The sequence below is a fragment of the Arvicanthis niloticus genome, chromosome 2, assembly GCF_011762505.2.
Source record: "Arvicanthis niloticus isolate mArvNil1 chromosome 2, mArvNil1.pat.X, whole genome shotgun sequence".
NCBI classification, from domain to species: Eukaryota; Metazoa; Chordata; class Mammalia; order Rodentia; family Muridae; genus Arvicanthis; species Arvicanthis niloticus.
Window position 1 is genome coordinate 121,806,316 of NC_047659.1, and position 72,089 is coordinate 121,878,404.

General features: G+C 41.6%; 1 pseudogene; it reads right to left on the reverse strand.

Moving 5' to 3' along the window:
* Positions 1–18,015: 18,015 nt before the first annotated feature.
* Positions 18,016–26,669, reverse strand: LOC117702614 (beta-defensin 19-like; annotated as a pseudogene).
* Positions 26,670–72,089: the final 45,420 nt, after the last annotated feature.

Below are 72,089 nucleotides of genomic sequence, written 5' to 3' on the forward strand. Positions count from 1 at the left end.
AGCTCTCACTATATCTTTCCAGTCTTGGGGAATTATTCTATTTTTAATAGTTCAAGAAATCAGAATTTGTTTTACAAATGGTGAGTGAATTCCAAAATTAGTGACACTTTCTTTAAATTTTCTCAGATCTAACACATCCACAGGTTGCCATTCAAATTCCTCATAACCCTGTGGGTAAACAACATTTGGAGGTCTTTGTTGTACAGTAACCGGATAGACCGATGTGTGTTTTCTAATAACCCTTGGATGATTTTCTCTATTTTCTTCTGTCTTTACCTCAGTATTTTCCTCAACTGAAAATTTATATTCCTCCCTTAAGTTTTGTATACACGCTTCATAGCTTTCCTTTTGTTGCACTTCCTGTTCCTTGAGTTCCTGTAGTGTCTTTTCCAAGGCAAGAAATTTTTTATCTAGGGCCCTGTCTTTTGAGAAGACATAGCAAATCAAGAGAATACACATTGCAATACTGATAAATGATAAGGTGTTCCCTAAGTTGATTCCTGTCAAACCATTTGAAATATCATCATATAAAGCCCAAAAGATATCCATTGTTTTTGTCATCTTTAATTATCAAAATATGTTTCTTTTTTTTTATATATTAAAAAATAATATGGTCTGGAGCCCTCAATTCACTGTTTCTACCTGAAAACTACCTCGTAGGCACTTGTGTTCTAGGATCACCAGTCCCTCCTTACAATTCGTCACTATAACCTTTATTTATTTATCTGTTTGGCTCTCTTGACTCAGAGCAGCCTGCAATTTACTCCTCAAAACTTTAAAACTTTTTTCATCTATTTATCTGTTTCTATTCACTTATTTCTTGCCCATTTTCATTACTATAACCTTTATCTATTTATCTGTTTGTCTCTCTTGACTCAGAGAAGCCTGCAATTTACTCCTCACATCTTTAAAGCCTTTTTCATCTATTTATCTGCTTCTATTCACTTAATTTTTTTTTGTCCCATTTTTATTACTATGACCTACTGGTCTCGCTGCAGTCACTTTTGTTTCACTTTTGAATTCTCAGCAGATCCTTCTTTCAGTTTTCACAGGGCAGTGAGCAAGCCTAAGTTTTTTGTAATTTTTTGTTCTCTGTAGGCCCTCAGACCCATTCAGCTTTCAATACACTTTCATCTCAAGTTAGTTGAGTCCTAAATAATACGTTGGGTGCCAATTTGTTGCGGTAAATCTCCAACCCATTGAAGTCCAGTCAAGGAAGACACAACTCAATTAATTACAAATGTATGCTGCACACCTAGATTGGGTAGATTTACCATTGAACTACTCTATTCCCCAGCTATGAAATCTCTTACAACTTGCAGTTTCCTAGGTCATGATCTTCTTCATCTTCTGTCCTTCCCCCAACTGCCTACTGCCCCAACGGCTCTTCTGACTCCCCCCTACCTCTGGCTCCTCCCACTCCTCTTGTGCCCAATCCCTGGCTCTAGCCTTTATTTAACAAATTCGATTGGACAGAAGGTTCACAAGATTCACTCCTCCTTCACAGCCCCTACCAGGAGTGGAATTACCATGAGAACAAGAGGCTAGGGTTATCCACAACAACCACCTACCAGAAGTAGTGGGAAAGAAAGGATAGAGGGGAAGTGGGCCTGTTTAGAAAGGTTCTTTGAGTAATTCCCAGGTCAGCAGTGGCAGCTAAAGCCATTCACAGACACCTCACAGACACACCACCAATCCAGTTCAGTAGAGTCCGGTTAGTAACAGAGGTGGCATGAGCTAGTAGAGACAGTTAGACCTCAGCCTCCCCTCACGTCTGCAGGAGTGACCAGGAGGAGCACCAGGAGATGTTCTAGGCTGTGTCTCTCTCAGGGAAGTGAAGATCAGTGAAGACATGAGACCCACATGTGGTGTACAGCTAGCTCTATAAGTAAGCCTAGCTCAGCCTCTGTCACTGGCCACAGAGTCTTATTTATACCCGCCAAACTTCACGTGCTCTTCCTCAGGTCTTACCTCAGCATGTGCATCTGTCTCAGTTGACATTACTCTATCAATCAGCTTGAGTCCTCAGAAAAAGCAAGAAACTGCAGCACACTACTACCAGTTTTTTGGTGTATTTCTCTCTATGGAGTCTCAATGAATGCAGCTCAACTACACAATGTAAGGTGGGCCAATACATGTGTGCTGTTACCAAATAATCCTTCATCATGTGTCCTTTCATGTGCTTGTTTTAGCAGAACATCCTATCTCCAGTGTCTGCTTTAGCGAAATGTTCCTTCACGAGTCTGCCTTAGCCTTTCACACCTGTATCCATGTTAGTGAAATGTTCTTCACATGTTTGCCTCAGTGAATAATCTGAGGCACTGGATGTCCAAAGATTTTCCACCAACTTTCCAAAGAACTCCCAAGTTTCCACCTCACATTATAGATAATCAATAGTTTGCATTGCCAATGCTCTGAGAGCAATCAGGGGGAAGGGTGTCAGAGTTCTTCCAGGGCCAGGCAGCTCACTAAATTTGGGGCCAGCAATATCAGCCTCCTGTTTTGTTGGGTTACTATTAATTTTTTAAATTACCTTTAGTGTGTGTGCCATGCATTTGAGTGGAGATCAGAAGATAACCTGTGAGAGTCAATTCCCTTTCCTCCATGTAAGTCCTGGGATGGACCTCAGATTATAAGGCTTGGTAATAAGTAGTTTCAGCTGCTGAGGCATCTTGCTGGCCCTGTTGTGATCCTCAAGTGATCTTTAGTCAGATAGGCTCTGGCAATTTTAAACCAATCCTGAGGAGTCATAAGCAATTTAAATGCCAAAGGTTCCCTAAAGGGATCCTTATCCTCTTTGTTATTCTGCATACTCACTGGGAAGCAGCCCAACAGTTTGCCCTGTTGGTGAGCTTGAATTATACTAGCAGCAGATCCAATAGGCCTTTTTGCTTTCTTTTTACCTTTTTCAGTGGGTTTTGTGGAATTACTTATATTAAAATGCTGCATGGTAGGCCACTTATATTTATGATAGATTGTTACTTTCTTTTTAGACTCAGATTCTTCCTCTGAGGTTAATTTTTCCTCTTCTGATTCACCATACTTTCTCCTGAACTACTTTTCTCAGATTTTTCTGTCAAGAAATAAATGCTTTTCTTAGATCCTGAGTGAGATTGTAGTAATGGGGTCCCCTCACAAGAAGGTGAATCTACTGTCTTCTGAGCATGAAGAGTGAAAAATTATAAAGTTATATATATATAGGCTTTTTCTTTACTCTAGACCTGAGCAAAAGAATGTAAGTTTCAGGAAGTGAAACTGAATGTAATATTTTCACTGCCCCGGGACACATTCTGGGCAGAGGTCATTATCCCTGAATTAGAGGACACTTGCTAGATTAATATTCCTCAAGCCTCAAGGTGGGGCTATGGCACGAGAGAAATAGTTAACCTCAAATAGTTGGTAATGACAGGTTAGGGCACAGTGACATGGTAAAACTATATTCTTGAGAAGAATGAATGTACAGAGTGATTTCCACATGACTCTAAGTCATTTGGGTGGTTGCAAGAACTAGCTAACTTTCTACTGTTCTTGGTCACCACTTCCCCTTGATGTTTTCCCAGTATTACAGCCTGATGTTCAAAATTTGTAAAACAACCAATCATGTGTAACAGCGGGAAAATTCCTTCCTTTGACCACCCCATGCTATAAAAAAGAGCTCAGCTTGCTGGCCCTTTGTCAAAATTCTATTCCTGCGTGGAATAGCAGTTTTGACCATTGGCTAGTTAACTCCCCAATAAACCTCTGCTAATTGCATCCAGGTATGGTTTCTTGTGATTTTTGTGTGATCGTAATTTCCTGAGACTTGAGGAAGGGTTTCCCAAGTTTGGGGATCTTCAAGCATATATGGATTTTTTTTTTGTCATCCCCCAATTCCTTCCTAAGCACATTCCAAATAGCAAATGCTGTAGGGGGCATACCTAATCCTCCAGTCTCTGTAAACCAGCTTTTAATATCCAACCCCACCTTCTCCCATGTATCCACATCTAAACTTCCCCTCTCTGGGAACCAGGGACTGACTGTATAAATGGAAGAAAGTCAGTCAGTTGGCTAGTGCTAACCTCAATGCCCTTTTCTTTAAGAGTATATTTGATAATATTTGTAAAGAACTCTCTGTCTGTGGACTGACTTTGTCCCATCCCGAAAGATACCCACAAAACTAATACAACCCAGAACACATGGATCCTGACCTAAGATGGGTGCTGATAGCTTCTAACAAAACAGCTAGGCACTGATGGCACCTAGTATCTGCCTCTGCTGATGACAGTATGCAATTTAGAGCCAGAACTGATGTCTCCTGGCAGAATCCAGGTAGTGATGGTACCTGATCAGGTGCTGATGGCACCTACTATCAGCCTCTGCTGTTGGCAATAGGCAATTTAAAGACAGAGGTGATGCCTCCTGGCAGAATTCAGGTACTGATGGTACCTGACCAGGTGCTGATGGCACCTAGTATCCGTGTCTGCTGTTGGCAGTAGGCAATTTAAAGCCAGAGCTGATGGCTCCTGGCCTAATCCAAGTACAGATGGTACCTGACCAGGTGCTGATGGCACCTACTATCAGCCTCTGCTGTTGGCAGTAGGCAATTTAAAGCCAGAGCTGATGGCTCCTCACCTAATCCAAGTACAGATGGTACCTGACCAGGTGCTGATGGCACCTACTATCCACCTCTGCTGATGCAATAAGCAATTTAGAGCCAGAGTTGATGGCTCCTGGCCTAATCCAGGTAATGATGGTACCTGACCAGGTGGTGATGGCACCTACTATCTGCCTCTGCTGATAGCAGTAAGCAATTTAAACTATTTCTCCCAATTCATAACTGTGTACTCCTTGGCCAAGGGGTATGCAAGACCTGGTTGTGAGTCCTATCTGTGCCCATTTACCTTCTTCGAAGTCCCTGTTCAAAGGCACCAGGAATGCCGGGGGCCAGCCCTGGCTTGGGTGTGAGAGGGGGAGAGAGCTGCAGCTGCTTCTTCTTTCATCTTCTCCTCCCACTGGTTCTTCTCCAGGCAGCCCCTATGATAATGTAGCTGATCTGCAGTCAGAGATCCTGTGGCCAGAAACTGGCACTTGCATCCCAGCCCTAAGACTAGCAAGGAGTTAAGTAAATAGCCTTGTGCTATCCTAAAAACTTCTGAGGGTAAGGGACTACAGGCTAGGGTGATTAACATGTGTAGCCTAACAGCAGAGGATTAGGCAATGTGGCCTTTGTTCTATCTCAGCAGGAACTGCTGGGCTCTATCTTGTGGCTGGCTGGGTCACAGGAAGAAAAGACACTTAGAAAAGTTGCTATAGAGTTTATTAAGTGTAAAAAGTATCTTATGAAAGCTATCTGAGGGGAAAAGCACAAAGGTCCTAAGTGGGAAAAAGCAAAACTTCTTTTCTATGTGGGAAAAGGAAAATTTCTTATTCTATCTCTATTTCTATCTTCTATTCTAACTCTATTCTAACTAACCTAACTGGCTACTCTAACTAACTGACCATTCTAACTCACCATTCTAACTGACTCTCATCTCTTTGTCCTCAGAACTTATACATCTTTCAGAGTACATGGTCACATGTTACAAGGTTCATCACAAGTTCACACCAAAATTCAAGTCATAAATTGAAATACAAGTTTACAACACAAAATGTTTACATGAATATCCATTAGGAGGAATTATCTAGCTAGACATTCATCACCTGTCTAGCTCCACACATTCGCAGAAAGCTTGAAACTATAAATGACTGAAGTTTTGTATAGATAACTCCAGGCAATATTTTCTCTTCTGTCCTGGTACCTATACTAAAACATGGATTCCCTATAGTGACCTAAGTTAATTGTTTTTACAACTTCTTGGAATGTGCTCTGAGAAGGAGAAGGTCTTGTTACTCTTCTTTTCAGGGCAATTGAATGATAACACTCAGGAGACTGGCAGAGTTCTCTTTGCAGTTTCGACCATGCCTGAGGGCCTTAATAGCAGTCCCAATATAAAAGAGGTTAGTAATCATTGATATAATTTTAGGAATTCTTATTGGGTAATGATTAAGACTTAAGAAGTCATCTATTTGCCTATATAGTGTCACTACAAGACAATACATCTTTGTGGATCTGCAGAGATCTTTGTAGCACAAAGGGGTGTGATATAGCACAGTGATAGTTGCATAATAATAATAATAATAATAATAATAATAATAATAATTAATGGGAAACCATATTAATAGCAGGAATCTTTCCTAAAATCTTGCTAATGGGGCACACTCGTAGCAGATTATATAATAACCCGAGGCAAGCATTTCAGGATGATCATCTCCTTATTGTTAGCTTGTCCCATTATGGCTCCTGACACCGAAGGTTAATTTTCCCTCTCTGAACTCCTAAACATATAATCCAGGTCTGTGGCTTACAAGCTTCACTTGTGCTCTCAGGGACTATTTCAGATGCTCAGGCCACACAGCAGCCAATGGGCTGGTATCTTGTTTGGGTGTGCGCTTACACCTCTCTCTGGCTCAATGCCCATCTCTGCCCACACAACAGAAAGGCCAATAAAAGTCTTGGCCACATTCAAACTGTACCTGTGTTTTAGATGCCTGGATCAATGTCCTACCTCCCAAGAACCATGAGGCTTCTGCTGCTGGCTCTTCTTCTCCTTGCTCTTCTACCCCAAGTGATACCAGGTAACAGAACCATGGGAAATGACCAAAATGGCATCTTGGCAATTTAAAAGTCTTGCTACAGCTCTCAAGGAAGTTATTCATGTCTTCATGTTCTGGAATTTGGTTAGCGAAATGTCTGCAGTGCAGCTACATGGATGACAGAGCTGGCTTTTATCCCCCTTGGACTCTGAAAGTCTAGGGCTTGAAAAAAATTGCTTTTTAAAGATCACCCAAAGGCCTGGCTAAAACCTTGATGCTCTTGTTCCAGAAAACCTGCCTCCTTAAATAACTTAATCATAGTCATGGGTAGATTTCTTTTTTATATAGCTGTTTACTTCTATTCCTTTATTTATTTTTACCTGGGGGGAGGAGTGCATATATGTGGGTGTCACAGTGCATGCATAGAGATCAGAGGAAAAAAACTGTGGGAGTCCATAGTCTCCCTTCATTTTTAGGGACTTAGGGTCAACTCAGGTCCATCAGGCTAAATAACAAGTGCGTGGAGCCAACTTGTCAACCCCAGCTAAGTATCTTGATATGGGTAGCTTGACACAGGTCTGGAGAGCTTTGTAGTGACTGTCCCCTGATGCCTTACAAGTAACAAGTTTACTTTCATTGATGAGTGATCAATCATACTTTCAGAAAAGCTAAATATGGACAGGGGCAAAAAGTCGGGAACAGCTATTTGGAGAAGTATTTTATTATCAATCTGCAGTTAGGATGGAGCCTAAGGGTCGTGTCCTGCTATGGTCACAGTGGTAGGAACATAGGGTGGAATGCCAGGTTCAGAATCATCCAGCAACATTAACTGAAAACCATTGATCTCTCCTTTCATTATTTAGACCATGGTGCTGATAAAATATGCTTTGCAAATTGAGGAATCTGCAGGAACTACTGCAAAAAAAGAGAACTGCTCATAGCATTTTGTGAACAGGACCAATTCTGCTGTGTTTGGAGATGCCAGCAGCTACAACCAAAAGTCCTCAGGTACTGGGACCACGAAGAAAATCATTATGATAAAGTATGATATGTCCTCCGACTTCATGGATGTACATACTTAACACAATATAGTTGATGGAATGATAAAAGATAAATAAATAAATAAATTAATTAATAACCTGACAGGTGGCTGGAGAGCCCTGTTCCTGAAGTTTATGATAGCCTCCAACTTATCAGCTGTCACGCGCTCCTGTTCCAAGAATGATGGACTAAGTCACACATAGACTGCACGGAGACACCCAGGATGCACAGCCACCTAACATGATTGTGTAGCTATTCTAGATAAAACCTACAGTGTAAAGCATCCCAGTGTTTCCAGTGGCAAAGTCTTCCATGCTCTTGAAATGTCAATCATTCACTGTGGACACTGTGTTTTTTATTTGCTGGTGATCTGTATTGGGGTTGAAGCTCTAGAGGAAGGATTTGTTTCCACACTGACATTTTTCTGTCCTACTGTCTTTTTGATGAGAGTTTTGGGGAAGCCAGGGTGTTCTCTTGTGTTAGTTTCCCTTCAGATGAAAGCTGAAGTGGGTGAAATCAAAATCCTATCTATCTGCATGTATGATTCTGTCTACTATGAGGTTTAAGTGCTCTTAATTTCCCCAGCCCCTAGCTAAGGCCTTTTTACAACTGTCTTCACTGAGGAAGTCAGACCTATGTTCTTCCTGAAATGTAAGTCTGAAGTGGCACTTTCCCATATCATTGGCCCTGTTGTATGAGAGGACATGGTCACTCAATGTGAATTTCCTTAAACACAGGTTCTCTCAGGGAGCAGACATGGGGCCAGCAAGGAAAGCAAGGGATCTTGCTTATGTAGCAATGGGGGACTGAGTTGGTTGCAGATGTGGGAATGGGGTAGTGATACTGTGTGCACGGGGGTGAACACAGAGCCTACTGGAACATTGTTGCAAAGCATAATGTCATCGGGGACTATTGGCTTTCAGAGGTGAGTGGACTTCCCACTGAGCAATGAGGAAACCTGAAGACTGTTGGGCACTGGTGGTGCATGCCTTTAATCCCAGCACTTGGGAGGCAGAGGCAGGTGGATTTCTGAGTTTGAGGCTAGCCTGGTCTACAGAGTGAGTTCCAGGACAGCCAGGACTACACAGAGAAACCCTGTCTTGAAAAAGCAAAGAGAGAGAGAGAGAGAGAGAGAGAGAGAGAGAGAGAGAGAGAGAGAGAGAGAACTTGAAGACATCTCAAGGTGTTTACTTGCTATCATGGCTGTAGAACCATTGACCTTTTCCTAGAGAAGTAGAGAGGTTTTAATTCTCCAAAGAGAGCCATAACCCCAGAGGACTTCAAAGGACTAGATAACTGAAAGAGAAGTTCACTTGATCACAGAGAAGAAAAAATCAAAATAAAAGATGCTCTAAACTCAGGAGGAAAACACAATCAAGAGAGAAGTTACAGAGAGCAAGCTTAGTGCTGGTCCAAGGGAGGCAGTGGTGGTGGAAGTGCTGCCTAAAGGCAGACTTCTGAAACTTCCAAGGCAATGGCCTAGTTGTGGTTGGACCATAGCCAGCTCCCTAGAACAAACTATGCCAAAGTCAATTTGGGCACAGTCAGAGAAGTAGAGAAATATACAGCCTTGGGTAGCTACTCTCCTATTGATGTGACTAGATCAAAGAGAGAGAAATAAGATATTAGTGGGAAGTAAGACATTAAAAGTAAACATTAGTGGCTCATACCTTTAGTCCCAGCACTTGGTAGGCAGAAGTAGGTGGATCTCTATGAGTTCAAAGCCATCCTGGTCTATAGAGTGAATTCTAGGACAACCAAGGCTACACAGAGAAACCCTGTTTCAAAAAATAAAATAAATAAAGGGGTGGGGAGAGTAAATATGGCTAGGGAGGTGGCTCAGTAGGTAAAGAGAGTTTCCCAGCAAGCCTGAGCACCTGGGTTCAATCCCTGGACCCACATAAAGGCAGAAGGAAAGAACCAATCATATGGAGCTGTCCTCCAAACTCTACAGAAGCATGATGGGCCACTCTTATGTAGACACACATCATATATACACACACAGTAAAGATGAGTTGTTTGTAGAAGGGGGAGAATAGAGGTAGGGGCCATGTGAGGGGGGACTGGGTGGATAGAGAGCTTCCATCAGGATGTAAAGTAAATAAATAAATAACTTAATGGAAAAAATTAAATCATAGGAGGACCATAAATAAACATTCCATCATCAAAAAGCTAGCTACTGTCAGAAGCAGGAAAAAAAGAGAATGAGTTGTTTAAAAATAATGTGGTTTTTTTTTTTTTTTTTTTTTTTTTTTTTTTTTTTTTTGTTTTTTGTTTTTTGTTTTTGTTTTTGGACAGTAGCTGATATCTCATACCTTTAATCCCAGGACTTGGGAGGCAGAAGCAGGCAGATCTCTGAGTTTTCGAGCAACCTGGAACAGAGTGAATTCTAGGAAAGCCAGGGCTACACAGAGAAACTGTGTCTCAGAAGAGGAAGACAAGAAGGAGGAAAAGAACAAAGAAGAGGAAGTAGAGGAGCAGAAAGAGGAGAAGGAAAAGGAAGTGAAAGAAGAGAAGAAAATGCAGGAGCAGGAAGAGGAAGAGGAAGAGGAATATATTATTCAAATATCCTCTGCATTAACCACCAAGCCAATCTTAGCCTCTCAGTTTGAAGCTGTGGGCAGACCTTCCTCTAATTCTAAAAGCTCTCCTTAAATAACTGTGTCTTCAAGACTACACCACTGAGACATGAGGACTTCCAGTCTGGGCCCGAGCACTGAGGGGACCACCAGCAGCAGCTCTGCAACCAACCTCACAAAAACTAGATTAAGCGGGGCTACCAGGAGCTCTAACCTGGGCAGTATCTCAGGTAAGGAATCAGCAACACTCCCCCCAAACATGGAGTAACCGGGGCACACAGGGACCCAGGAATTCACTCCTGGCCAAGAGCACTGGTACCTTCCGATCTGGGCCTGAGGGCTCAGTGAATCCCGGGAGATAGCTCCACACCCAATCTCACAGAACCCAGAGGAAGTGGGCTCTCAAGAGCTCTAAGCCAGGCAGTATCTTAGTTAAGGAGGCAGCAACACTCACACCAAATAGAAAGTAACTGGGACCCACTGGGACCCAGGAATTCACTCATGGGTAGGCATACTGGTTCCTTCCTGTCTGTGCCCGAGCATAGAGCAGATCCCAGGAGGCAGCTCTGTACCCAACCTCACAAAACCCAGGGGTGGCAGGGCTCTCAGGAGTTCTAACCTGGACAGTATCTTAGGTCAGGAGACAGCAACACTCTACCCAAACAGGGAGTAGCCAAGACCCACAGGGACCCAGGAATTCACTCCTGGCCCAGAGCACTGGTTCCTTCCTGTTTCCGCCTGAACACTGAGCAGAACTTGGACCTCAGCTCTAACCCCAGCAGTAACACTCATCCCAAACAGTTCTGACACAACCAAGATAATAGGAAAGACAAGACTCCAGTCGGAGACAGCTCAGGTAGCACCAAGGAGATCCAAATGGGGAAAGGCAAGCACAAGAATACAAGCACCAGCAACCCAGTGTATTCGGCTTCATCAGAACCTAGTTCTCCCACATTAGAAAGTCCTGAATTACCCATATCACCAGGAAAGCAAGAGTCCGATCTAAAATCACTTCTAATGATGATGATAGAGAACTTTAAGAAGGACATAAATAACACCCTCAAAGAAATTGAGGAGAACACAGATAAACAGGTGAAAGACCTTAAAGAGGAAACAGAAAAATCCCTTAAAGAATTACAAGAGAACACAAACAAGCAGGTGAAGGAATTGAACAAAAACATCCAGGACATAAAAATGGAAGTAGAGACAATTAAGAAATCACAAAGGGAGACTAACAGGGATATAGAAAACCTGGGAAAGAAATCAGGAGTCATAGATGCAAGCATCACCAACAAAATACAAGAGATAAAAGAGAGAATCTCAGGTGCAGAAGATACCATAGAAAATATTAACACAACTGTCAAAGAAAACACAAAATGCAAAAAGTTCTTAACACAAAACATCCAGGAAATTCAGGACACAATGAGAAGACAGAACTTAAGGATAATAGGTATAGAAGAAAGAGAGGATTCCCGTCTTAAAGGGCCAATAAATATCTTCAACAAAATTATAGAAGAAAACTTCCCTAACCTAAAGAATGAGATGCCCATAATCATCCAAGAAACATACAGAACACCAAATAGACTAGACCAGAAAAGAAATACCTCCCGTCACATAATAATCAAAACACAAAATGTAAAAACAAAGAAAGAATTTTAAAAGCAGTAAGGGAAAAAGGCCAAGTAACATATAAAGGCAGACCTATCAGAATTACACCAGACTTCTCACCAGAGACTATAAAAGCTAGAAGATCCTGGACGGATGTCATAAATACCCTAAGAGAACATAAATGCCAGCCCAGGATATTATACCCAGCAAAACTCTCAATTACCATAGATGGAGAAACCAAGATATTCCATGACAAAACCAAATTTACACAATATCTTTCCACAAACCCAGTACTACAAAGAATAATAGCAGGAAAGCACCAATATAAGGAGGGCAATTATACCCCAGAAAGAACATGAAAGTAAGCCTCTTCCAACAAACTCAAAAGAAGATAAACACACAAACAATGTCTCCGCTGTTAACAAAAATAACAAGAAGCAATAATCTCCTTTCCTTAATATCTCTTAACATTAATGGACTCAATTCCCCAATAAAAAGACATAGGCTCATGGGCTGGATACACAAACAGGAAGACAAGGGAAAGTCCACACTCACATGGAAATTGAACAATACTCTACTCAATGATAATGTGGTCAGGGAGGAAATAAGGAAAGAAATTAAAAACTTTTTAGAATTTAATGAAAATGAAGACACATCATACCAAAACCTATGGGACACAATGAAAGTGGTGTTAAGAGGAAAACTCATAGCTCTAAGTGCTTACAACAAGAAACTGGGGAGGGTATACACTAGCAGTTTGACAACACACCTGAAATCTCTAGAACGAAATGAAGCAAATACACCCAAGAAGAGTAGACAGGAGGAAATAATTAAACTCAGGACTGAAATCAACTAAATAGTAACAAAAAAAAAACTATACAAAGAATCAATAAAACTAGGAGTCGGTTCTTTGAGAAAATCAACAAAATAGATAAACCCTTAGCCAGACTAATCAGAGGGCAGAGAGACAGTATTCAAATTAATAAAATCAGAACTGAAACGGGGGACATACTAACAGAAACTGAGGAAATCCAAAAAATCATCAGATCCTACTACAAAAGCCTATACTACAAAATTGGAAAATCTGGATGAAATGGACAATTTTCTTGACAAATACCAGTTACTTGTTAAATTAGGAGCAGATAAACGATCTAAACAGTCCCATAATCCTGAAAGAAATAGAAACAGTCATTAAAAATCTAGTCACCAAAAAAAAAAAAAAAAAAAAAAAAAAAAAAAAAAAAGGTCTGGAATCAGATGGTTTCAGTGCAGAATTCTATCAGACCTTCAAGGAAGATCTAATACCAATTCTTTTCAAACTGTTCCACAAAGTAGAAATAGAAGGAACACTGCCCAATTCATTCTATGAAGACACAATCATGCTCATACCTAAACCACACAAAGACCCAACAAAGAAAGAGAACTTCAGACCAATTTCCCTAATGAATATCGATGCAAAAATACTCAATAAAATTCTCAAAAACCAAATCTAAGAACACATCAAAACAATCATCCATCATGATCAAGTAGGCTTTATCCAAGGAATGCAGGGTTGGTTCAATATACGGAAGTCCATCAATGTAATTCACTATATAAACAAATTCTCAATTGAGGAATCTTGAATGATTGAGAAGCACCAAAAAAAGTGTTCAACATTCCTAGTCATCAGAGAAATGCAAATGAAAGCAACATTGAAATTCCACCTCACACCAGTCAGAATGGCTAAGATCGAAAACACAGGTGACAGCAGATGCTGGTGAGGATGTGGACAAAGAGGAACACTCCTTCATTGTTGGTGGGATTGTTAGCTGGTACAACCACTATGGAAATCAGTCTGGTGGTACCTTAGAAAATTGAACATAGTATTATCAGAGGACCCAGCTATACCACTCCTTGGCATATACCACAAAGATGTTTCAAAATACAACAGGGACACATGCTCCGCTATGTATATAGCAGCCTTATTTATAATAGCCAGAAGTTGGAAAGAACGCTGATGTCCTTCAATAGAGGAATGGATACAGAAAATATGGTATATTTACGCAATGGAGTACTACTCAGCTATTAAAAACAATGAGTTCATGAAATTCTTAGGCAAATGGATGGAGCTTGAGAATATCATCCTGAGTGAGGTAACCCAATCATAAAAGAACATACATGGCATACAATCACTGATAAGTAGATATTAGCCCAAAAGCTCACAATACCTAAGACACAATGCATAGACCACATAAAACTCAAGAGGAGGAAGGAAGACCAAACTGTGCACCCACACACTAGTGTGTTGGGGTCCACACTAGCCCCACGTTGGGGCAGCCAAAATAAATGTTGCAGCCCAGGCAAAATGTTGAGGCCTGGGCTGACCCACGTTTGGGCGGCCACTGTATCCCGGCCCAAGCTGCTGCTCCGGTCTGCGGGTCGAGGTTCAGCAAGAGCGAGGGTGAGGGCAGATTCTACCTAATGTCTGATGTGTATGAATCTCTCTCTCTCGTCTGATGTCTGGTTCTGTCTTCTATAGTCTGATTTCTGATCTGTTCTGTCTCTGCCTTTTATATGTCTCACTTCTAAGCCACACCTCTAAGTTACACCTTTAATCATGCCCTTAGGTCTTGTCTCTAACTCTGATCTCTATGCTTCTAAGTCATACTCTTAAGTCACATACCTTTAATCTCACACACCTTTAATCTCAAGATATCTAAACCAAGATTATCGGAGTGTACTCAGCTGTTGTAGGCTATTGTAATCCAAGTCTCATGTCAGGGTATATGGCTCAAGATGGCTGCAAAGCTGATAGCCGCTTTCTGCTAAAAGTCGGCCCCCAACATGTGGGTGCTTTTTTTTTTTTTTTTTTTTTTTTTTTTTTTTTTTTTTTTTTTTTTTTTTTTTTTTTTTTTTTTTTTAGAAGGAGTAGCAAAATACTCAACCAGAGCTCCCAGGGTCTAAACCTCCAGCCTGAGAACAGAAAGGGAGGGACTCATGGCTCCACTTGTATAGGTAACTGAGTGTGGCCTCGTTAGGCAACAGTGGAAGTGGAGGGCCATGTTCCCCGAAAGATTGGATCCATAGTGTTGGGTAATTTGAGAGCAGGGAGGTGGGATTGGAAGAATGGTGGGAGCACACCCTCATAAAAATTGGAAGAGGGGGTATGGGATAAGAGGTTTTTGGGGGAGAAAGGAAGTGGAGATAACAGTGAAAGGTAAATATGTAAGATATCCAAAAAACCCCAGGTAATGGGTCTGGGAAAAAAAGATAGTTTACTTATTTCAAACGATTTTCAAAGGTTTCAAGGAGATGCTTATTGGCTAAGATCTTATTTTAAGCTCTTCACAAAAGAATTTATGTCTCTGTTTAATATTCTCAAGAGAGATGTAAATCCTAATTTCTCTCAACAATTAATTGACAAAAGAGGAGTAATTTTACAAAAAGTAGAAGAAGCTCTCATTAATTTATATATTATATAGATTGATATAGATTGATTAATTATTGGCTGTTTTATAATAGTCCTTTGATAAAAGAAATTATTAATAAAGAATTATATTTCTTTAAATAGTGTCTTCATGACTCTCTGAAGGTGGAAGGGGCATGCCTTGTTTACTCTTAACTTTCTAAAACTGAAAGTTCATGGCAAATCTGCTGCTGATTGCCTCTGGCATTGCTGAGACCAATAAAAACTAAGCCACAACTATGTGGAAGGACCGTTTTACTCTTAAATGGAATGGCCAGGACCCAGTTCCTACATGGGGCTGAGGACTGATATGCATGTTTGATACCACAGAAGGCACAGCGAAATGGTCACCAAAAAGATTAATGAACTAAATAGATACCCTGACAAAACCAGGCCCAATTATAAATAAGATGAATAACAATTGACATCCAGGGAAGAGAAATTTCCCTGAGAATTGCCTTCTTTTTTCCTTTCCAGATAAAAAATTAATCACTGGTGATATCTGCTATTAGGAGTTCTAATCCTGATGCTGGCTTCTGGACTTATACTACTCAGACCTTCATTGGGCCAATGACAAGGACATCAAATAGCTAGAGATTGCCATTACTAATCTGAAGAAATCCCTCGTTTCGTTGTCTGAAGTGATCGTCAAAAATTGTGAAGGACTTTATAGGACCTGATTTACTCTTTTACAATTGAAAAGATGTGTACAGCTCTAGACTGTGTACAGCCCTTAAAGAAGAATGTTGCTTTTACATAGACAAGACGGGGGATGGTTAAAGAGAGCATGAAAAAGGCCAGAGGAGGTCTTGAGAAAAGACAGAGAGAGAAAGAGAAAGAGAAAGATGAGAGCTGGTACAAGAATTGGTTTTCAACCTCTCCATGATTGTCAACCCTACTTCCTTCCATCTTGGGACCATTAATTGGGTTATTTTTGTTTAGTTCTTTTGGTCCCTGGGCCTCAAATAGGCTGACTAACTTTGTGAAACAAAAGATAGATAATCTGATAGCAAAATCTATTCAGATACATTGTTATAAGTTAGCTATGGCGGACCATGAGACTCAAGATGAGGTTGTTATTCTATCCAGGGTGTTCCCAAATTTCATCTCCATCCAACCTAAAAGAGGGGACTTCCACCCCTAGACCAAGCAGAGAGGGGCCACCCAGAACCCCCTCTGTCTGGCAATTTGAATTCTTGCTAAGGCTGCGAGGCTAAGCACTGCAAGGGAATATAAAAAAAGTTAAAAATATGTTTCTGGGTTCCCTGAGGGACAAGCCTGACTGCATAGGGGTTGATGTCAAAAGTATCCCCTCTCCAGGAAAAAGACATCGGGACGGGTATAGCCCTCATGCCTCACTGAACAACGACAGGAGGACTGGAGCCATTACAAGGTCCCCTTTAATTACTGGAGGTCAGGCCTCTATCCCCGCCTTGGCAAGATTAGAATTGCCATAGCCCTTCTATACTTGGAGAAGGGAGGAGATGTCAGGGGCAGCCCTGCTTATATACTGAAGGCCTAAAAGCAGCCATAAGCCTAAAATCAGCAATAGGCCTGATTTACATGCCTGCTAACACAAAGTCTTGGGTCTCTATGGAAAAAACACTGAAACAGAGGTCTATAAACTATTGTAAACAGGCAGCTTTTGTTGAAATCTACCAGCCTGAGTAGTCATAGACCTTGTAAATAGGCAGCCTTTGGCAGAGAGTACCAAATTAGATAAGGACAAGTGAATCATAGGCAGAGTCATAGTGACCTGACCCCTGAACCTTCATCCAGCTGATATCCTGTTCTGAAAGATATCTGTACTCCCCCTGAACACCTATGCTCCTGTGTCATCCCCTTTCCCACATCTTGTATTTTTGTGTTTATAACCCCCATGTTAAAAAGTAAAAATTATGATTTGATAAACACACACACACACACACACACACACACACACACACACACACACACACAGAGTGTTCCCTGGTTCTGCTGACTTAGCTGCTGACAATCTATTTTCTTGTTCTCAGAAATACTTTGAATTATAGAATGTTATTGTAGTTTTTGATAGTATGCTGGGTAAAATAATCTTTATTGATCTCATTTTAAACATCAAAGTTTGTAGTGAGTTAAAACATCCTTTAACATAATTATAGGTCATATTTATTTTCATATTGTAAAATGTTAGTTAATCTGTTGAACATTTTAAAAACCTGGATTCCTTTTTGAGAATTTCATATATGAACACTGTATTTACATAATTTTCCCCTTTCTCTCCTTCCTCCCACTTTTCCCAACCCGCCATACTTTTTGAATACATCTTATTGCTTAATTATTGTTTATATATGTATACATGTATACATATATATGTTTATACAAATATTGATAAATAAAGCGTTTTGGAAAAAAAAGACTACACCACTGTCCCATCCCTCCTGCCCTGGTGCCTCCCTGGGTCCTACACTGCAGAGATACTCATAACTCATCCTAAATACTTAACTTTCCTCCCTGGTCTCTACTGCATTCTCCCACCTTCAGTGCTTGGTTAGGTTTCTCTCAGAAAATCACTCAGGAGCCCAGACTCTTCCCCCATAGGGTCACATCCAGAGTGGGACAGACCCCCCCCCAACCATGCAAAACCCAGTGGAGGAAAAACAAATGCACAATGTCAGATGCATACATTTTAATAAGAAGGGGGACAGCAGGGATGGCTTCCCTGGGAGTCTGCACAGGGCTTACTGGCATTCATGGTATTCTTGGCCAGTGTTTCTCATTAGACCAGTTAGTGTTGTTATCTACACCAGTAAGGCTGATCCTCACTTAGAACTGGAGGCAGCAAGTCTGGTAAGTTCTGCAGTAGAAGTAGGCCTGCTCACCCTTATTGCAGGGAGACCTACAGAATCCTCTGTTACCCATGCATTGAAGGATAGGATTTCTGCCTGGCAAAAGAAAAAAAATTATAAAAATTAATTTTTGTTTACTGGTGACATACCCTGGGGAAGTCAAGAGCACATGAAAAAAACCTAAAGGGTGATAGTAAGTGCCACAATTGAGAGGGACAAAATCCTGTCCTCTATTTGTCCTGCTATGTGAAGGTCAAGGCTCTGGAGATTAGCATGACAAAGACATCCAGGTACTAGCCAAAAAACTGATAGGGACCCAGAGGTAAACCCATAGCTGGGGCCACAAAGGGTCACAAACCTTTGTTCACTCTGAGATAAAGATTTAATTCATTACCTACTGCCAGCAGCCATGAGTATGAAGGAGCAGGGACTAGGACTAGGTCTGCATCTCTCACCTTAACAAAGGTCCTTTCCAAACAGGTATATACACAAAGGATCATGCAGACTTCCAGGGCCAGTAGACCCCACAGTGCCACTGAAGGATACACAAGAGAGACAATGACCCTCCCAACTAGGGTGGTATCAAAGGACATCAAGGAAGCTCCAAGCACATTGTAGCAATGAGAAGCCACTTCCCCATCCAGCCTCCATGTCAGAACATAGGCCAGAGTCTTATGATACACGAAATGCCCAGGTCTCAGTCAAAAATCACTCATTGGAACCAGGACACTTGAATGTCAAATTAAAAGGTGATAACCAACCAAACTTTGGATCCCTCCTTGTTCAGAGCATCAATGGTTCATCTCTTCTCATTTTGAACTGTACTCATGGATGCACACAGTTGGTTGTTTAACCATTCTTGTATTCAGGAGCATTTTTGGTTGCCATTTGTGTGTGTGTGTTTGTGTTTATATATATGTGGGTGCACATGTGTGTGTGTGTGTGTGTGCATATGGAGGCCAGATCTTAACTTTGGGTGTTGTTCTCAGACCATGTTTTTTGGAGACAGGGTTTCTCAGGGGACCCTGCCTTGTGTCATTTGGGCTGCCAATGCTTGGCTGTGCACTTCTGCCAGGCCTGAGCAGGCCTGCAAAGTCATTTACCACAATAGACCAAGCAATAGTAGGACCTAGGAGATGCATTGTATTACCAGCCTTGGTGCCTTGGAGCCTGCTACCTGAGCTAAGAAGAATTGACTGCCTGCTGAGCTAGCCTTGACACCTTCCAGACTGCTATCTTCTTCCCAAGCCCATGGGCTGAACTGAGAATAGACTGTGGGTGGTTGGGCTTTTTATATGTGAAAGCAAATTATTAAAATTTGGCCCTTGATCAGAATAAATGTCTTGGCCCCACATTTCTCTCGCCCTCCATTCCTGTTCATTCCTAGGCTTCCTCTCAGGAGAACCCAGTTACTCGTGGCTGCAGGCAGCTACAGAATGTCGTCCACCTATGGAACCTGATAAGAGAAGACCAGCAGAGGAAAACACTGTCTTGGTGGAGCTCCCCGGAAAATGGAAGAAAAAGTAGAGTATCCGGAGCACTAAGTAAACAAGGAACACCATTGATGCTAGGTAATTTATGGCTGTGTTTACAGGATGTGTGAGTAAGGTGGATATGGGTCTAGAATTGAGTGAGCATTGACCTGATTCTACACTCATATAAGGGGTGACAATGAGTTGGGGGAAAGGAGAGTATTTGGCAGGCCCAAGAGAGGAGGCCTTAGAGGAGAGGAACTGGGTTTAAAAGAATTTGAAAAACAAAAAATGGCAGAGCACTGTGTAGTATCCATAATTCTGCCTTCTTTGTTTGTCCCTTGGTGCGCCAGTGTCCATGTGTCTCATTGGGTGAATGATTAGTTGTCTATGTTTTGTGGAGTTCTATGTTTAATGTTCAAAAGATGGTTAAAATTACTTGATCCAACCCTTGGTCTAGTTTAACTTGGTTTTCAAAGGCAGTTTTAATATGCAGAGCAGTGGCTGATAAGTTTGCTTAACACCTGTAGCTAAGAGTGGAGCTGAGCTGGAAAAACTTTTGTAACAGTTGATTGTCCATATAAGCTACTTTTAAAAGGACCAGCAGGTTTTTTGGATTCAACAAGAAGCTAAGAGTGGTATGTTGTAGAAAAATCTCTGTAATAAGGTGTTTTTATCTTGAAATTATAGCTAGAAAAAGCAAGAAATTTTGTTTGGTTTAAATATATAAGATGTGTTGTCACTTCATTTTGTTTCTAATTGGTTTTAAGGTATAAATATGTTCTACATGTCTTGGTTATAAATTATCAGCCTAAAGTTATTGGATATGATTAAAAATTTACAAACTTGATAACAAAAGTTGGCTTAAGATCGGTAATTCAGGGCTAGAGTCATTCAGAGACCAGATGTATAAAGATAAGATTTAAGAACAATGTCTCTTTAGTGAGATATTAAAAGCTGCAATATCATGTATTCATATATAGGAATTGGCAGCAAAATGTTGTAACATAAAGGTAATCTACTCAGTGTTGATTTTAGAGAAAATAGATTGCTTACATTGTTAAAAATTGGTTTTGTTTTTCTCAAAATTATGGTTATACTCTAATGTTACAAAAGAGGCTTAAAAACATAGTTAAAATGCCAATATTCCATTGGATACAGTTGGCAGTTCAATCATGAGTTTGAGATTTTTTGACTTTTCCATGTTTATAGAAAAAAGATACAACATGTATCTTTTAAAGTTCATCGTTTAAATTTAAGGTTTAAAAAAATTATCTTAAAAATATTGATTATTAAATTAATCCAAAACAAAGTTCAAATTTAAGATTTATGAAACTAACGGGGCATTACAGCCTAACTTGCCTAATCCAGCTGCCATTCCAGTAAATGCTTATAGAATTATTATAGATATAAAAGATGTTTTTATACCATTCCTTTACATTTCTGGTAAAGGTGAGAGGCTTGCAGTCAGTAAATTTATTCAGAATTTTTAAGCGCCCATGAAGCGATATCATTAGAAATGTTTGCCTCAAGGAATGGTTAATTGCTTTACCATATATACTATACACACACACACACACACACACACACACACACACACACACATATGTATATATACATATACATAGTCACTTTGATACTAGAAATTAAGTGTGTAAATCTTTTAGTGTATATTATTTATTATATGACACTTTATTAGCAGATTTCTCTAAAAGAGTTTTTCTGCAAGCCCTTGCTCCAATATAACTAGCTTTAAGAACTTTAGAGTACTTGTTACTCCAGAAAAGATTCAAAGGCAGTATATTTTTAATATTTGAGACCTCAGTTATATACTAAGCAGATTGTGACAGAGAAAATTCTACTAAAAATAGATAGTTGGGGCTAGAGAGATGGCTCAGCCGTTAAAGGCTGGCCATAAAAATGTAAAAACTGAATTCCCAGCAACCATGTGTTGGCTCACAACCATTTGTGGTGGAATCTAGCACCCTCTTCTGGCTTGTAAGTGTACATGCAAAAAGAAAATGGGTTGCTTTTGAATTGATTTGCCTTTAGTGATTTTTAAAAGTTGTTAAGAGATATTTATTGTCTAAAACCTCATCATAAGTTTACCACAGGAGGATTTAAACCTCTGTTTGATATTTTCAAAGGGATGCAAGTCCTAATTCCCCTTGACAATTAACTATAAAGGAGAGATAACTTTGATGAAAATAGAGTGAGCTGTTGGTTGTCAACAGATAGATTGTATAGACTATGATAAATTGTTGGCTGTTTGTGTTATTACTACTCACATACCCACAACAGCCCTTTGACAAAAGAAACCATTAATGTGGATTTATTTTTCTATATCTACAAATAAAGTTTAAACATCCTATTATAAAATTATAATTGTGTTAATACAAGATTATATGATAAAATCCTAAAAGCATTTTGGATAAAAGGTTTATTCCTTATTCCAAATAGCAATTAAATTGGTTATTGAAAAATAATGATATTTGGTCTATTACATGAGAAACTTTTTAGGCAAATTTGATAATCATTTTTTGCAGTTTTTCTGTCTGCATGCTTTTATATTTCCTAAAATTTACTATGCATGCAGTCCATAGAAAAGATGTTTGCTATATTTAGTATAGTTACAGATGCCTCATCTATTGAGAAGACTGTATATGTAATTAAATCACATATTTATCTTCTTGAGTTTACCCTGCTTCAACACAAATCATTAAATTATGTGTTGTAGCCACTGTTTGAAATGCTAAAAAAATCAAGCTTTCAATTTATATACTCATAGCCAGTATATGGCTCATGATTTATAACAGCTTAAAATAGTTTCTTTTTTAGATATAGCTAATTCTCAAGTTTTAGTTATAAAAATACCACTTAATTTATGAAACATGTACTGGTTCTTAACTTTATAAGACATTTAAAAGCTTATTGGATTGCCTGAACCCCTGGGCAATGCTAGTTCAGATTTTAAACCAGACATATTCTAGGACTTTAAAAAATAACTGGCCATAAAGTCTTATTCTTTACAACATCAAAAGAGTAATAACTTAAGACAACAATTTGTCATTTCTAAAAACTGTGCAAGTTAAATTGCAAAAACGTGTTTTCAATATCTTCAATTTTTTCATAATGGTCTTAAGCCTTAAAGACTTATGTCTTTAACTTATGTTACTCATTTTAAAAATATGTACATGTGACTTGACATCTTTTAGACCTTTTAGTTGCAACTACTTTAACAAGAGAAGCAACTAAAAATATAATTAGTTATTGCCTATATTATTTTCCTGTGCTTGGTGTTCCATATCAGAGTAAGATAGGTGATGGAACTGGCTATTGCAGTTATTTGGCTACAGTCAAACATTTGAGATGTTTGTTGACAATTTAATATTACTGATATTTCCTTATTATCCTCAAGGATAAGAAATTGTAAAAGAGAGATTATGAAACTTTAAAATAATATCTTCATAACTCTCTGAGTGTGGAAAAAGCAGCTAATGGTGCTTCTTCCCTGGCTTTACAAGTAATTCTAAAAAATTGGCTTTTTTAAACTAGAAAGGGCGAAGTATACACCAAGGTCACCAAAAGCACACCTTGCTTTTGTCTTGTTTTAAATTTTCTGCAAACTGAAGCTAAAGGTCAGTTTGCAGTGGATTGCCACTGGCATCCAGTTACTTCCAACTCATTTGCCAGGGTATTGTGGAGAGACCCGTTAACAATACTTGGTGTGGTCCCAATCCTGTTTTAATTTGGGGTTGTGGGTCAGTCTACATTTTTCAGAAAAAGAAACTGGAACCTGATGGCTGCCTGAAAGACTGGTAGTCAAGTGGACACATATCTTGAGCCTAATAATTATGATTCGAATGATAAAGATGGCTCAAAATCTTTATCAACCAGCTGATTTAACTTGACATATAATCTCCACTCTTACTGGAGAGTGTTTTTTATAATTACTTAAAGTCACCCACTATATACCTAGTGGCTAGACTTGTGTCTGATCACTGCTAATTAACAGTTGGATTAGATGCTGAAATACTTCCACTTCCCAACTTATTTTCTACATTGCTTGGGTAATCATGTTGCTTTTAACCTTTGAACCTTTTATTTTAAGCAGATTGGTTGCCCTCATACAGGATGGCTCTAAGCGAGCTCAGCTATTCATCATGGCAGTTACACATTGCTGTGAAGAACTGCATCTAGTGCATGCCCACAGGTCCTTTGGTCTGAATGTGATCTGGGTTTCAAAGTGTGAGCCAATGATGGCTGGTTATTCAATGATGGGTAAGAGTGTTTTGAGCTCCTATAAACCTAAGACAGAGGCATACATCGTTATGCTATGTAAGTTTTCCTCAACGACGGGTAATTATAGGAGTAATTTTTAGCTCCTATAAACCTAAAGCAGAGGCATACATGAATATGGTATATATGATTTCCTCAGTGACGTTTAATATAGAAGTAATATAAACACCAACCTAAGCCAGGCACGGTTGCCTGGAAACTCTAGAACCTAGTCGGGATGAAATATTGTGCCCCGTCCAGATATTGGCACTGCCATTTTAAAAAATTAAGGGGGGAACTGTGCCCTTCCCCCAGGCCTGAGCAGGCCTGCAAAGACATTTACCACAATAGACCAAGCAACAGTGGGACCTAGAAGATACATTGCATTACCAGCCTTGGCGCCTTAGAGCCTGCTACCTGAGCTAAGAAGAAGGAACTGCCTGCTGAGCTAGCCTTGACAACTTCCTGACTGCTATCTCCTTGACCAGCCCTGGGGCTGAACCAAGAATAGACTCTGGGGGGTGGGGCTTCGCCATTATATATGAAAGCAAATTTTTAAACTTCGGGCCTTGATCAGAACACTTTGTCATGTCCCCATGTTTCTCTCACCCTCCATTCTCGTTCATTCCTAGGCTTCCTCTCAGGAGAACATGGTTACTTGTGGCTGCAGGCACTTACACTTGGCAAAAACCCCAGATCCTTTTGTCTCTGTTCCTTCAGCACTGAGATGATGAGTTCACTCCAGCACAGAGATGACGGGCTCATTCTGGCATGCTCAGTTTTACGTGGATATTGGGAATCGGAACCCAAGTTCTTAAGCCTGGATACAAGCACGTTTACCACTGACCCACCTCTCTAACCCACAAATTGGCCTTATTAAAACATTCTGGATAAAATGACGAGCTTGTAAAAGAACAATAATAAAATAAAATTTAAAAAATAAAATAAGTAAATTAAATAAAAAAACAAACAAACCATGAACTTAGATCTGGAGAGATGGCTCAGTGGTTAAGAGCATTTGCTGTTCTTGCAGAGATCCTGGGTTCAGTTTCCAACACTCACATAATGGCTTGTAACCATCCCTAACTCCAGTTCTAGAGGACCAGTTCCCTTTTCTGAACCCTCTGAGCACCAGGGATATGCATGGTACACATACATGCATGCAGGCTGAACACTCAGACACAAAAATAAACTTTTTAAAATGAGCTCCAGGCTCAATGAAGGACCCTGTCTCAAACAAATAATATGGAGGATGTGGAGAGATGTCTCAGGGGTTTAGAGCAGAGGACCTATCTGAATTCAGTCCCCAGCACCCACATGGTGGCTCACAAACATCTATAATGTGATCTGTTGCCCACTTCTGGTGTGTAGGTGTACATGCAGATAGAGCACTCATACATCAAATACATTTTTAAAATATGTGGATCTGATAGAGATTGATATTCCAATCTCTGAGTGAGCATACACATATACACTCACCACACACACACACACACACACACACACACACACGAACACACGTGCACACAAACACACACACACACACAGACACACACAGACACACACACAGACAGAGAGAGAGAGAGAGAGAGAGAGAGAGAGAGAGAGAGAGAGATTGGCAATTTATAAAACAAACCAGATCTTAGTTTGAAGAAAGGAAATTAGCCTCCAAAGATGACATTAACATTTTGGGAAAGAATACAAATGGAGGCCCCTACATCATATGTCTGGTTAATTGAAAGAGACTAACAGAGCCAGTGAGAGGTAATGAAAATATACTGTATGTTCTTTTGTGAAACATCTCTCTGGGATGACCCAGTTGGGAGCCATCATTCTTAGTCTCCTCAGAATTCAGTAGAAATATGGCAGACATAAGGTAGCTGGCCACCACTAACCCAGCACTCCTCTGCCACATCCTCAGACCTGATATACTAAGGAGTCGCTCATGAGGACACATGATCAAAGCTCCAGCATGGCTCCTGAAAACAGAATGTGACTGACTCTTCTCCCCCAGCCTAGTGGTGCATCCCAGAAGGTTCAGTAAGTGAACCTAGGAAATGGCCCATGTAGTTTCTGGAAGTAGCCTCCTGCCTTGGCAAACCCAAGGATCTCTGAGGCCTCATTCCAAGCCAAACCCAAATCTAATCAAGTCATCAGCCAGTACCCAGCAGATGCCCACCCCCAAGCTGAATCAAAGCTCCCTACACTTCAGACACTCATCCTAACCTCAGCCCAAGTCCAGCCTAATGCCAGCAGCAGAAGTACTCAGCCAAGTAACTCCATCTTGCATCATGATGCCAGAAAAGCAGGTCCTCACCTTCAGTTCATGCTCTACTTTCTCTGTGCCCAAGGTCCTAGGTGCTCCCTCATCAGGAATCATTCCTAGCCAAGTCCACAACCAGAGCCCAATCCTTCACCCCTCAGTGTTACCCTAAGTCCCCACCAGAATGCTACTCTTGCCCCCAAGTTACCAGGCACCCCACAAACATCTCTAATGCACCTGCTTAGCAAAATGATTTTGAAAGAATGACAGAGAAAACCAGACAGATACAAAGACAGAGAGACAGAGACATAGAGAGACAGAGAGATAAAGAGACAGAGAAAGAAATAGAGGCAGCATGCATGACAGGATCTTGTGTTACCCTTCAAAGCTTCAGGAAATGGGGAAAGAGTTGGGTGACACCCCTATGAGAGTGAAGGAAAGAAACCCAGAGGCAGGAGCCCAGTTCCCAAAAGAACCCACAGTACCTGACATTACCATTTCTGTTGCCACAAATATGGCAAGAAGGAAGAAAACCAGCTTCATGAAGGCAGCATCCAGGGTGAAGGTGTTAACTGGACTGCAGGGGCAGGAGCTGCATTCGCTGAGGTAGGGATGAACCCTCCTTTATCAGCAGAGCTGTGGGCAGTGACTTAGAACAGGGGGGATTTGCACAAGGTCAGCTAGACAGCAGGACAGTGTGAATGACAGATATCTCAGCACAAAATGAGAGTGTAGGAAAGCCAGACATGACCTCCATCCTAGGGAGGACAAGAGGGAATTAAATCTGTTTAGACATTTGAGACCCATGTTAATTAACACAAGAATACATGTAAGGGACATTTATGTTTTAGAGTTATTCATTTTTAGTTTTCATCCCTTTGTTTTGTCCACACACAGGTGTATGTCTCATGAATTCTTGAATCTTCCAGTATGTTCCAGACCATGGCCTCAACTTTCCTGGGGTATCTGCTGCCAGCACTGACTGATCAGGTGTGTCTCATGGGTGCCAGGCCATTGCTACAAACTACAATAAGTTCTCTTGCAGCCTTCACTGGTTCACATGAGACTTTCATATTTATCATCCATATTTTGTCTTCCTTTCACTCACTGAGATGTGGGGAACTTGGCATGACTGTGTCCTTCAAGGATGATGGCCTAGAAGCTTCTCAGTGTGAGGAAATCAGAGAACTTTTAACAAGTAGGGCGGCCGGGCAGATAGCTCGGTGGCTAAAGTATTTGTTGTCTAAATGTGAAGACTTGAGTTTGGATCCCCAGTATTCACAAAAAAAGCCAGGCTCAGGTGCACACATCTGTAATCCAGGAGCAGTGAAAATCAAGTCATGGTGACCAGCCAATGTGGTCACTCTGGCTAGTCAATCTAGGCAATTTATGTGGCCCAGGTTCAGGAAGAGACCTTATCTTAAAAGTTAGGTGGTGAGCAATTGGGAAAGACACCTGACATAAACCACACACACACACACACACACACACACACACACACACACACGCACATACACACATAAAGGACAGCTAGAAGACGTGAGTGAGTCCACTTAGATCCCAAGCAAGGTGGTTTCATAGCAAGATTCTCGTACAGCTTTCAGCTCTGCCCTGTGATCCTCACCCCTGGGATGCCCAGCCAACTGAGGTGAAACAGCTGAGGATGACTAATCTAGGAATATCTGCCTCCCAAACTGATTTCAATGAATTTCTGTTCTTTATGAAGTATCCTGCCTTAGATATTTAGTAATATTTAACCACTAACTGATTAATAAAACAGACTATTACAACATAACACACTAGTACAGAACTTTAACACATTGTCACATTCACACACTAATGCATCAATTTTGGCAGGTATTGCTCCTAAAACAATGATTCCAAAGCACAGACATTGATTTTTTTCCCACTTCTGTGAATGGATAAGTGCAGCAGTTTCAAAGTCAGCAGAGAGCTTGGATCCATCTACATCTCCATGGACAGTCTTACCTGCTGACCCAGGAGCAGCGCCAGTTCCTGCCATTGAGGAGTGGGAACTGAGAGGGTGTGTGTGTGTGTGTGTGTGTGTGTGTGTGTGTGTGTGTGTGTGAAGCATTATGTCATTTCTTTGAAGGATGCCTTCAGAAGTGGTGCACACTGTTTTGAATCTGCTGCCCAGAACTCATTCCCACCAAAGCCAGCTCCAGGATACATTGGGAATATTTTCCTTTATTCTGGGCAATGACAGCTTGCTAAAAGTCAGGATCTGACTCACTAAAAAGACAGGCACTGAGGAGAATTAGTGATATTTGGGACCTGGCTTTATATGCAGAATATTTAAAAAAACATTTGCAGACTTAATAAATGATAGCTACTACTCCATTTAGTAAATGATCATTATAACTTTAAGTATTTTAAACTTAATTTTAATGATGGTTATTTAATGCTTTAACCTTTCTTTCAGCCTACCACCCACTAGAAGTAGTGGGAAAGAAAGGAAACAGGGGAAGTGGACCTGTTTAGAAAGGTTCTTTGAGTAATTTCCAGGTCGGCAGTGGCTGCTTGATCCATTCGCAGACACCTCATGGACACACCACCAATACAGTTCAGTAGAGTTCAGTTAGTAACAGAGGTGACACGAGCTAGTAGAGACAGTTAGGCCTCAGCCTCTGCTTGAGTCAGCAGGAGCAACCAGGGGGAACACCAGGAGAAGTTCTAGGCTGTGTCTCTCTCAGGGAAGTGAAGATCAGTGAAGACATGACACCCACATGTGTTGTACAGCTAGCTCTACAAGTAAGCCTAGCTCAGCCTCTGTCACTGTCCACAGAGTCTTATTTAAAACCTCCAAACATCTTGTGCTCTTTCTCAGATCTTACCTCATCACATGCATCTGTGTCAGTTGACATCACTCTATCAATCAGCCTGAGTCCTCAGAAGCAGCAAGAAACTGCAGCACACCACCACCAGTTTTCTGGTGCATTTCTCTCTATGGAGTCTCAACAAATGCAGCTCAACTACACAATGTAATGAGGGCCAATACAAGTGTGCTGTTAGCAAAGAATCCTTCATGTGTTCTTTCACATGCTTGCTTTAGCAGAACATCCTCTCTCCAGTGTCTGCTTCAGTGAAATGTTCCTCCACAAGTCTGCCTTAGCCTTTCACACCTGTGTCCATGTTAGTGAAATGTTTTTTCACCTGTTTGCCTCATTGAACAAACTGAGGCAGTGGCTTTCCAAAGACTTTCCACCGACTTTCCTCAGAACCCCCAAGTTTCCACTTGAGGCTATAGATAATCAATATTTTGCATTGCCAATGCTCTGAGAGCAATCAGGGGGAAGGGTGTCAGAGTCCTTCCAAGGCCAAGCAGCTCACTAAATTTGGGGACAGCAGTATCTGCCTCCTGTTTTGTTGGTGTCTCATTAATTTTTAAAATTACTTTTAGTGTGTGTGCCATGCATTTGAGTGAAGATCAGAGGATAACCTGTGAGAGTCAATTCTCTTTACTCTATGTAAATACTGGGATGGACCTCAGATTATAAGGCTTGGTAATAAGCAGTTTCACCTGCTGAGGCATCTTGCTGGCCCTGTTGTGATCCTCAAGTGATCTTTAGTTAGATAGGCTCTGGCAATTTTAAACCAATCCTGAGGAGTCATAAGCAATTTAAATGCCCAAGATTTCCAAAAGGGATACTTACCCTCTTTGTTATTCTGCATACTCACTGGGAAGCAGCCTAATACTTTGCCCTATTGCTGACCTTGAATTACACCAGCAGCAGATCCAATAGGCCCTTTTGCTTTCTTTTTACCTTTTTCAGGTGGTTTTGTGGAATGACTTATATTGAAATGCTGCACAGTAGGCCACTTATATTTATGATAGATTGTTACTTTCTTTTCAGACTCAGATTCTTCCTGTGAGTCTAATTTTTCCTCTTCTGATTCATCACCAGTTCCTCCTGAACTACTTTTCTCAGACTTTTCTGTTAAGGAATAATCGATTTTCTTAGATTCTGAGTGAGACTGTAGTAACAGGGTCCCCTCACAAGGAGGTGAATCTACTGTCTCCTGAGCACATATGGCTTTTTTGTCATCCCCCAATTCCTTCCTAAGCACATTCCAAATAGCAAATGCTGTAGGGGGCATACCTCATCCTCCAGTCTCTGTAAACCAGCTTTTAATATTTAACCCCACCTTCTCCCATGTATCCACATCTAAACTTCTCCTCTCTGGGAACCAGGGACTGACTGTTTGTATAAACTGAAGAAAGTCAGTCAGCTGGCTAGTGCTAACCTCAATGCCCTTTTTCTTAAGAGTATATTTGATAACATCTGTAAAGAACTCTCTGTCTGTAGAGTCACTTTGTCCCATCTTGAAAGATACCCACAAAACTCATACAACCCAGAACCTGTGGCTCCTGACCTAAGATGGGTGCTGATAGCTTGTAACAAAACAGCTAGGCACTGATGACACCTAGTATCTGCCTCTGCTGATGACATTAGGAAATTTAGAGCTAGAGCTGATGGCTCCTGTCCTAATCCAAGTACTGATCGTACCTGACCAGGTGCTGATTGCACCTACTATCTGTGCCTTTTCCCCAGGCCTGAGAAGGCCTGCAAGTCTTTTATCACAATAGACCAAACAACAGTAGGACCTGAGGTGCATTGCATTACTTGCCTTAGTGCCTTGGAGCCTGCTACATGAGCTAAGAAGAATGGACTGCCTGCTGAGCTAGCCTTGACTCCTTCTGGACTGCTATCATTTTACCCAGTTTCTGGGCTGAAGGGAGAAGAGACTCTGCGGGGTGGGGCTTCCCCTTTATATGTGAAAGCAAATTATTAAACTTCAGGCCTTGATCAGAATACTTTGTCTTGGCCCCACATTTCTCTCACCCTCCATTCCGGTTCATTCCCCAGCTTCATCTCAGGAAAACCTGGTACTTGTGGCTGATGGTAGCTACAGAATGGCGTCGATCCGTGGAACCTGAGAAGAGAAGCCCAGCAGTGGAAAACACTGTCTTGTTGGAGCTCCATGGAAAAATGGAAGAAACAGTAGAGTATCCGGAGCACTAGGTAAACAAGGACGTCATTGATGCTAGCTAAGTTATGGCTGTGTTTACAGGAAGTGTGTGTAAGGTTGATATGGGTCTAGAATTGAGTGAGCATTGACCGGATGCTATACTCATCTAGGGGGTGACAGTGAGTTGGGGAAAGGAGAATATTTGGCAGGCCCAAGAGAGGAGGCCTTAGAGGAGAGGAACTGGGTTTAAAAGAATTTGAAAAACAAAAACTGGCACAGCACTTAGTATCCATAATTCTGCCTTCTTTGTTTGTCCCTTGGTGCACCAATGTTCACGTGTCTCATTGTGGTTTTTGTCCACGTGTCTCATTGTGTGAATGATTGGCTTGGCGGTCTGCTTTATGTTCTTCTATGTTTAATGTTCAAAAGATCATTAAAATTGCTTGATTCAACCCTTGGTCTAGTTTAACTTAGTTTTCAAAGGCAGTTTTAATATGCAGAGTAGCGGCTGATAAGTTTGCTTAACACCTGTAGCTAAGAGTCAGCTGAGCTGGAAAAGCTTCTGTAACAGTTGATTGTCCTTATAAGCTACTTTTAAAGGGACCAGCACGTTTTTTGGATTCAATAAGGAAGCTAAGAGTGGTTTGTCATAGAAAAATCTTTGTGACAAGGTGCTTTTATTTTGAAATTACAGCTAGAAAAAGCAAGAAATTTGGTTTGGTTAAGTATAAAAATGTGTTCTCACTTCATTTTTTGTTTCTAATTGGTTTTAAGGTATAAATATGTTCTGCATGTCTTGGTTATAAATTATCGGCCTAAAGTTATTAGATATGATGAAAAAATATTTACAACCTTGGTAATAAAGAGTTGGCTTAAGATTGGTAACTCAGGGTTAGAGTCTTTCAGAAACCAGATGTATAAAGATAAGATTTAAAAACTATGTCTCTTTAGTGAGATATTAAAAGCTGCACTATGATACATTCATACATAAGGATTGGCAACACAACTTTGTAACATAAAGGTAATCTCCTTGGTGTTGATTTTAGAGAAAATAGATTGCTTACATCGTTAAAAATTGGTTTTGTTTCTCAAAATTATGGTTATAATCTAATGTTATAAAAGAAGCATAAAAACAGTTAAAATCCCAATATTCTATTGACTACAGTTAGTAGTTCAATCGAGAGTTTGAGATTTTTTTTGAAACTCTCAAACTTATAGAAAAAGGCTACAACAAGTATCTTTTAAAGTTTAAAGTTTAAATTTAAAGTTTTTTTTTTTAAAAAATATTGAACAATTCAGGCCTACACAAAGGGGCAGGCCTCAGAAAACATGCCGGGAGATTAAGAGCATTTATATTTGAATTAAGACAATGCAGACCAAGCTCTGCTGCTCAGGTGCCAATCATTCCTTTTGTCCTGGGTCTTGACCAGCAAGGTGTTTCTTGCAGGGGAGGAGGGGTAATTCTAAGACTCAAAGACTGTTTACAACAGTCTGTGGGCCAAGAGTTATAATTTTGCTGGAGATATTAAAATTATGCCTACTTCCCTCCACGAGTTATAGCTGTACCTGCTGACAAAAATATTGTTCAATATGCTTTTGGTTCCTCTAATGTATGTAACAATTATTAGAGGATAAGGTTGGCTTTTATCTAATATTCTCACTCAAATAAAAAAGATTGGTTATTAAATTAATCCAAAACAAAGTTCAAACTTAAGATTTATGAAACTAATGGGGCATTACAGCCTAACTTGCCTACTCCAACTGCCATTCCAGTAAATGCTTATAGAATTATTATAGATATAAAAGATGTTTCTATACCATTCCTTTATATTTCTGGTAAAGGTGGGAGGTTTGCAGTCAGTAAATTTATTCATAATTTTTAAGAGCCCATGAAGTGATATTGTTAGAAATGATTGCTTCAAAGAATGGTTAATTGTTTTAATATATATATATATATATATATATATATATATATATATATATATATAATTGTTGTTGCTTTAATACAAAAAATTAAGAGTTTAAATCTTTTAGTGTATATTATTCGTTGTATGATACTTTGTTAGCGGATTTCTCTAAAGGAGTTTTTCTGCAAGCCTTTGCTCCAATATAACAAGCGTTAAAATTTTGGAGTACTTGTTGCTTCAGAAAAGATTCAAAGGCCTTATTTTCAATATTTGAGACCTCAGTTATATCCTAAGCAGACTGTGACACAGAAAATTCTAATAAAAATAGATAGTTGGGGTTAGAGAGATGGCTCAGCCGTTAAAGGCTGGACTTATAATTAAAGGTGTAAAAAATGAATTCCCAGAAACCACATGGTGGCTCACAACCATTTGTGGTGGAATCTAGCACCCTCTCCTGGCTTATGAGCATACATGCAAAAAGAAAATGGTTTACTTTTAATCTTGATTTGTGTTTAATAATTTTCAAAAGTTGTTAAGAGATATTAATTGGCTAAAATCTTATCTTAAGCTTACTATAGGAGGATTTAATCCTCTGTTTGACATTTTCAAAGGGATACACGTCCTAATTCCCCTTGACAATTAACTAATAAAGGAAAGATAGCTTTACTGAAAATAGAGTAAGCTGTTAGTCATCAACAAATAATTATATAGATAGCTTTGCTGAAAATAGAGTGAGATGTTGGGTGTCAACAGATAGATTTTATAGACTGATAAATTGTTGCCTTTTTTTGTTATTACTACTCATATGTCCACAGCAGCCCTTTGACAAAAGAAAACATTAATGTGGATTTTTCTTTTTTCATTTACAAATAAAATTTAAACATTCTATTATAAAATTATAATTGTGTTAATACAAGATTATATGATAAAATCCTGAAAGCAATTTGGATAAAAGGGTTATTCCTTATTCCAAATAGCAACTAAATTGGTTATTGAAAAATGATGATATTTGGCCTATTACATGACAAAATTTTTAGGCAAATTTGATAATCATTTGTTACACTTTTTCTCTATGCATGCTTTTATATTTCCTAAAAATTTACTATGCATGCAGCCCATAGAAAAGATGTTTGCTATATTTACTATATTTACAGATGCCTCATCTATTGAGAAGACAGTATATGTAATTAAATCACATGTTTATTTTCTTGAGTTTCCCCTGCTTCAACACAAATAATTAAATTATGTGTTGTAGCCACCGTTTGAAATGCTAAAATATCAAGCTTTCAATTTATATACTCATAGCCAGTATATGGCTCATGATTTATAATTGCTTAAAATTGTTCCTTTTTTAGATATAGCTAATTCTCAAATTTTATTTATAAAAATACAGCTTAATTTATGAAACATGTACTGTTTTGTAAAAAAATATCCGCGTGTACTTTTCTCGCCAGCAAGAAAAGACACGCGCACCAGGATCCTTCTGCAACAAGTTTTATTTCATCATGAGGAGAGGAGACGGGGAGGGGGCTTGAGGTGCTTGCTTAAATAGCCCTTAGCGTGTCGTGTTCATTCCCGATTGGCTGTTTGCCAGTTACTCATCCTGTGTGAGTTAGGCCGCCCTAACCTCAGCGCTTACGTATGGAGCTAACTGCCTGAGAGGATGTGAGCTGCATCTCGGCAGCTTGCAGTTTCTTCTCTGTACTTTCCTGGCTGCCAGTTCCCAAGCTCCACCCCCTCAAACAGGGCCGGAGCTCTGGAGCCAAGCTGGAGCCTGGCCGGCGCTGGTGGCTTGCTATAAAGGCTCCCGCCACCAGAGGGCGCGGCTCATAACACTGTTTCTTAACTTTATAAGACATTGAAAAGCTCATTGGATTACCTGAACCCAAGGGCAATGCCAGAGCAGATTTGTATACTGGACGTATTACAGGCCTTTCAAAAATAATTGGCCATACACTCTTATTCTTACAACATCAAAATAATAACTTAAGACAACGATTTGTCATTTCTAGAAAGTGTGCAAGTTAAATTGCAAAAACTTGTTCTCAATATCTTCAATTTTTTCATAATGGTCTTAAGCCTTGAGGACTTATATGTAATTAATTTTGACAAATAGATGTTACTCAATTTTGATTTAAAAAAATTAAAATATGTACATGTGACTTGACATCTTTTAGACTTTCTAGTTGCAACCACTTTAACAAGAAAAGCAACTAAAAATATAATTAGTTATTGCCTATATTATTTTCCTGTGCTTGGTGTTCCATATCAGACTAAGATAGATAATGAAACTGACTATTATAGTTATTTGGCTACAGTCAAACATTTGAGATGTTTTTTGCCAATTTAATATTACTGATATTTCCTTATTATTCCCAAGGACAAGAAATTGTAAAAGAGAGATTATGAAACTTTAAAATAATATCTTCATAACTCTCTGAGTGTGGAAAAAAGCAGCTAATGGTGCTACTTTACTCAGACTTTTCTGTCAAGGAATAAATGCTTTTCTTAGATCCTGAGTGAGACTGTACTAATGGGGTCCCCTCACAAGGAGGTGAATCTACTGTCTCCTGAGCACATATGGCTTTTTTGTCATCCCCCAATTCCTTCCTAAGCACATTCCAAATAGCAAATGCTGTAGGGGGCATGCCTAATCCTCCAGTCTCTGTAAACCAGCTTTTAATATCCAACCCCACCTTCTCCCATGTATCCACATCTTCCCCTCTCTGGGAACCAGGGACTGACTATATAAACTGAAGAAAGTCAGTCAGCTGGTTAGTGCTAACCTCAATGCCTTTTTTCTTAAGAGTATATTTGATGAGTTCAATAAAGAACTCTCTGTCTGTAGAGCTGCAGCTGCTTCTTCTTTCTTCTCCTCCTCCCACCAGTTTTTATCCAGGCAGCCCCTATGCTAATGTAGCTGACCTGCAGTCAGTGATCCTGTGGCCAGAAACTGGCACTTGCATCCCAGCCCTAAGACCAGCAAGGAGTTAAGTAAATAGGCTTGTACTATCCTAAAAACTTATGAAGGTAAGAGACTACAGGCTAGGGTGATTAATACCTGTAGCCTAACAGCAGAGGATTAGGCAAAGTGGCCTTTGTTCTATCTCAGCAGGAACTGCTGGGCTCTAACTTGAAGCTGTGTCACAGAAAGAAAACACACTCAGAAAAGTTGCTATAGAGTTTATTAAGCGTAAAAAGTATCCTATGATGTATGCCGCCGATCCGACTCAGCTGGTCAAGATGGCACCGGCTTCTGGTACGACATATTGGTAAACAAGTGCACTGTGCATGCGATCACCCTCTCCTGATCGGGGTGTGCAAATGAGGTACCACAATCCTGACCAATCACCCCCTCCTGAGTGGGTTATGCTAATGAGGTACCCTAATGAGGCACTGCAATTCTGACCAATCGCGCACCTCCATGCGCATTCCCCGCCCAGGGCTGAGGGTATATAAGCAGCTCGCCCTGGGCACTCGAGGTCTCCTTCTGCAAGAATAAAGAAGCGGTTCTGCAATAAAGGCTGTTGAGAAGGATCCGGCTGTTCACGTCTTCCTTGCTGGTCGAGTGGGGCAGGACAAGTGGTGCTGAAACCCAGGAAAGAAGAAGGAGAAAGGAGAAAGGAGAAGGGAGAAGGGAGAAGGGAGAAGGGAGAAGGGAGAAGGGAGAAGGGAGAAGGGAGAAGGGAGAAGGGAGAAGGGAGAAGGGAGAAGGGAGAAGGGAGAAGGGAGAAGGGAGAAAGGAGAAAGGAGAAAGGAGAAAGGAGAAAGGAGAAAGAAGAAAGGAGAAAGAAAAAGGAAGAAAGAAAAAACAAGAAAGAAAAAAAGAAGAAACCCGGGACAGAAGAAAGAAAAAAGAAGAAAACCGAGAACGGGGGACCCGAGGAGAAATTCTTGCGGATCCAGAATTCTTCAGCCTAGAAGCAGTGGTACCGGTAAGTTCCCAGGTCGAATGGAATAACAAGAAAAGGTCCGCGAAAAGAGAGTATTCGAAAGTCCGTGGATTCAGAAGTCCTCGGTAAAGAGGTGATTCAAAAGACCTCGGTAAAGAGGCAATTCAGAAGTCCTCGGTAAAGAGGCAATTCAGAAGTCTTTGGTAAAGAGGCAATTTGTCCATCAGCGGTAAAGCGAGGGGGAAAGTTTCTGAGGGAACGGGACAATATAAGCCCTGTTTCTGATTAGGACAGTAAGGCGGGGCTAGACCACTCCGCCTGTCCACCTGTGTGTAAACCTCACGTAGCTAAGTGAGTAACATGGGGAATACTCACTCCAACCAATTTTTGAGCATGCTGCATGAGCTCCTTGAGCAATGACACCTTGATATAAAAAGAAAAGTCCTAGAGGGCTTTTTACATGAAATAGAGCGAGTAGCCCCATGGCTCGTGCTCATGGGGTCTCTAACCATTGGCTCCTGGGAGAAATTGGGTCGAGAGCTTGATAAGGAGGCTGAGGAAGGTTTGGTGAAATCTGGGGTGAGGCCTCTTTGGCGCATAATACGCGCCTGCTTGGATGATAAGAGATGTGTTGAGGGTGTGAAAGCAGGACAGAGATTGCTTCAAGAGCATCAGGAGAGCATGTCAGAAGAGGAAAGGGCTTTTAAGGAGTGAAAAGAGGGTAAGGGACACAAAGATAAAGAAAAGGGAAAAGTTAGCAGAACCAAAGACAGGCATAAACGGCCTGAAAAGGCTAAAAGGGAGAAGAGGGAAGAGGGGTCCACAGGGATTTACCCCTCTTTGAAAGAATTGGAGACTTCTGACTTGAAAGAATTGGAGACTTCTGATGAGTCGGGGTTAGCCTCTGAGGAAGAAGTGGAGCTTGAAAAGGAGGCCACTAAGTATATACAAAAAGGATGTGATCCTGATCAAGGAAACATCAATAAGACCAAGGATAAACAGGAAGAGGATAAGTTAGACAAAATGGAGGAGGAGCTGAAAGAGTTGCTAGCCAAAATGAAAGTGATGACTCTTTCAAAAAAGAAACAGGAAGAGGAGGGGAGAAAAGACAGAAGTGGGCTTAAATGCACCGCCTTGGTTCCTCCTGCAGGAACGCCGCCTTATGCAGAAGTTCCACAGTGCCCACCATTGAATCAGGGATTTTCCTTTTGCCCTCAGATGTGGAAGGAGGCCGCGGGGCCTTTCCTGTTTTTGAGGATGACAATCAACAGAGATTTTATGAGCCTTTAGAGTTTAAGCAACTAAAGGCCTTGGCTGAGTCCGTCCAAGCGTATGGGATTAATGCATCTTTTACTCAGGCATTGCTAGAAAGATTAACCTTGCGTGCCATGACCCCATCTGATTGGATTAGTACAGTTAAAGCCTGTTTAACTATGGGTCAATATTTGAACTGGAAGGCCCTGTATACCGAGTACGCTCAAAGCCAGGCTCGGGCCAACCAAATCGATGGCCAGGCTGCATGGTCCTTTGATATGTTGATGGGTCAGGGTCAATGGGCTGCAAATAAGACAGTTTATCCTGCACAAGTCTATGGCCAAATTAATGCCATTGCCATAAAGGCATGGAAGTCCCTGCCCAACAAAGGAGAGGTATCAGGAAACCTAACAAAGGTCATTCAGGGGCCCACAGAGCCATTTTCTGACTTCGTGGCACGAATGATGGAAGCAGCAGAGAGGATTATTGGCGACCCAGATACAGCTATGCCATTGGTAGAACAGCTTATCTATGAACAGTGTACTAAGGAGTGTAGAAATGCTATTACTCCATGGAAGGCTAAAGGATTGCAGGCATGGATGAAGGCATGCAGGGAGACAGGAGGCCCTTGGTCCAATGCAGGATTAGCAGCTGCTGTTCTACTAGCTACAAAAGGGTTCGGGAGAGATGGGCACTAATTCTAGTTCCTCCCTTAATATCATCACCTTGCTTATGTCTCAATATCTAATTATACCCTCTGATGGCAATTCCACCCAAGGCAATTCCACTAAACGTAAAATCCTGCCTATATGTCCACCATACCAAGAGTTTCCCCCTGATTTTCCCCCTTGCCAGAGTCCCAATCATCGGGATACCCAGATATCGTCTGGGTTTGAATTTAGCCCTCCTTTGTTTAAAGCCAAGTATATTACTAACTCCAGGATTGCATCCAGGCCAGGTAACATCTGGCCCTGGTATCAATGGCTGCTCTCTAATAACAAGTCAGCCTTTACTTCTCTCACCCCATTTTCTAGGTTGACAGGGGGCAATTTCTCATTAGTTAACGTTAGTGCCACCAGGCACCCCAATGTGAGTTTGACAGATATCAAGATTAATGGGCAATTACGGAATCTTTCTTACACAGGGGCTCCCGTTTGTGTGAAGCCCCCCTTTTTCTTTATTCTGATTAACATCTCAGAGGAGGTGCTAAGTTGCAACGCCTCTGGGGTTGCCTGCCTGATGTCTGAGTGCTGGGATGGGACAAGTACCACAGCACTGGTGGTGCGGTTACCAACCTTTGTACCCATCCCTGTTGAAGCTGATCCTGAACAATTTCCTATACTTACCCTGTTGTGCCATAAGCATGACTTCTGTACCACAGCAGCGATAGTAGCTGCTATTGTAATGTCTGCCGCCGTGGCCACTACTGCTGCGTTCGCTATGGCCTCTCAGGTACAGACGGCGGAGACAGTCAATTTCATAGTAGAGCAGACAGCTGCTGCACTGACTACCCAGAGAGAAATTAATGCCCATCTTACCTCTGGAATACTGCTGGCCAACCAGAGCATTGATATAGTCCAAAACCAAGTAGAGGAACTATTTAGAGTCATTCAGGCCTCCTGTGTATACTCCATGAGAGGCCTCTGTGTCACCCCCCTACAAGCTAACTTTTCTCAGTCTGTCAATCAATCTAGGGTGCTGTCGGAATACCTGTGAGGCAACTGGTCATTGCAAGCAGAAGAGATGGTGACCAGATTGTTTGTTCAGGTTGCCCAGCTGAACGGGACCAGACTGCAGCCTCTCTCCCTTAGTGACCTCACTTCCTGGATAGCCAAAGCCTTTTCCTTTTTTAAAGAGTGGGCGGAGTCTTTATTTGGGGAGCTGTGGTGTTGTCTGGTTACGTCTTTTGCATGTGGCTTCTATGCAAACTAAAAAGAGACCATGCCAGGCACAAAACCGTAGTCTACCAAGCCTTGGCTGCTATCGAGGATGGTAAACCTCCCCATGTTTGGCTTGCAACCCTAAAGGAATTATGAGCCGGTTTCAATGAATACAAGCCCTTAAGGAGTGCTCTACTGGCAGTTTGAGGTGTTTTCGAGTGGGTACTCAACAGGGAATGTTCAACGAGTGTGGATAGATTTCCCAAAAGTATGCCTGATTGCACAAAGGTTTGATGCCAAAACCTCCTCTCCTGGTGGCGCCCCAGGGTGGAGGCTCCCTTTCCCCGTCAAAAGGCATTGAGATGGGTATGGGAAGTACTACTCATTGCACAATGACAAGAGAAGAAACCCATTACAATATCTCATTTTGCACAAGGGATCAGGCCTCTGCTTTCCCTCACTGTACAAGTACACTCATAGGGCAACTGTCATGTACAGGCTCTGTAATTCAGGGTTTGCAATAAAACACAAAAGGGAGAGATGTAGGCCTCTGACCTGACTCGGCTGGTCAAGATGGCGCCGGCTTCTGGTACAACATATCCATATCGGTAAACAAGTGCACTGCACATGCGATCACCCCCTCCCGAGCAGGGTATGCTAATGAGGTACCACAATCCTGACCAATCACCCCCTCCTGAGTGGGTTATGCTAATGAGGTACCCTAATGAGGCACTGCAATTCTGACCAATCACGCACCTCCATGCGCATTCCCTGCCCAGGGCTGAGGGTATATAAGCAGCTTGCCCTGGGCACTCAAGGTCTCCTCCTGCAAGATTAAAGAAGCGCTTTTGCAATAAAGGCTGTTGAGAAGGATCCGGTTGTTTTCGTCTTCCTTGCTGGTCGAGTGGGGCACGACACTATGAAAGCTATCTGAAGGGAAAAGCAGAAAGGTCCTAAGTGGGAAAAAGGAAAACTTCTTTTCTATTTGGGAAAAGGAAAATTTCTTATTCTAGCTCTATTTCTATCTTCTATTCTAACTCTATTCGAACTAACCTAACTCGCTACTCTAACTAACTGACTATTCTAACTCACCATTCTAACTGACTCTCATCTCTTTGTCCTCAGAACTTATACATCTTTCAGAGTACATGGTCACATGTTACAAGGTTCATCACAAGTCCACACCAAAATTCAAGTCATAAATTGAAATACAAGTTTATAACACAGAATGTTTATATGAATATCCATTAGGAGTAATTATCTAGCTAGACATTCATCACATGTCTAGCTCCACAGGTTCGCAGAAAGTTTGAAACCATAAATTAGTGAAGTTTTGTATAGATAACCCCAGCAATATTTTCTGTTCTGTCCTGGTTTCTATAATAAAACATGGATTCCCTATAGTGACCTAAGTTAATTGTTTTTACAACTCTTGGAATGTGCTCTGAGCAGGAGAAGGTCTTGTTACTATCTTTCTCAGGGCAATTAACTGATAACACTCAGGAGACTGGCAGAGTTCTCTTTGCAGTTTTGACCATGCCTGAGGAACTTAATAGCAGTCCCGATATAAAAGAGCTTAGTAATCATTGATATAATTTTAGTGTGGGGAGCAGACAGAAGGTGGCTATCATCCTTGTAGCCATCTTGAGCCACATACCCTGATAAGAGACTTGATTACATTAGCCTACAACAGCTGAGCACAGTCTGATAACATCTTGCTTTAGATACCAAGGATTTTCCCTTGGGTGTGTGAGACTTAAAGGTGTGTGACTTAAGGGTGCAACTTGGAGATCAGATTTAGAGATAAGACCTAAGAGCATGATTAAAGGTGTGACTTAGAGGCATGGCTTAGAAATGAGACATATAAAAGGTGAGAGGAAGACAGAATAAGTATCAGAGAATCAGAACAATTTGGAAAACAGATTATTAGGCACTCGGAAGTACAACTTGGAACTAGGAATTAGGTTAGACAGTACAACTTGCAGTAGAAATTAGGCATTGAGGAAGAAGACACTTGGACTAGAGAACTCAGAAGAAGATTACTAGGTATTAGGAACTTGGAACTTGGAGACACTAGGGACTAGGAACTAGGGACTAGGAACTCAAGACTTGGGACTTGGAGAAAAGAAGAGAGACTGAAGAATAAATGGGATTGAATCACACTGATCTCCATTCTTCCAATCTGTCCTCACTCTCTCTCTTGCTGAACTTCAACCCGCAGACCTGAGCATCTTGGGGCAGTGTGGGTTCTAACAGCTTTTTCCAAGGCTTTTGGCAGTGAAGGTTCCAACATTGACAGAGGGGTCCGAGACATTTTGGCCCCCAAATGTGGGGTACTGCAGTTCACAATATTTTTGGCACCTAATGTGGGGCAGCAAGAACGAGAGACCCAGTGACAGACCTTACTGGAAGAAGGACCTGCTGAAAATTCAGAAGTGAAAAAAAAGGTGATCACTCCAGGAATCTGCTGTGTCGAGAAAGGTAAGTCATGTTAATGAAAATGGGGCAAGAAATAAGTCAGCCTGAACTCAACTCTCTGTTTCTATTTTGCTTTTTGCTGCTCACGTGTGTTAATTGTCTGCATTTGTTTCCTTGTTTTAATGCTATCCTTCATGTTCAAAATAAAAAGAAACGTAGTTATCCAAAATTAGAATCTAAAATACAACAAAAGTTTGATGATAATTTGTCAGAGCCAGATTGTGCTGACCTAGAGGAAGAGGCTGCCAAACATTATGACCCTGAATGGCCCTCTTTCCAAAGCCCCTCTCCCAGTCTGCCTCAGACTCCAAGTGCTCCCACAACGGAGATGGTGTTTATAGATCCCATAAGGGAGTTACAGGAATGTTCTTAAACAACAAATAGAGTTAGAAAAAGAGTATCAGGACTTAATTAATCAGCTACAAAAATTAAAGACAGGGAAGATGTCTCGAGAGGTAAACTGTGAAAATTCCCCAGCTCCATGTGTTCCTCAACCAGGAGTTCAATGACAGTCTCTATCACCTAGCTTAAGATTAGCCACAGATCATCCAGAGAAGAGAGATGCTGAGGCTTTCCCTGTATCAGAGACCAAAGATGATCAAGGGGTTCCTTGGAGACATCACACAGGATTTAATTTTGAAATTATTAAGGAATTAAAAAATACAGTATCACAATATGGTGCCACTGCTCCCTTTACTCTTGCAATTTTAGAGTCTGCTGCAGAGGAGTGGCTGACTCCTAGTGATTGGAATACATTAGTGAGAGCAGTTCTTAGTGGTGGTGACTATCTTATTTGGAAATCAGAGTATCATGAGAATTGTAAAGAAACAGCTAGGAGAAACATTCAGGCAGGCAATGGTTGGTCCTTTGATGCTTTAGTAGGAGAAGGGTAATTTGCTTCTAGTGATAACCAGATGCAATACGACCCAGGCTTATTCGCTCAAATTCAAAATGCAGCCATGAAGGCTTGTCATAAACTCCTAGCAAAAGGAGACCCTGGTGCATCCTTAACAGCAGTCAGACAAGGACCTGATGAACAATTTTCTGATTTTGTTCATCAATTAATGACAACAGCAGGAAGCATTTTTGGTAATGCAGATGCAGGAGTAGATTATGTGAAACAACTTGCATATGAAAATGGCAATCCTGCCTGCCAAGTGGCCATTAGACCCTATAGGAAAAAGACAGACCTTACAGGGTATATCAGACTCTGTTCTGATATAGGGCCCTCCTACCAACAGGGCTTAGCTATGGCTGCTGCCATGCAAGGACAATCAGTAAGAGACTTTTTGGCAAGTAGATACAAAAAGGCCTGTTTTAAATATAGCAAGCCTAGACACTTTGCAAGAGATTATGAGGCAGAAAATGAGTTAACCCAGAGATAGCCCAGAAAACAGCCTGGGTTCTGCCCAGTTTGCAAATGTGGAAGGCATTGGGCTAGTGAATGTAGGTCCAAAAAAGACACACAAGGAAACACCCTTTCCCATAATCAGGGAAACGGGAACAGGGGCCAGCTCCAGACCCCGAACCAACACAAGCCAAGACAGGCTTATGGAGCAGTCAGTTTCTTACCAACAAACAACAGTCCTTGTCTGAACACCAGGAAGCGCAGGACTAGACCTCAGTTCTGCCACCCACATGGTTTTAACTCCAGAAATGGGACCTCAGGCCTTACCCACCGGAGTGTTTGAACCACTCTATCCAAATGTGTTTGGTCTGATAGTGGGAAGAAGCAGTACTACTATTCAGGGACTACAAATTTTTCCTGGAGTAATAGATAATGATTATCAAGGTGAGATTAAGGTAATGGCACGGGCAATTCAGAATATGGTCACCATTCCTACAGGAAGGAGGATAGCTCAACTATTGTTACTTCCATTGTACCCTATTAATCACAAATATAAGAATCCTAAAAGAGGGGATCAAGGCTTTGGTTCCTCTGATGCATATTGCGTACAGCCTATAGTTAAACAAAAACCTACGATGACACTATGGCTGGATGGAAAGGCATTCCAAGGCTTGGTTGACACAGGAGCTGATGTGACTATCCTAAAACAAAGCGACTGGCCTGCCACCTGGCCTCTGACCCCAACCTTAACCAATCTAAGGGGTATTGGCCAAAGTCAAAATCCACTACCAAGCTCTAAGGTGCTGACATGGAAAGATAAAGAAGGCAATACTGGAACTATACAACCCTATGTCATCCCAGGCCTTCCCATTAATCTCTGGGGCAGATATCTGTTATCCCAGTTGGGATTGATTATGTGTAGCCCTAATGAGGTAATCATGGCTCAAATAGTAAACTCTGAACTTTCCCCAGGGAAAGGATTAGGAAAAAATGAAAATGGGATTACTCATCCTATTGATGTTTATGGTAACACTAGAAGAAGAGGCTTGGGGGCTACTGATTCAGCTGCACCCCTAGGGCGTTGTGTGGATCCCATCACCTGGAAGGGGTGCTCACCTGTCTGGGTGGATCAGTGGTCTCTAACCACCGAAAAATTACAAGCTGCTCAACTGTTAGTGCAGGAGCAATTATAGGGAGGACATTTAGAGGAGAGTAACTCTCCCTGGAATACCCCAATATTTGTCATTAGGAAAAAGTCAGGAAAGTGGAGACTGTTGCAAGACCTGAGGGCTGTTAATGCAACCATGGTTAGGATGGGAGCCTTACAACCTGGGCTGCCCACACCAGTGGCCATACCTTTAGGCTATTATAAAATAGTCATAGATTTAAAAGGCTGATTTTTTACTATCCCATTGCATCCTAATGACAGAAAGTGCTTCGCTTTCAGTGTTCCTGCTATAAATTTTAGAGAACTTATGAAGAGACATCAATGGAAGGTCTTGCCTCAGGGTATGGCTAACAGTCCTACCTTGTGCCAAAAGTTTGTGGCTTCTGCCACAGAAGGTGTTAGAACCATGTGGAAGCAAATCTATATGATTCATTTCATGGGTGATATTTTAATAGCAGGGAAAGATGGGAAACCGGTACTCCAGTGCTTTGATGATCTTAGAACAGCTTTACAGGCTGCAGGATTACAAATAGCACCAGAAAAGGTACAATTACAAGATCCATATACTTATTTAGGATTTCAGATTAATAGTCCATGTATTATTAATAGTAAGGCCACCTTGAGGACTGATTCCCTTAAGACACTTAATGATTTTCAAAAATTATTGGGAGACATTAATTGGCTACGACCATATTTGAAACTCACAACAGGAGAACTGACGCCTCTGTTTGCGATTCTCAAAGGAGATCCTGACCCTAAGTCTCACAGGGCTCTAACAGAGGAGGGTAGAAAAGCCTTACAGAAGGTTGAGAGTGCTATTTCATCTCAATTTGTAACTCATATTGATTATTCTAAGCCTTTATATTTTCTTATTTTTAACACTAAACTAACTCCTACTGCAGTTTTTTTGGCAAACTGCACCCATATTATGGGTCCATCTTCCCTCACCCCCTAAGAAGGTTCTTTATTCATACTATGTTGCTGTAGCTGACATGATTATGTTGGTCAGAGATAATAGTCAAAAATATTTTGGAAAGGATCCTGATGTAATAGTACGACCCTATACAAGGTATCAGGTTGATTGGCTTATGCAGAGTTATGAAGCCTGGCCTATTGCATGTGCCTCATTTGCTGGTCAGATAGATAATCATTATCCATCAGATAAATTGATTCAGTTTTGTAATCACCAAGAATTCGATTTTCCATCTCGTACTGTGCATGCACCTATTGAGGAAGCATTGCTAGTTTTTACTGATGTTTCCTCATCAGGAACAGCTGCTTATGCCTTTCAAGATCAAGTAGTCTCCTTTGCTTTATCATCTGTGTCAGCTCAATTGGTTGAATTACATGCTGTTATTGCTGTGTTTCAAGCATTTCCAAATCAACCCATTAACATTTATACAGATAGCTCATATATAGCTCAATCTATCCCTCTGCTAGAAACTGCTGCACAAATAAAGCATTCCTCAGAAGCAGCCGATTTGTTTTTATAGTGCCAATAATTGATTTTGAGGAGAAGGTGTAAATTCTTTATAGGACACCTGAGAGCCCACACTGGGCTACCAGGTCCTCTCTCTGAGGGAAACACCAAGGCAGATCTAGCTACTTGTGTAGCTGCAGTGACTTTATCAGATTCGCAATCTAACTTAGATCAGGCCATAAAGGCTCATGAGTTACATCACCTTAATGCTAAAACTTTAAAAATTATGTTTAAGATTACCAGAGAACAAGCTAGAACACATGTCAATCATGTGTTACACTTTTACCAGTTCCTCATTTGGGCGTAAATCCAATGGGACTGATACCAAAAAGTATCTGGCAAATGGATGTTACTCATTATAATGAATTTGGCAATCAAAAATATATACATGTATGTGTAGATACATACAGTGGTTTCATTTATGCAACATTATAATCTGGAGAAACAAGCAAGCATGTGAATTGCTATATTGGGTGTGCCTAAACAGATAAAGACTGACAATGGCCCAGGTTATACAAGCTCCAGTTTCCACCAATTTTCTGAAAAATTGGGAATACTACATAAAACGGGTATTCCATATAATCCACAGGGCCAAGATATGGTAGAATGGGCACATCAAACCATTAAATGTCAATTGGAAAAAATTAAAAAAGGGGAATGGTACCCTACCAAGGGATTCCCCAGAAATATTCTTCATCACATGCTCTTTATTTTAAATTTTCAAACTTTTGATTCTGAAGGAAAATCTGCTGCAGATAGATTCTGGCATTCTGATACCAAAAAGAATTTTGCAACAGTCCTCTGGAAAGACCCATTAACTGGAACCTGGAATGGGACAGATCCAGTGCTTATCTGGGGAAGAGTTTCTGTCTGCATATATTCCCAAACTGCAGATGCTGCACATTGGCTGTCAGAGAGACTGACTAAACAAATAGACAATAATAACAAATCCAGGGAGGAGAAACCCCTTGAGAAGCATATTTTTTCTTTGCAGAAAACATGAAAATGTTTCTCAATTGCCTTCAAACTGGAACAGATCAACTAGCAAACCTGACTTGGGAAGTCCTCAGTGTGGAAGGAGACATCACCACCCATATCTCCAGGGTGGCTCTATTGAACTCTTGGTTTCCCAACTTATTATTTAGAGGGGAACATTGTTTAGACCCAGGATTATAGTTGTTCTTTTGGGTTTAAGATTGACTAGAGCAGGAACAGAGATTTTCTTATTTTTTTTTTTTTTGTTAAGATCAAAGCTATGATCAGTTCTGTATTTCTATAGATTTAGATTCTGCTATAGGACATTTGTAAACAGAATAGAAGAGTCTTATACTTCTTACTCTTCTGATAGAGGGAGTTATGTGTTGTCCTTAAAAGAGTGTTGCTGTTATAGTAACTATTCAGGCATTGCTAAGTCTCTTGTCTCTCGGGTCTATGCTGTTCAACAAACTGATGGCTTTTGTATGACAACAGATAGACGGTATTCAAATGAAACCCATACAGGTCGGTTATCACAGGCTGGAAGTAGGGGATTGTAAAACCTCTGTCATCAAGACTAACAAGGTATATCCCTTAACTTACATGCTAAGCCGGATAGTCCAAGATGGGTAAGAGAACATTTCAAGACCCTTGCCCCTAAAAAGGGTGGCCTCACCATCCTAAGACAGGAGCTCAACCAGTGGCTGTTGAGTTATCCAAAGATAAGAAAGGGAGGCTGGGGTCATTTGTTCCAACCTAAGAAAGACACAGTCTCCATAAGTTTTCCCAGCCTTCCCTTTTGAAAAAAATTTAAAAAGGGGGACCTGTGGGGACCTGACAGAAGTCAGCTATCATCCTTGTAGCCATCTTGAGCCATATACCCTGATAAGAGACTTGATTGCATTTGCCTACAACAGCTGAGCACACTCTGATAACACCTTGCTTTAGATACCCAGGATTTTCCCTTGGGTGTGTGAGACTTAAAGGTGTGTGACTTAAGGGTGCAACTTGGAGATCAGATTTAGAGATTAGACCTAAGAGCATGATTAAAGGCTTGACTTAGAGGCGTGGCTTAGAAGTGAGACATATAAAAGGCGAGAGGCAGACAGAAGAAAGTATCAGAGAATCAGAACAATTTGGAAAACAGATTATTAGGCACTCAGAAGTACAACTTGGAACTAGGAATTAGGTTAGACAGTACAACTTGGAGTAGGAATTAGGCATTGAGGAAGAAGACACTTGGACTAGAGAACTCAGAAGAAGATTATTAGGTATTAGGAACTTGGAACTTGGAGACACTAGGGACTAGGAACTTAAGACTTGGGACTTGGAGAAAAGAAGAGAGACTGAAGAATAAACGGGATTGAATCACACTGGTCTCCATTCTTCCAGTCTGGCCTCACTCTCTCTCGCTGAGCCCCAGCCCGCAGACCTGAGCATCTTGGGGCAGTGTGGGTTCTAACAGCTAGCCCCCAAGGCTTTTGGCAGTGCGGTTTCCAACACTGACAGAGGGGTCCAAAACATTTTGGCCCCCAAATGTGGGGTGCTGCAGTTCGCAACTATCTGAGGAAAAAAGCAGAAAGGTCCTAAGTGGCAAAAAGGAAAACTTCTTTTCTATTTGGGAAAAGGAAAATTTCCTATTCTATCTCTATTCCTATCTTCTATTCTAACTCTATTCGAACTAACCTAACTCACTACTCTAACTAACTGACTATTCTAACTCACCATTCTGACTCTCATCTCTTTGTCCTCAGAACTTATACGTCTTTCAGAGTACATGGTCACATGTTACAAGGTTCATCACAAGTTCACACCAAAATTCAAGTCATAAATTGAAATACAAGTTTACAACACAGAATGTTTATATGAATATCCATTAGGAGTAATTATCTAGCTAGACATTCATCACATGTCTAGCTCCACAGGTTCGCAGAAAGTTTGAAACCATAAATTAGTGAAGTTTTGTATAGATAACCCCAGGCAATATTTTCTCTTCTGTCCTGGTACCTATAATAAAACATGGATTCCCTATAGTGACCTAAGTTAATTGTTTTTACAACTTCTTGGAATGTGCTCTGAGCAGAAGTTCTAGTTACTATCTTTCTTTTAACTTTTATCTTTCAATTAACTGATAACACTCAGGAGACTGGCAGAGTTCTCTTTGCAGTTTTGACCAAGCACTTAATAGCAGTCCCGATATAAGAAAGCTTAGTAATCATTGATATAATTTTAGGAATTCTTATAGGGTCATCATTAAGACTTAAGAAGTCATCTATTTGCATATACAGTGTCACTACAAGACAGTACATCTTTGTGGATCTGCAGAGATCTGCTATAAAGGGGTATACCATAGCTCAGTGATAGTTGCATCATCATCATCATCATCATCATCATCATCATAATAGGAAAAGCATATTAATAGCAGGAATCTTTCCTAAAATCACCTCCACCACAGCATTGCTAATGGGGCACACTCATCGCAGATTATATAATAACCCGAGGCAAGCATTTTAGGATGATCATCTGCTCATTATTAGCTTGTCCCATTATGGCTCCTGACACATAAGGTGAATTTTCCTTCTCTGAACTCCCAAACATGTCCTCCAGGTCTGTGGCTTACAAGCTTTGCTTGTGTTCTCAGGGACTGTTTCAATTACTTAGGGCACACAGCAGCCAACGGGCTGGTGTCTTGCTTGGGTGTGCATTTACATCTCTCTCTGGTTCAATGCCCATCCCTCTGCCCACACAACAGAAAAGCCAATAAAAGTCTTGGCCACATTCACACTGCACCTGTGTTCTAGATGCCTGGATTGATGTCCTACCTTTCAAGAACCATGAGGCTTCTGCTGCTGGCTCTTCTTCTCCTTGCTCTTCTACCCCAAGTGATACCAGGTAACAGAACCATGGGAAATGACCAAAATGGAAACTTGGTGGTTTAAAAGTCTTGCAATAGCTCACAAGGAAGTTCTTCATCTCCTCATGTTCTGGAATTTGGTGAGCAAAATGTCTGCAGGGCAGTTACACAGATCGCAGAGCTGTCTTTTATCTCCCTTGGACTCTGAAAGTCTAGGGCTTGAAAAACATTACTTTTTAAAGGTCACCCAAAGGCCTGGCTAGAACCTTGATGCTCTTGTTCCAGAAAACTGGCCTCCTCAAATAACTCAATCATAGTCATGGGGTAGATTTCTTTATTATATACCTATTTACTTCTATTCCTTTATTTATTTTTACCTGGTGGGAGGAGAGCACATATGTGCATGCATGGGAGATCAGAGAAAAAAAAGTGTGGGAGTCTGTAGTCTTCCTTCATTGTTAGGGACTTAGGGTCAACTCAGGTCTAACAGGCCAAATAGTGCCTGGAGCCATCTTGTCAGCCCCAGGTAAGTTTCTTGATATGGGTAGCTTGACTGGGGTCTGGGGAGCTTTGTAGTGACTGTCCCCTGATGCCTTATAAGTAATAAGTTTACTTTCATTGATGAGTGGTCAATCATACTTTGAGAAAAGCTAAACATGGGCAGGGGGAAAAAAGTCAGGAACAGCTATTTGGAGAAACATGGTATTATCAATCTGCAGCTAGGAAGGAGCCTAAGGGCCGTGTACTGCTACGGTCACAGTGGTGGAACCATACGGTGGAATGCCAGGTTCAGAATCATCCAGCAATGCTAACTGAAAATCATTGATCTCTCCTTTGATTATTTAGATTATGGTGCTGAGAAAAGATGCTTGAGATGATTGGGGATCTGCAGGAACTACTGCAAAGGAGAAGTGCCCAAAAGATTGTGCGAACATGACCAATTCTGCTGTGGTCGGGGACTCCAGCAGCTACAACCAAAAGGCCTCCGGCACTGGGACCATGAAGGAAAAAATTACCATAGAGTATGATATGTCCTCAGACTTCAGGGATGTACTTACTTAACACAATATAGTTGATGGAATGATAAAAGATTAATTAATTAATTAATAACCTGATAACCTGAGAGGTGGCTTGAGAGCCCTGTCCCCAAAGTTTATGAAAGCTCCTGACTTACCAGTTGTCACTCGCTCCTGTTCCAACAATGATGGACTAAGTCACACATAGAAAGCACCGAGACACCCAGGATGCACAGCTACCTACCATGATTGTGTAGCTATTCTAGATACAACCTGCGGTGTAAAGCATCCCAATGTTTCCAGTGGCAAAGTCTTCCATGCTCTTGAAATGTCAATCGATCCCTGTGGACACTGTGTTCCTGATTTGCTGGTGATCTGTATTGGGGTTGAAGCTCTTGAGGAAGGATTTGTTTTCACACTGGCATTTCTATGTCCTACTGTCTTTCCAACGAGAGTTTTCGAAAAGCCAGGGTGTTCTCTTGTGTTAGTTTCCCTTTAGATGAAAGCTGAAGTGGGTGAAATTAAAATCCTAGCTATCTGCATGTATGATTCTCTCTACTATGAGGTTTGAGTGCTCTTAATCCCCCAGCCCCTAGCTAAGTAAGGCCTTTTCACAACTATCTTCACTGAGGAAGTCAGACCTATGTTCTTCCTGAAACATCAGTCTGGAGCAGCACTTTCCCAGATCATTGGCCCTGTTGTATGAGAGGACATGGCCACTCAGTGTGACTTTCCCCAAACACAGATTCCCTCATTGAGCAGACATGAGTCCAGCAAGGTGAGAAAGGGACCTTGCTTATGTAGCAATGGGGGATTGAGTTGGTTGCAGGTGTGGGAATGGGGCAGTGATAGTGTGTGCACAGGGGTGAACACAGAGCCTACTGAAACATTGTTGCAAAGCATAATGTCACTCGGGACTATTGGCTTTCAGAAGTGAGCGAACTTCCCACTGAGCAATGAGAAACTTTAAGACTCCTGGGCAGTGGTGGCACATGCCTTTAATCCCAGCACTTGGAAGGCAGAGGCAGGTGGATTTCTGAGTTCAAGGCCAGTCTGGTCTACAGAGTGAGTTCCAGGACAGCTAGTGCTACACGGAGAAACCCTGTCTCAAAAAACCAAGAGAGAGAGAGAGAGAGAGAGAGAGAGAGAGAGAGAGATAGATAGAGGCAGAGAGAGAGAGAATAGAGAGAGAGAGAGAGGCAGAGAGAGAGAGAGAATAGAGAGAGAGAGAGAATAGAGAGAGAGAAAACTTGATGACATCTCAAGGTATTTACTTGCTATCATGGCTGTAGAACCATTGACCTTTTCCTAGAGAAGTAGAGAGGTTTTAATTCTCCAAAGAGAGAAATAACCCCAGAGGACTTCAAAGGACCAGATAACTGAAAGAGAAGTTCCCTTGATCCCAGAGATGAAAAAATCAAAATAAAAGATGGTCTAAACTCAGGAGGAAAACACAAGCAAGAGAGAAGTCACAGAGAGCAAGCTTAGTGCTCCAAGGGAGGCAGTGGTGGTGGAAGTGCTGCCTAAAGACAGACTTCTGAAACTTCCAAGGAGACAGCCTAGTTGTGGTTGGACCATAGCCAGCTCCCTAGTACAAACTATGCCAAAGTCAAGTTGGGCCCAGTCAGAGAAGTAGAGAAAGATACAGCCTTGGGTAGCTACTGTCCTATTGTTGTGACTAGAATCAAAGAGAGAGAAACAAGATATTAGTGGGAAGTAAGACATCAAAAGTAAACATTAGTGACTCATACCTTTAGTCCCAGCACTTGGTAGGCAGATTCAGGTGAATCTCTTTGAGTTCAAAGCCAGCCTGGTCTATAGAGCGAATTCCAGGACAACCAAGGCTACACAGAGAAACCCTGTCTCAAAAAAGTAAATACATAAAGGGGTGGGAGAGTCAATATTATGGGTAGGGAGGTTGCTCAGTGGATAAAGAGACTTTCCCATTAAGCCTCAGGACCTGGGTTCAATCACTGGTCCCCACATAAAGGCAGAAGCAAAGAACTAATCGTCTGGAGCTGTCCTCCAAACTCTGCAGAAGCATGATGGGACACCCTTATGTAGACATACATCATATATTCACACACAGTAAGGATAAGTTGTTTGTCGAAGGGGGAGAATGGACATACATCATATATTCACACACAGTAAGGATAAGTTGTTTGTCGAAGGGGGAGAATGGAGGTAGGGGCCATGTGAGGAGGGACTGGTAGGATAGGGGGCTTCAATCAGGATGTAAAGTAAATAAATAAATAACTTAATGGAAAATATTAAATCATAGGAGGATTGTTGGGCCTTGGACGAGGTAACTCCATTTAACCTGCAACCTTCAATAATGTAACACAGATAGAGGTCTCCACCTCCAGAGATTTAAATATTAATGAGTTATCTAAAGGCCAGGGGCATAGCTAATTAAGTTATTCCCTCCTGTTTTTCCCCTCCCTATAAAAATTAGGCTCCCCTGGCCTTTGGCGGGGAAGCTTATACCACCTACATCCATTTACCATGCCATGAACAATAAATGCTTTGGAAAACTGGACTCCACATGTTGTCTGATCTGCCACCACCAGGTTCCCAGCCTTTGGAAACTTGAGCCGCCCACTGCCAGCCCGCGCGGCTGTACCAATGTGGGACCCTCCGGTGGTGGTGTGGGAAGCCCGCCCAGGACCCTGATGCCAGACCGCCATGGGACCCGGCTGCTGGACTCCCTCTCCTCCCCCCCCCCCCCCCGCCCACAAGATGTCTTCCCCACAGCTGGCACGACCAACGTGGGGCACGACCACGCGTTTACAAGAATGATCCTGGCTGAGTCTGCTAAACAAGTATACTTCCTGTGAGATGTGATACTAAGTCTCTCGGTCCTCTCTCAGGGTGCGTGCCCCACGTGTTCCCCGCCTCCATCCTGCCGGAGTCCGGAGACCCCAGATGGAGGCTAATCTCGGTGCATGGACCTGTCGCCATGCACCCCCAGTCTCCGTTTTGGCGCGCCCCCCGCCAAGGCTGGGGCCCACAAATGGAGATTTCTCACTGAGAGACTCCTACCTCAGAGTCTGCTTTGCGTGGTGTGAGCCCACCTGCTTAGCCTCTGCTACTCTACAATAGACCCAGTCTCCCTGAGACACCCATCTCTGACAAAGGACGGCGCAGACCAGTGACAGAGATCCTCACTCATGCACCCAAGCACGGGCCTACATTGTTTCCCACAGGTGGTGGACAACATGCACAGAGCCAGCTCCGCAAGCGCCCCCCCACTGGTGTCTGCAAAAACCGTAACATCACTTTTTCTGTCCACACTACCCCCTCTTTCTCTCTCTGATTCTTAACTATAGCCTAACCCCTGCCTAATACAAAAGGACTAGGTCTCTCTCCCCACTTGTTCCCCAGCTCAAGGGCAAGATGGCGGCAGCTTCTTAGCCCCCCACTCTTCCCATCCCCCCAGCTCCACAGAGGGTTTTTTTTTCACAGCTAATACCTGTCCTTCAAGCCACAGCACCTGCTGTAACCCTCTTTCTAAGACTCTTTCCCTTGGCTGAGAGATTCCTTCTCGAGGCTGAGACCTTCCTCTCTCTCTCTCTCTCTCTCTCTCTCTCTCTCTCTCTCTCTCTCTCTCAAAATCACCAGCTCCAAACTCTAGCCCCTAGCGCCCTGCCAGGTAGCTTCTTTCCCTACTCCCCCGTCATATGCGACAGGCTACAGCTATTTGGCTTAGCCTGCTTGCCTGAAGCAACAGGGCAGAACCCTGCTTGCTACCCAGCTCTGTGTTCCTTAGCCAGCCTATGCTTCCCCTCACCCTCAGTCATTTGCAGCTGACTAAAGCAACTTAGCTCAGCCAGCTTGCCTGAAGCAGCGGATATAAAATCCTGCCTGAACCCCTTGCCCCACTGCTACCTGCCAGTTTCTCTCAAAGCTGCCTGACTCCAATCCAACTTCCACATGTCTTTCCCATAGACACAGACTCCTCACTCTTTCTGACTCTTAGCCCTCCCCAATGCTTCTTGCTTGCTTTAAACTTTTCTTCAAAGTTGGCCTTTCCTCTTCTCTACATTTAAATTTTACCAACTAAGAAAAAGAAAAGCGGGATGACAGAACCTCTCTGCCAGAGCACCCAGAAGCCACATGGCAGAGCAAGGCCCCTCCCCCCACTGCTTCTAAGCCCACCATTACTGCTCCTTCTCCCCAACCTCCTCACCAAGCAAAAATGGGACCAGCAAGGCGAGCAAGGGACCTCGCTTATGTAGCAATGGTGGATTGAGTTGGTTGCAGATGTAGGAATGAGGTGGTGATGAAGGTGAACACAGAGCCCACTGGAACATTGTTGCAAAGCATAATGTAATTGGGAATATTGGCTTTCAGAAGTGAGCGGACTTCCCACTGAGTAATGAGAAAACTTGAAGACTGCCAGACAGTGGTGGCGCATGCCTTTAATCCCAGCACTTTTGAGGCAGATGCAGGCGGATATCTATGAGTTCAAAGCCAGCCTGGTCTATAGAGTGAATTCCAGGACAACCAATACTACACAGAGAAACCCTGTCTCAAAATAAATAAATAAATAAATAAATAAATAAATAAATAAATAAATGGGGAGAGTTAATATTATGGCTAGGGAGGTGTCTCAGTGGATAAAGAGACTTTCCCAGCAAGCCTGAGGACCTGAGTTAAATACCTGGACCCCACATAAAGGCAGAAGGAAAGACCCAATCTTACAGAGCTGTCCTCCAAATTCTACAGAAGCATGATGGACTGTGGGGTGCTGAGTTATGAGAGAAATGCAGGCATCTGGTCCAACGAGCTTCTGAACCCCAGAGACCTTTTGGTATGGCAGGAGTTCAGCTCTGTTCCTGGTCCCCTGGCCCTCTCAGCTTCTGCCCTTCACTAGCCCTCCCACAGAGAGAGTTTGAGAGGTCTACAACCATTGGGTCAGGTAGGAATAGTGTCTCAGGCTCTCCTCACATGCATATAAGGCATCCCCAAAACCGCAGACTAAGCTAATAAGATTACCTGCTGCTAAAACCTTCACCCACCCCAAACTGTATATATTGAGCTTAATTGTAAAGTAAAGTGTGCACAAAAATCATCCTGTTGTCGCAGATCTTCTCAAGCTAGCTGGCTCCAGAGCTGTTAACACTGGGCAACGGATCTACCCTCATTTACTGCTACCTGGCCAGCAATTCCCAGCTTAGCAAAGAGCTGTAACACTTCAGAACCCGCCAGCTCTCCCTCAGGGCTCTCCTCTCTCTGCTACAGAGAGGGTGACAGGCAGAAGCAGACCTTACCTGCTGGCATTCTGCCCCGGACCACCCGCGGGCAGGGGCAGTTACAGAGACAGAGACAATGGCTGTTTGCAACTTATCTTCTGCCAAGCCAGAGACTTTGTGGGACCCAGTTGGAGACAGGTCCAACATCTGGCACACAACGTGGGGCCTTGGACAGCCATGCAGCCACAGTAACTGATACCACAGGAAGGTGATTCCCCAACTCTTGAAACAAGCAACCTGTTTTTTTCCTGCTGTGTTTTTGGTCCCAGCCATCCCGCGGATTTAAATAAGCCAAAGGGACATCTGATACCTCTTGGCCAGGGCCACTCTCTGGTGTTGGTTGAAGGCTTCTCTGGTCTCCACTTAAATCCCGACAGCCTCTCTATCTAGACTCTCTTTAAAACAAAAAGAAAAAATACTGGGAATGCAGCAGCCAGTTAAAAGCCACAGGGCGGCTGCAAATTCTTAAATCTGCAGGAAGGCTTAGCGCTTTGGATCTCTGTGGAATCCCCCAAAAGCCAATAGGCCAAGGGAACGTTCCTATTGCACAAAGCGTTTCTCCTCTTTCCTATCATGGAGAACTCCACCTCATGCAATAAATCACCCCAGGCTAGGCAAATATATGCCTTACTAAAGACCCACAGAATAAAAATAGGCAAAAAATGAGCCTCTTTGTTTGGGAGGAAGTCCTTCAGATAGCACCATGCATGGCAGAGGATAATATTTACAGTCCAGACTCATGGAGCAAAGTAGCTTCCCTTATCAAAAACAGAGATAAAAAACCCCCTTGTGAGTTTTTGCCGATTTTAGCTGCAATTCAGCAATGTATAGGACCATGTAAAATTGGTCAGACTGAGAACAACACAGCTCCTGGAACCCCTCATTCAAATGAACCCAAAGATCAAGGTCCCCCAAATCACCCCTTTTCAGACCTTGCAACCCTTACCCAATTAATAAGAAATAAAATCTATCTACCCACTCCTTCCCCCTTATGCCTTGGAGGAAATGCCAAGAAATTCATCTGCTCCTTTTGCTCCTCCCTCCCCCTTCCAAAGACAAGGCTCCATTAAAATACCAAAGGAGCTTTCCCCTGCCTCATCACTTACTTCCCAACCAAAGAGAGATAAATCCTCTCCCCCTTCTCCTAGCCACAAAAGTAAGAGACCTCCAGAATCTGCAAATAAAACCCTGCCAAATTCCATAGTCCCTTATAATCAACCATCAACCACTCAACAACTTTGCAATCTCAGGGACTCTCACACGAAACCTAACCCCGCCTCCCATGCTACTCGTGGATCTGATGTAGAACTCAAAACTCAAACTACTCAGGCATTTCCAGTTACTATCAACCCCACCCGAACTAAACCACTTAACTGGTACCTACTCCAAGCCTCAGACCTAAAAGAACTTAGGCAAGCAGTTAAGGAAGATGGCATTCATGCACCGTGGACAAAAATCCCTCCTGAAGAGCCATATTGCCAACTTAAACACCCCCCAAGATTGGAGAGATATTTGCCGTTCTGCTCTTCCTGGCCCAATGTTTCTAGAATAGGAAGCCTATTATCATGATAAATGTCTTCAACAAACATCAAACGGGGCATCCCTCAGCCCCGACAGTAAGAGGGAAAACTACTCCCGTAGAAGCCTTATGGGTGTTCAGCATCTCAGAAGGCTCCCACCCAAAGTTAACTATTAAAATAGATAATAAACCATTCAAGTGTCTTATTGACACTGGAGCAGACCAGACTATTCTAAGACAGCAAGAGGTCCCACAGAACTGGCAGTTGACCCCTGGGCCCAAGCTCCTAGGCATAGAAGGTATGTCTCACATATTCATCACCAAACAGACCTAAAGGTGGGAAGACCCAGATTGGGCTACAGGCCTCATACGCCCACTGGTGGCTCAAGTAGCCACCAATCTCTTGGGAAGAGATATCTTACAAGCCTTAAATATGGTTCTTACCATGCAGCCAGAAAGAGACCACATTAATATAGAAGATATTACTCATGAAGAAAATAGTACCCAAGGAGACCCAAATAATCCTCCTCCAAATCACCCTCAATTCTAGGGGCCACTGTTAAATTTAGTATTCCCTGCCTTGATTGGCTCTCTGATGAAACTGTCTGGGTCCCACAGTGGCCTCTATCAAGGGAGAAACTTAGGGCCCTCAGATAACTCGTAGAGGAGCAGCTGTCTCTATAACACATCCACCCCCCCCCCCCACAGTCCATGAAACACCCCTGTGTTTCCTATGAAAAAGAGCTCAGGGAGGGTGGAGACTATTACAAGATTTAAGAACAATTAACAAAACCATGCGAATCTGGGGCTCACCACAAAGAGGGCTACCCCACATCACATCTCAGCCATTCCTGCCAATGTTCTTCTATTAGCAGTACACATCAAAGATTGTTTTTTTCCATCCCTCTCCACCCCAGGGACTCTGAACAATTTGCATTCTCAGGGCCCCCCATTAACAACTCTGGCCCAGCCTCACGATATGAATGGACCATTCTTCCCCAAGGAATGGCCAACAGTCCTACTATATGTCAGGAGGCTGTAGCCACTGCATTAAAACCCTATTTAGACAAAGGACTCAACATCTATCATTACATGGATGACATCTTGGTCTGGGGAGATGCTTCTACCTCCCCCTCCCAACTTAAGGACCAGCTAAAACCTTCCCTATCTTCCCTAGAATTCAAAATAGCCCCTCACAAAATCCAACTTATTCCCTCCATTGCATTTCTAGGAACAGAGATCTCCCTTATTTCAATACGTCCCCTCAAGCCTACCCTTTCCTCCCCTCAAAAATTAACTCTTGCCTCCCTACAAGCTTTTCGGGCAACCTCAGTTGGATTCAACCCTGGCTTCACCTTTCCACAAGCACCCTTCAACCCCTCTTTAACCTCCTGAAAGGAGATAGAAATCCCTCCTCCCCAAGGACACTCTCCCCAGAAGCAGTCCAAGCCCTAAAATATGTCAATTCAGCCTTAAATGATATGGCTCTTGCTAGATATGACCCAACAGTACCTGTACATATCCTTATCTTTAATTCCTCCCCTACCCATGTAGGAGCCGTTTACCAACCACAGGGGGTGCTAGAATGGCTCCATACCCCGATGGGTGGTACACCCCAAATTCTAAATGAAGTGGATGCACTTGCCAATATGATTAAAAATGACAGAGATAGGGCCCTACAAATCCTAGGAAAAGAACCTGGCATTCTTGTCACCCCCTTCTCCCTCTCCGACGTTCAGTAGCTAATAAAAAAATCATGCCCACTTCGTTATCAGCTTAATAGGATTCCAAGGACAAATTGACAACCATTATCCTGATGAAAAATGGGCCTCTGCCCTCCCTCTGTTGTGATGGCTATGCCCCAAACTATTCTCCAGAGAGCCCATAGCAGAAGCCCCCTCAATATTTACTGATGAGGGGAAGAGGGGAGCTGCAGCAGTAATATACTATTTCCCTGAAGATGAACCCCCTATCCTCCAATTCAAAGAGCTCCCCCAACACTCCCCCCAATATAAAGAACCATATGCCATTTACCTAGCTTTAAAATAAGTCAAAGGCCCTTTTAACCTCTTTTCAGACAGCGTATATGCTGTCAATTTGCTTCCTTGGTTATCAAGATCATTTATCAAACTAGATGACAACCCACTTTCCCCTCTACTCATAAAGCTTTCCACCCTTCTACACGAGAGAGCCTCCCCCATCTATATCCAGCACATCCAATCCCACAGTCCCCTGCCAGGTCCTATATCTGAGGGAAATGCACTTGCTCACCAAACTTCCTCAACAGAAATATTTATAGCCTCCACTGAATAAGCCAACCAATTTCACTTAAGCACACACACAAATCTAGAGGGGCTTCATGCTCTCTTCCCCCACATCTCCCTTGCTCAGCTTCAAAGGATAATAAAAACATGTGTCTCTTGTGCATCCCTCATTACCACCCCAGCTTTACAAACCATGGGCACCAATCTCTGAGGCCTCAAATCTAATGCCTTATGGCAATTGATGTTATCCATGTTTCCCAATTCACTAGACAAAAATATGTTTTTGTCACCATAGATACTTACTCACATTTTGTATGGGCTACAGCCCAGAGAGGTGAAAACTCAAAAAGGCTGATCTACCAGATGCTCTCTACCTTTGCCATCATGGGCATTCCTCAAAAGATAAAAACTGATAAGGGCCCCGACTTAACTAGTTCTCAATTTAAAATCTTCTGCACACACTGGGAAATTGTCCATCATATGGGAATTCCCCACAACCCTCAGGGTCAAGGAATAATAGAAAGAACCTACTAGACCATGAAGGCCCAGCTCCAGAAACATCAAACCACCCCTTATGTGGGAAGTGGCTCCACTCTCGCCATTACAAGCTGGCACTTGGCATAGGCATTGCTTGAGAGAAAAGACAACTCCATATATGGAGTTGTATGTGCTGAGTGGTGCCATTACCCGATCATCTAACCTTGCATCATTGAGAATGGCCAATCTCAAGTGACTTTGTGGAAGCTGCTGATAGGATTAAGGCAATGCTTATAAGGGGATGCACGGGGAGGAGAAGAGAGAGAAGCTTGCTGTAAAGGGATAGCTGAATAAACCGCTTGAAGAACACGGTTGCCGTTGCCTTATTCTGTGGGTTGGACGTGGGCAGTGACAAGTGGTGCTGAAACCCGGGATCCACCAAAACCTCTCGGGACGTGTTCAGAACTTCTTGTGGCTTCAGGACAGTGGACTGGGTAAGTTCCCAGGTAAGTGGGACAAGTTAGGTTCTCGGGTAAGAGACAAGATAGGTTCCCTGTATTGGGACGAGTTGAAAGCAAGAGTTGAAAGTGAGAGTTGAGAGTGAAAGTTGAAAGTGAAAGTTGGTTCCCAGTTAGTGGGACAAGTCAGGCTCTCGGAGGAGATGATAAAGTGCAAAAGTGAAACTAGCCGATAAAGTTCCGGGTTTTTGGACAAGTTTCTTATGAGATGGAAACTTCACAGAGTCACCCAATTTTTGTCACCCTAAGAGAGCTGTTAAAGGCAAAGGGGTTGGGGATAAAGTCCTCTCCATTAGAAAAATTTTTACAAGAAATTGATAAAGTGGCCCCATGGTTTGCTGTTTAGGTCACTTGAAACTTAGAAGCTGGGATAAGCTTGAGATGGATCTTGATTTTGTATGGGAGCAAGGAGAGTTAAAAGGTGGTGTCCGCCCTTTGTGGAAGTTGGTGCGTAGCTGCATCCAGGATAAAGAAGGAAGATGTCAGAAGGAACTTAAAAAAAGATCTGAGGCATTAGATCTTTTAAAAGAGGAGAGATCGGCAAAGTCAGGGGAATCAGAAGAAACAGATGAGGAGGAAGAGGATACTGATACTGAGGAAGAGCTAGAAAAATTAGTAAGGCTGGAGAAGGCAGAACTTAATGTGGAACCTTCTGCTCCAGGGCTGCCAAATTTGCGGCAGCCACCACCCTAAAATGCTGTTTCAAAGCTCTCCTAGGAACAAGAGAAAATTCAAGAGACATCTTGAGTTTCTCTCTTCCACAGGAGAAATCCTTAGTTCTGCTTTCTTTGTTTATTGTCTTGTCCTTGGTGCACCAATGTCCACATGTGTCAATTGTTGTTTGAATGATTGGTGGTCTATGTTTTATGGTGTTCTATGTTTCAGGTTCAAAAGAAAAGATAGTTAAAACTGCTTGATCCAGCCTTTGATCTAGTTTACCTTGGTTTGAAAGGCAGTCTTAGTATGCACAGCAGAGGTTGATAAGTTACCCTACACCTGTAGCTAAGAATCAAGCTCAGCTGGAAAAACATTTCCAGGAACTGATTGTCAGCATAAGCTGCTTTTAAAAGGCCCAGCAGCTTTTTGGCTTCTATGATAAAGAAGAGTTGTCTTTCTTAGAAAAATCTCAGTGACAAGGTGCTTTTCTCTTGAAATTACAGCTAGAAAGACAAGAAAATTTTGTTTGGTCTAAATATGAAAATTTGTAGGGAAATAGGAGGACCTTTATCTAATGCAGGGCTAGATGATGCTGTGATGCAAATGACTCCTGGTACAGGTGCAGTAAATAATAATGCGTGCTTTAAGTGTGGGCAATCAAGACACCTGAATTGTCAATGGCCACAGCTGCAGGGTAATCAGGATCAAAGAAGCCGAACTCCAGGTTTATACCCAAAATGCAAAAAGGGAAATATCATTTGGAGGCACCATCAGCTATGACCCTGTTTAGGACAAGCAGGGATTTTGGTATCACTGTGTCCATTGTGACACCTATTGCAGTGTCAGCTACTGCTGCTAATGCAGCAAGCCAATGCACTGATGGCCCTGGATACACAGAGACAGATTAATTCTCAATTGAGAGCCGGCATTATGCTGGTGAATCAAAGAGTGGATCTAGTCCAGGAGCAAGTAGACGTGCTTATAGAATTAGCTCAGTTGGGCTGTCAGTGAAAGTATACAGGTCTTTGTGTGACATCAGTAAGATATGAAAATGCAAGTCAAGCAGCTCATTTGTCTAGAAATTTGTCTCAGTATTTTACAGGAAATTGGATGGAAGATTTTGATGGCTTGATGCAGAAGCTGCGGCTAGCCATGGTGCATGTGAATTCCACCCGTGTTGGCCTGTCTGTTGCTGAGGGCCTGGCCTCCTGGATCTGATATGCAATGAACTACCCAAAAGAATGGACAGGAATTGCAGCCCTTAGCTTTTTGCCTTGTTCTTGTCAGTTACCTAGCACTATGGTCCATTCTGAAGATGCGTATGCAACAGCGCAATGCTAATGCCATGATTGTTCAAGCATTTACTGCTGTTGAAGGAGGCCAGTCCCTGCAAATCTGGCTAAGCTATTTGAAGAGCTCTGAGTTGTAACATGCAGCAGGATGTAGGGCGTAGCACCGCAGAGGGCATTGTACACCCTCGGACATATGTCTGACTGCATACAGGTTTTGCCCTAGTTCCTGTCCCCTGGAAAACAACATCGGGTTGGGTTGCCCATGGTAACCATACTGTAGACAGCAGGCGGTGAAAATGGAGTTGACAATCTCCATTCAAATACAGGGGGGTCAGACCTCTATGTCCTTCTGCTTGCATAAAACAAAAAAGGGGGTGCTGTGGGAAGCGGCTCCGCTCTCGCCATAACAAGGTGGCACTTGGCATAGGCATTGCTTGAGAGAAAAGACAACTCCATATATGAAGTTGTATGTGCTGAGAGGTGTCACTCATTGGAACCAGGGCAATTGCATGTCATATTAAAAGGTGATAACCAACCAAACTTTGGATCCCTTCTTATTCAGAGCATCAATGGTTCTTCTCTCCTCATTTTGAACTGTACTCATGGATGCACTCAGTGGGTTGTTTAACCATACCTATGCTCAGGATAATTTTTGGTCCCAATTTCTCTGTGTGTGTGTGTGTGTGTGTTTATATATATGTGGGTGCACATGTGTGTGTGTGTTTATATATATGTGGGTGCACATGTGTGTGTGTGTGTGTGTGTGTATGGAGGCCAGATCTTAACCTTGGGTGTTGTTCTCAGACCTTGTTTTTTGGAGACAGGGTCTCTCAGGGACCCTACCCTGGGTCATTTGGGCTGGCAATGCTTGGCAAGAACCCTGGATCCTTCTGTCTCTTTTCCTTGAGCACTGAGATGATGAGCTCACTCCAGCAAGGAGATGACGGGCTCACTCCAGCAGGCTCAGCTTTACCTGGATCTTGGGAATTGGAACCCAAGTCCTCAAGCCTGCATACAAGCACCTTTACCACTGCCCTACCTCTCTAGCCTACAAATTGGCCTTATTAAAACATTCTGGTTAAAACCACATGATTGAAAAAAAAACAATTATAAAATAAATAAAATTTAAAAAATAAAATAAATAAAATAAATTTAAAAAACAAACCATGAACTTAGAGCTGGAGAGAGGGCTCAGTGGTTAAGAGCATTTGCTGTTCTTGAAGAGATCATGGTTTCAGTTTCCAACACTCACATAATGGCTTGTAACCATCCCTAACTCTAGTTGTGGAGGACCAGTTCTCTTTTCTGAACCCTCTGAGCACCAGGGATATGCATGGTACACATACATGCATGCAGGCTGAACACTCAGACACAAAAGTAAAATTTTTAAAATGAGCTTTAGGCTCTTGAAGGACCCTGTCTCAAAGAAATAATGTGGAGGATGTGGAGAAACGTCTCAGGGGTTTAGAGCAGAGGACCTATCTGAATTCAGTCCCCAGCACCCACATCGTGGCTCACAACCATCTATAATGTGATCTGATGCCCTCTTCTGGTGTGCAGGTGTACATGCAGATAGAGCATTCATACATAAAATACATTTTTAAAACATGTGGAACTGAAAGAGATTGACATGCCAATCTCTTGGTGAACACACACATATACACTCACCACACACACACACACACACACACACACACACACACAGTTACAGTTTATAAAACAAACCAGATCTTAGTTTGAAGAAAGGAAATTAGCCTCCAAAGATCAGATTAAAATTTTGGGAAAGAATACAAATGAAGGCCCATACATTATATGTCTGGATACTTAAAAGAGACTAACAGAGCCAGTGAGAGGTAAGGAAAATATACTCTATGTTGTTTTGTGAAACATCTCTCTGGGATGACCCAGTTGGGAGCCATCATTCTTAGACTCCTCAGAATTCAGTAGAAATATGGGAGCCATAAGGTAGCTGGCCACCACTAACCCAGCACTCCTCTGCCACATCCTCAGACCTGATACATTAAGGAGTTGTTCATGAGGACACGTGATCCAAGCTCCACCATGGATCCTGAAAACAGAATGTGACTGACTCTTCTCCCCCTGCCTAGTGGTACATCCCAGAAGGTTCTGTGGGTGAAGCTAGGAAATGGCCCATGTGGTTTCTGGAAGTAGTGTGCCCTTCCCCCCCCAAGCCTGAGCAGGCCTGAGAGACCTTGTTTACCACAACAGACCAATTGATAGGATCTAGGTGGAATTACCCACCTTGGCTGCACAGAACACAGAAGTAGAACTGCCCCTGGGCTTGCCTTGAGACATCTCTGGCTGTGACCTTGAACGGATTATGGATTATCCCACCCATCTCGGGCTGAAACCTGGAGGGATTGTGGGTTGGCCCTTCCCCTTTAAATTGAGAGCTGAACATTAAAGCTTTGAGCCTTGATCAGAGAACTTTGTCTTGGCTTCATCTCTTCTTGCCCTCTGCCCCCTTTCATTCCCAGCCCCCTTTTCAGGTGAACCCAGTTGACTTGTGGCCATGGGTGGCTACAGATTGGCGCCCACAAAGATGGACTTGAAAAAGGGGGACTAACTGAGGAACACTGTCTTAGTTGGAGCTCCATGTAAAACAGAGTAAGAAGGAGAGTATCCCGCACACTTGGTAAGTAGCAAACAGTATTGATACTAGCACTAGTTAATTTTTGGAGGCCGTGTTTGCAGGAAATGTGTTTTAGGGGATACAGTCTACGTCAGATAGATGTTCACCCAATGCCGATTTTGTCTAGGAGGTGACAGTGAATTATGGGCCAGGAGATTTCTAAATGGGCATTTGTCCACAGCCTTCGAGAGCTGCTTCAGGTGAGAGGAGCAGTGTTAGAAGAAATTGGAAAACTAAGAAAACAGGGCACTGAGCAGTAAATATCAACAGCCACCGCTACATCTCCTAAAGAAAGAGAAAGTGTTAGATCTTGAATATCAGAGAGAGAAAGGGTTTTGAAAAGCAGTTGTTCTCTCTGGGTTATGTCAGCAAAAAAGAATGAAAAGGCTGTTTCAGAGCTCTCCTAGGAACAAGAGAAAATTCACGAGACGTCTTGAATTTCTCTCTGGCTTCCACAGGAGAAATCCTCAATTCTGCTTTCTTTGTTTATTGTCTTGTCCTTGGTGCACCAATGTCCACGTGTGTCAATTGTCTGTCTTTGTTTTATTGTCTGAATGAATGATTGGTGTTCTATGTTTTATGGTGTTCTATGTTTCATGTTCAAAAAAAGATCATTAAAACTGCTTGATCCAACCCTTGATCTAGTTTACCTTGGTTTTAAAGGCAGTTGTAATGTACACAGCAGAGGTTGATAATTTGCCCTACATCTGTAGCTAAGAGTCGAGCTGAGCCGGAAAAACCTTTCCAGGAACTGATTGTCAGCATAAGCTGCTTTTAAAAGGCCCAGCAGCTTTTTTGGCTTCTATGATAAAGAAGAGTTGTCTTTCTTAGAAAAATCTCAGTGATAAGGTGCTTTTCTCTTGAAATTACAGCTAGAAATGACAAGAAAGTTTGGTCTAAATATATAAGATGTGTAGCAACTTCATTGTTGTTTCTGATTGGTTTTAAAAGTGTAAATATGTTCTACATATTTTGGTTATAGATTATTGGCCTATAAGTTATTGGGTTTGATTATAAGTTTACAACTTTGGTAACAAAAAGTTTGCTTAAAACTGGTAACACAGGGTTAGTCATTCAAAAACCAGATGTATAAAAGATTTAAAAGCAATGTCTATTTAATGAGATATTAAAGGCTGCACTATAATGCATTCATATATAAGAACTGGCAGCCAAACTTTGTAATGTAAAAGTAATCCACTTGGTGTTGATTTTAGAGAAAATAGATTGCTTACATTGTTAAAAATTGGTTTTGTTTCCAAAAATTATGGTTATATGCTAATATTGCAAAGGAAACTTAAAAATGTGGTTAACTGCCAACATTCCTTTGGCTGCAGCTGACAGGCAGTTCAATTGTGAGCTTGAGATGTTTTGACTCACTTATGTTTATAGAAGAAAGGCTAGAGCAGGTAGAGTTAAATAAAAGAGTTAAATAACAATTGTGCCACAATATGGGCCTACTGACCCCTTCAAACAAGTTTTATTGGATACTGTGGTAGAAGCAAATTTAATGCCCAAATATTGGAAAACTATATGTAAGGCTACTTTGTCAGTAGGAGATTACTTGCTTTGGAGCTCAAAATGGTGTGATACCAGTAAGAAAACTGCCGTGATGAATACCCAGGCAGGCAATGCAGATTGGATCTTCACATGCTTCTAGGAGAAGATCAATATGAAGGTAATGCTAATCAGGTTAAACTGCCTGCAGGAGTGTATACATAGATTGCAATGGCTGCCCACCATGCTTGAAATCAATTACCTACTAAAGGGGATCTTAGTGGAAATTTATTCAGTATTAAACAGTGTTCTGAGGAACCATTCCAGAAATTCGTGGACAGGCTGCTGAAAACAGCTGGTAGAATTTTTGGAGATCCTCAAACAAGAATTCCTTTTGTTACACATTTGGCTTATGAGAATGCTAATGCAGCCTGCTGCACAAAGCAAAGACAGACTTACATGGATACATTCATCTTTGTGCTGAAATTGGGCCCTCTTACAATCAGGGTCTGGCGATGGCTGTTGCCTTTCAAGGGACCACTGTACAAGCAATGCTTGCCCAAAACCATAAAGATAAAAGATGTTTTAAAATGTGGAGATTCAAGTCATTTTTAAAAATGACTGTCCTAAAAACAGAGGCACAAGCAAACAATCTGGTCATATGACAGAAATTTGCCCTTGGTGCAGGAAAGATAATCTCTGGGCCAGGCCTCAGGATATAGGCCATGATTAAAAACATTTACATTTGAATTAAGTTGACATACAATGGGTGCAGCAGAAGCTTGTGTGACAAATACTCTTTTTGCCTCTGTCATCCTGACCAGCCCCTTGAATGGTGTTTTCTGGAATTTGTTTATTGCCTAGTTTGTTCCTTAGGGAGGGGTCAGCCTCATCCCAAAGACATTCACAACAGTTTTCAGGGCCAAGAGTTGTAATGATTATGCTGGAGAAATTTAAATTATGGCTGCTTCCCCCATGGCATTGTAACTACCTGCTGGAAAAAAATTATTCAACTTGTTTTGGTTCCTTTGCATCTGCTTCCTTCCAAATTGTTAAGAAAGAGAAAGAACAAGATAGCTTTGGTTCCTCTAATATATATTGGGTTCAGTCTATTACTAGCAAGAGACCTAATCAAGTTATATAACAATTATTAGAAGATTGCCTTCAGCTTGGAATTCATCTGATACTCTCACTCAGCTAAAAAAGATTGGTTATTAATCCAAAACAAAGTTTTGTTTATACACACACACACACACACACACACACACACACACACACACACACACATATATATATACCACATATATATATATATATATATATATATATATATATATATATAAATGTTGTTACTTTAATATAAGAAATTAAGAGTTTGAATCATTTAGTGTATGTTATTCCTTGTATGATTTTATTAGCTGAACTCTCTAAAGGGGTTTTTCTGCAAGCCTTTGCTCTAATATAACAAGCTTTAAAATTTTGGAGTACTAGTTGCTCCAGAAAAGATTCAAAGGCAGTATCTTTTCAATATTTGAGACCTCAGTTATATCCCAAACAGACTGTGGCACAGAAAATTCTAATAAAAGATAGTTAGGGCTAGAGAGATGGTTCAGCCATTAAAGGGTAGACTTATAATTAAAAAGATAAGAATTGAATTCCCAGCAACCACATGGTGGCTCACAACCATTTGTGGTGGGATCTAGCACCCTCTTCTGGCTTGCAGGTATACATGCAAAAAGGAAATGGTTTGCTTTTGATTTGTGTTTAATGATTTTTAAAGGTTAAGAGATATTATTTGGCTAAAACCTCATCTTAAGCTTACCATAAGAGGATTTGAACCTCTGTTTGGTATTCTCAAGAGAGATACAAGTCCTAATTCCCCTCGACAATTAACTAAAAGAAAAATAGCTTTGCGGAAAGTAGAGTAAGCTGTTAGTCATCAACAGATAAATTATATAGACTATGAAAAATTGTCTGTTTGTGTTATTATTACTGATATGCCCACAGCAGCACTTTGGCAAAAGAAACCATTAATGTAGATTCATCCTTCTTCATCTACAAGTAAAGTTTGAACATCTTATTATAAAATTATTATTGTGTTAATACAAGATTGTAAAATAGAATCCTAAAAACATTTTCGATAAAATGTTTATTCCTTATTCCAAATAGCAATTAAATTGGTTATTGAAAAATAATGATATTTGGCTTATTATATGGAAAACATTTTAAGCAAATTTGATGATCACTATCCAAAAGATAAGTTGTTACAGTTTTTCTCTGCATGTTTTTATATTTCCTGAAATTTACTATGCATGCAGCTCATAGAAAAGATATTTGCTGTATTTACTGTATTTACAGATGCCTCATCTATTGAGAAGGCAGTATATGTAATTAGATCACATGTTTATTTTCTAGAGTTTTCTCTACTTGAGCACAAATAATTAAATTATGTGTTGTAGCCACTGTTTAAAATGCTAGAAAATCAAGCTTTCAATTTATATACTCATAGCCAGTATATGGCTCATAATTTATAATTGCTTAAAATTGTTCCTTTTTAAGATATTGCCAATTCTCAAATTTTATAGTTATTTATAAAAATACAGCTTAATTTTAAAAACATGTACTGTTTCTTAACTTTATAAAACATTTAAAAGCTCATTGGATTGCCTGAACCCCAGGACAATGCCAGAGCATATTTGTATACTAGGAAGATTATAGGCCTCACAAATAATTGGCCATACTATCTTATTCTTACAGCATCAAAATAGTAATAGCTTGAGACAAAAATTTGGCATTTCTAAAAGGTGTCCAAGTTACATTGCAAAAACTTGTTTTCAGTATTCTCAATTTTTTTCATAATGGTGTTAAACCTTGAGGACTTATGTAATCAATTTTGGCAAATAGATGTTACTTATTTTTGATTTAAAAAATGTACTTGTGACTTGACACCTTATAGGCTTTCTAGTTGCAACTACTTTAACAAGAGAAGCAACTAAAAATATAATCAGTTATTGCCTATATTATTTTCCTGTGCTTCGTGTTCCATACCAGACTAAGATAGGTAATGGAACTGGCTATTGCAGTTATTTGACTACAGTCAAACATTTGAGATTTTTTTTGACAACTTTATTACCAGGATTCCTTATTATCCTCAAGGACAAAAAATTGTGAAAGAGAGATTATAAAACTTTAATACCTTTATAACTCTCTGAGTGTGGGAAAAGCAGCTATTGGTGCTTCTTCCCTGATTTTACAAAAACTCTAAAAGGTTGGCTTTTTAAAATAAAGAAGGGGGGAGAATTATACCCTCCAAGGTCACCAAAAGCACATCTTGTTTTTGTGTTATTTGTTTTAAATTTTCTGCAAACTGATGTTAAAGGTCAGTCTGCAGCAGATCGCCACTGGCATCCAGTCACTTCCAGGGTCTAATGGAGAGACCCCCTAACTAATACTTGGAATGCTCCCATCTCTGTCTTAATTTGGGGTCATGGCTCAGTCTGTATTTTTTCAGAAAAAGAAAATGGAGCCTGATGGCTGTCTGAAAGATTGGTCTGTCAAATGGACACAGATCTTGAGCCTAATAATTATGATTCTGATGATGAAGAATCTGATAACAAAATCTAGTCAGATACATTATCATATATTAACCATGGAGAACCACAAGACTCTAGATAAGGTTGTTACTCTATCCAGGGTGTTCCCAAATTTCATCTCCATCCAACCTAAAAGAGGGGACTTCCGCCCCTAGACCAAGCAGAGAGGGGCCACACAGAACCCCCTCTGTCTGGCGATCTGAATTCTTACTAAGGCTGCGAGGCTAAGCACTGCAAGGGAATATAAATAATAGTTAAAAATATGTTTCTGGGTTCCCTGAGGGACAAGCCTGACTGCATAGGGGTTGATGTCAAAAGTATCCCCTCTCCAGGAAAAAGACATTGGGATGGGTATGGCCCTCATCCCTCACTGGACAATAACAGGAGGACTGGAGCCATTACAAGGTCCCCTTTAATTACTAGAGGTCAGCCCTCTATCCCCGCCTTGACAAGATTAGAATCGCTATGGTCCTTCTATACTTGGAGAAAAGAGGAGACGTCAGGGACAGCCCTTCTTATACACTGAAGGCCTAAAATCAGCAATAGGCCTGACTTGCTTGCTAACACAAAGTCTCGGGTCTCTAGGGAAAAACATTGAAACAGAGGGCTATAAACTATTGTAAACAGACAGCTTTTGTTGAAATCTACCAGCCTGAGTAGTCATAGACCTTGTATTTAATCCCTGTCAACCAGCAGTTGGATTAGATACTAAAACATTTCCACTTTCAACCTTATTTCCTACATGGCTTAGATAATCATGTTGCTGTTAACTTTTGAACCTTGTGTCTCAAGCAGATAGGTTGCCTTCACACACGATCTTTCTCAACAAGCCCAGTCACTCTGTACCCCAGATGGGATGGAATCGTGTACCCCATCCAGCTGCTGGCACTGCTCATTTTTATAAACTAAAAAAGGGGGAACTGTGCCCTTCCCCCCAAGCCTTGAGCAGGCCTGAGAGACCTTGTTTACCACAACAGACCAAGTGATAGGATCTAG